This window comes from Nerophis lumbriciformis, linkage group LG15 (assembly GCF_033978685.3).
Source record: "Nerophis lumbriciformis linkage group LG15, RoL_Nlum_v2.1, whole genome shotgun sequence".
Lineage (NCBI taxonomy): Eukaryota > Metazoa > Chordata > Actinopteri > Syngnathiformes > Syngnathidae > Nerophis > Nerophis lumbriciformis.
In genome coordinates, this window is record NC_084562.2 from 10,644,690 (window position 1) to 10,716,778 (window position 72,089).

Genomic DNA, 72,089 nt, shown 5'->3' on the forward strand with positions numbered 1-72,089 from the left:
TATATATAAAAAAAAAACATTTTTTATTCTAATTTTTTTTTTGTATTTTATTTTATTTTGATATATTTTAATTTACTTTAATGGGCGGGGGGGGGGGGGGGTGAAAAAAATTGTTGTGTGTTTTGTTTTACAGTTACCGTATTTTCCGGACTGTAAGACGCACTTAAAATCCTTTTTTCTCTCTCAAAACTCGACAGTGCGCCTTATAACCCAGTACGGAATAATGCTGTTTTTGCTTACCGACCTTGAAGCAATTTTATTTGGTACATGGTGTAATGATAAGTGTGACCAGTAGATGGCAGTCAAACATAAGAGATACGTGTCGAATGCAATATGATGGCAATATAACTCAAGTAAACAACACCAAAATTGTATATGTTACATTGAAAATATAGAACATTACAAATGGCGCAAAAAAATCAATCAAAATGTTTTAATACGACTTTGGTAAGCTATGAAGCCGCACCGCTTGATATTGTTATTATGATGTGTGTAGAAGGTAAGACATATTATCTGGCGTTTTGTTTCGCAATATTATGCAAAAGCAACTTTTCTTACCTTCTGGTACCTGCTGATCTGTATTTTGGATCTGCATAAGTCCTGAAAAATTGCATGAGTTCGCCTTTGTGGTCCGTGTCGACACCGTAGTCAGTAAGCTTCTTCTTTTTCTCTATCTTCTTGTTATGTGACATTCATCCTCCGCTGTTGCCATTTCAAATATAAAGTAGTGTAAAGTTCTTACTTATATCTGTCAGTAAACTCGCCATGAAAGCGCTAAAACATACCGGTGTAGTGAGTTTATATTATTCACCCAAGGAACTTTAGTTATTCGAGAGTTCCGGTCGGACGTTTTTTCACGGGACACATTTCTGGTGTTGTTGTTTTCGGATGAGGAGATGCTGCTGCATTATTGATTTAAGTAAAGTCTGAATGTCATTAAAACAGTTATCTCCATCTTTTGACACTTCTTCCACTCCCGTTTTTGCACGCTACACCGCTACAACAAAGATGACGGGGAGAAGACGCTGCCGAAGGTGAGCCACGTAAATAAGACCGCACCCGGAATTATAGAAAGCGGCTTGAAGATGATCTGTAAAACATAATTTATGCAACATTTTGACCAAAGAACCACCATTACATGTTATGTAGACCACAAGGAAGTGTTTTACATTTAGAAAAAAAATTATAATAATATGACCCTTTTAATGCGCCCTATAATCCGGTGCTTCTTATATATGAAAAAAGATCAAAAATAGACCATTCATCGGCAGTGCGCCTTAAAATCCGGTGCGTCCTATGGTCTGGAAAATACGGTAATTGCATATGTTGAACAAACTAAATAAACACATGTTTAAAAAAAAAAAGAAGTCCACTGGAAAGTAAGTGAGAGCATTGCAGTCCTGCTTATGCAGAATGCCCACCATTTTATTCCCATAAAAATTGTCACCAAAAAACGGTAAAAAAATGTCTAAATTGTTTCCAGTCCGGTTCTATATTCGTACTGGCCCATCCCGACAGTTTCTTTCAGATGCCGATGGTACATTTTTAAAGTTGACAACAAAACTAAAACGTAAAGCAAGCACAGAGTGCAGTCTTTTATTAGTCATCTCCAGCACACTATTGTTGCATAGGTTTTATTTTGGAGAGTGGATGTGGATGTTTTAAGGCGCTGACAGGCGCTGTGGTGAGAGGCGAGGGCGTGCATGAGGAGGGTGAATATATTTTTTTGGGGGGGGGGTGTCCGTAAAGTGCATTACCTGCAGGCAGCCAATAGGCTGGTACCCCCACTCTCCTCCCCATCGCCTCCCATCAGCTGCTGCATCTGAAGCCAACTTAGCAGCATTCATAATGCATGCCCCCCCCAAACCCCCCACCCTCCATCCCCACGTACAGGCCTGTCATGGCCTGTTCCTTCTGACAAGTCAGCCCAACTCTACTTTAGCTCCTAAGAGGATGTGAGCGATTGCATAATTTAGATGCTAGCCGGCGTTTTCAGGGTTCATCTCTTATCAAAAATGCAGCAGACTGAATTTGACAAGGGGGGGGGGGGGAGTTTTCTCCAAACCATGTTGCAGTCGGGACAATGGAAATGGGCGGCAGCCAAAAGTTCTTCTCAGAAACTTTTTGTGGGTGACGTCAGCTACGATGGAGAGTTGGTTCTCTCGTGCAGCATACTGAGAACATGACATTTTGCAAAGGCCATTTTGATCCTTGTATGTACTTCTTTTAGTGCTAATTAATCACTATTAATTGAATAATCACAATTAATTGCAGATAGTTATTTTTTTAAAATCTTAATATGTACCTTAAACAGATGCTTTTAATATTATCAACATGAGACTAGACAACATGTTTTTTTTTAATAAACATTATGCTTTTATAAACAGCTCCACACAAAATGGACACAGACACTCTTTTACAGATACACACACACACACACACACACACACACACACACACACACACACACACACACACACACACACACACACACACACACAATCAGTTAGGAATTTCCCCGTGGGGACCAATACACACTCTGCAGTACCTAAGTTTGACCACTTGTCATACCCACTTCCCACACCAAAGTCATGAAAATTGCCCTTAACCTCTTAAGGCCCAAGCTGTTTGTTTACATGCTTTTTTGGACTGGACTCTTTCTATTATGTTGGATCCACTATGGACTGGGCTCTCACAATATTATGTCAGACCCACTCGACATCCATTGCATTCGGTCTCCCCTAGAGGGGGGGTTACCCACATATGCGGTCCTCTCCAAGGTTTCTCATAGTCGTTCACATCGACATCCCACTGGGGTGAGTTTTTCCTTGCTCTTATGTGGGCTCTGTACCGAGGATGTCGTTGTGGCTTGTGCAGCCCTTTGAGACACTTGTGATTTAGGGCTATATCCAGGGTGTACCCCGCCTTCCGCCCGATTGTAGCTGAGATAGGCTCCAGCGCCCCCCGCGACCCCGAAGGGAATAAGCGGTAGAAAATGGATGGATGGATGGATAAATAAACATTGATTGATTTTTTTTATTTCTCTTTGCTATTTGGGCTTATTGGACGCTAATTAGAATAAAAACTAAAAATCATCTTTTAATATGATGTACTTAGTCCATAAGTACACAAACGTGTACTTCATGTGTAGTGACATGCACATTTTTATTTTTACACTTTTTTTTTCCAAATTCCATTGTATGTTATACTCTTCTGACACCACCAGATGGCAGTATAAGTGTCCATCAGCGGCCATAAGACCCCAATTAAATAGTGTACACAATTTTGGAAATAAGAGCTAAAAGGAGCTGTCCACGCATGTGGCCGGCCATTAAGCCTTTAGAGCAGGGGTCACCAACCTTTTTGAAACCAAGAGCTACTTCTTGGGTACTGATTAATGCGAAGGGCTACCAGTTTGATACACACTTAAATAAATTGCCAGAAATAGCCAATTTGCTCAATTTACCTTTAACTCTAAGTTATTATTAATAATTAATGATATTTATCTTTGTGGAAACACTGATCATCTTAATGATTTCTCACAATAAATATATATAGAAACAGATAAATATCAATATGCAACACTTTATTTTTATATTTTCTCTAAATGCACATTTATCAAATTGAACATTTTCAAATGATCACTTCTAAGACAGTCTTGTGAAATCACAATATCCCATTTTAACTAGCTAGCCACTAACATTTTTTAACAAATCATGAATTACTTTGCACCATGTTTGTACAAATAATAACTCATGTAAAATACAAAAGCCAACTCTCAAATTTTTAAATAAATCATGTCACACTTTGAACTGGACACCAAATCTGTTATCTCTTTCTTTGTCAGTTAGTGAAGACCAAGTCTTTAAAATATTTTCTTGGATTTTCAAATCCTATTTGAGTTCTGTCTCTCTTAGAATCAAAAATGTCGAGCAAAGCGAGACCAGCTTGCTAGTAAATAAATAAAATTTAAAAAATAAAGGCAGCTCACTGGTAAGTGCTGCTATTTGAGCTATTTTTAGAGGTTAAGGCAGGCCCATTGGCGTTGTTAGGCCTATTTTAGGGGGGCTCAAATTGTGGTGTGGCTGTTTCAAGATGCACAATAAGGAGGCACTTGAAGAAAAATGGGCTGCATGGTCGAGTGGCCAAAAAGTTCAATTTTGGTCTCATCACTCCAAATTACTTTGTTCCAGAAGTTTTGAGGCTTGTCTCTGTGCTGTTTGGCGTAATGTAAGCGGGATACTTTGTGACATTTGCACAGAAATGGCTTTCTTCTGGCGACTCGACCATGCAGCACATTTTTCTTCAAGTGCCTATTATTGTAATAATAATAACAATGAATAATATTTAAGTCTTTGTTAGCCGTTAGTGAAGTTTTGTGCTCGTGCGCTACGTTCGCTCGCATCCTGTGCATCTCCTGGGGGCTAAGCCCCCCCCTGTCCTTAAAAGCTAGTGACGTCCCTGGGCAGGCCTGAGCAATTATTTTGACTGGGGGGCCAAATTTAGAGAAAAAAATTTGTCTGAGGGCCAATATATCTATTTTTAGGAACACTAACCTCACAATAATTTCTGATTGAATGCTAAAAACGTTATGACAGCCTTAAAAAACGGCATGGAATTTTTATTTTTTTTACTGAAAGAGAAACCCAGAATGTACATGAAAATAAAGAATGTGGGATTTACAATATTAACTATGAACGATAAAACACTGAATATTGACAACATATGAACGTCACACCCCCTCTCGATCGGCATATTTTACAATCAAGCTGAATGCAACAAAAATGCAACAAACACAGCGTAATATAAACGCGAAAGGTTAAAAAAAAACAAAAATACCTACAATCTGATACATCTGATACATCACTAAACTTTAGAACTTTGTTGTAAAAATCTCCTTCCGCGTCTGTCCCTGACACCCGCATTTCAGGCTGGCCGCTCTGGAAACACTCTGTGGAAACGCTCCCCACCCACACTGCTTGGTCTGAGCTGCTGTGACTTAGATGACCATAGTAACTAATTAGATTACCGGTACCATAGTAACTAGTATATCATGCAAAAGCGCAGATTCCAACCATTGAAATGCTCTGTATAGTTCAGGACTTCCAGTCATTTAAAAACATCACTGCACATCATAATGGCAGCTACAATTTGTTAGAGATCTAAAACAAATATTTGGGAATGTCCGGCGGGCCAGATTGAAAAGCAGAAAGGGCCGCGTGCAGCCCACGGGCCTTAATTTGCCCAGGTCTGCCTTAAGGGGACCAATAAAAAGCAAAATCATGGGGCCTATTAGGAGGCCAAATTATTTTGCTTTTAATGTTTTGCACACAGCTCAAGTAAGGACTCCACGGCGAGAGTCATATGCAGTGTTGGGTTAGTTACTGAAAACTAGTAACTAGTTACTTTATTTCAAAAGTAACTCATTTACTAACTCAGTTACTTACACCAAAAAGTAATGCGTTACCGTGAAAAGTAACTATTTAGTTACTTCTTTCTTTCTTTTTTTTAAGGCTCCCATTAATGCCCTTTTAGCCTTCATTTAGAGGGGCCGTGCCAGCAACTTGAGGGTTGCAGGTTCGATCCCCGCTTCCGCCATCCTAGTCACTGCTGTTGTGTCCTTGGGCAAGACACTTTACCCACCTGCTCCCAGTGCCACCCACACTGGTTTAAATGTAACTTAGATATTGGGTTTCACTATGTAAAGCGCTTTGAGTCACTTGAGAAAAAGCGCTATATAAATGTGATTCACTTCACTTCACTTCACATTTCAGTACTGTTATTGCACTGGAGAATAATACAATCTGTTGATCAACTTGACATGCATTTGCATCACTGAACTCTGAAACAATGTGGTCTACATACAACACACAAAGACAAAGATATGTTTCAAAGGGCCAATTTATTTCAGGCCAGAACAAATTGACAAAACTATTTTTAAATAGCTGCAAAATAATGGCACTTTAACTTTAATTAGATAGGATCTTTGATCCAAGACACAACTTACATTTAACTAAAATGTTATTTTCTTTGTGCTCGACAAAAGAAAAGTATTGAGAATGTCTCCATGTTAAGAAACTCGACTTCTGGCTTTGCCATGATGTCTTGTTAGTTGTTATGAGAATAGCGTATGTGTGTGTGTGTGTGTGGCCCTTTAAGATATGACAGCATGTGAGGTGAGTGCCTTCAGTGGGCGAGAGAGGTGAGGGAGCGCATGCAGGTGCTCTAGCTTGGTGGATGGCTGCGTCCAATAAAGTCACAAAGTTGCAACAAACCGCCGGCCTCGTCATTCACCCCCAGCTGTAAAGACCCACTTCCGGGTAAAGTGAAGGTTGTTAGCCCGGAAGTACATAGGACGTCTCCCCTGCTCCCCTCAACTACGGTCTGGGAGCCCCCACCCGGCCCCCACCCACACAAAGCACGCCTTTTCTTTTCCTTGTGACACAGAAAGACGACACCGCAGCACTCCAATAAAACACACTCAGATCTTCTGTTTCTAAAATTTTTTCAAGGTAAAAAAATTTTTCAAGGTAAAAAATGATTTTCAAGGTAAAAAATCATTTTCAGGGTAAAAAGTGATTTTCAGGGTAAAAAAAAAAAATTCAAGGTAAAAAAATTTTTTCAAGGTAAAAAATTATTTTCAAAGTAAAAAATGACTTTCAGGGTTTAAAAAAAAAATTCAAAGTAAAAATGTTTTCAAGGTAAAAAATGATTTTCAAGGTAAAAAATGATTTTCAGGGTAAAAAATTTTTTTTCAAGGTAAAAAGATTTTTGTAAGTAAAAAATGATTTTCATGGTAAAAAAAAATTTCAAGGTAAAAAATGATTTTCAAGGTAAAAAAATGACTTTCAGGGTAAATTTTTTTATTTCAAGGTAAAAAAAAATTTCAAGGTAAAAAATGATTTTCAAGGTAAAAAAATGATTTTCAAGGTAAAAAATAGTACATAAAAATAATGTAAAATAACGCAGCAACGCATCATGTAGTAACGGTAATTGAGTTACTGTATATAAAAAATAACGCGTTAGATTACTAGTTACCACAGAAAATAACGGCGTTACAGTAACGCGTTACTTTGTAACGCGTTAGTCCCAACACTGGTCATATGTCAGGTTTTTGGGCCCACCAGGATAGAAAGACAAACAAACACACAAATATACTCTCTCACACATGCTTACCATTTCTGACACAGGCTCACTTTAAAAACAAACCTACTATAAATGACAATTAAAAAAAATAAAATTGGTGCCGTCTTCGGCTCAGTCGAGTCTGCTTCTACTCCGGTCTTCATGGCAGTCAGGGGATGCAGCCCCTCTTCCGTCGCGGTGGTAGGCAGACTAGACTTGCTCCGGTGATGACTTGGCTCACAGCGATAAAGGATGAAAATAACTTTGGTCTTTTTGGGAGAGAAACCTGCCAGGGCTGTGGAGCTGGGCTTGCCATTAAATGTATCCTTTTCTTTGTCCACTTCTCTGTTGCGCTATTGCATTTTCCCACAGGATGGTAGGAACCAAGTGTGCCGTTAAAGGTGGGTAAAGTGTCTTGCCCAAGGACTACGATGGCGGAAGCCGGAATCAAACCTGGAACCCTCAAGTTGCTGGCATGGCGGCTCTACCAACCGAGCCACCCCACCCTTTACCGATGCCACCCTGCCCCACTTACATTGCATGGTCCTGTGTTGTTCTAGCATGTCAAGTTGAGTGAAAAAGGCTGTTGTTCTATAAAGAAACTTCAACATGAAACATGCACCCCCCCAGAACACTAAGTGTGAGTCAATTTGTAAATGTGGTTGGAGAATGAACATTACAGTCAGGGAACTGTTTAAAATAGTGGAGTGAGTGAGTACAGGAAAAAGGCCCGCTTACTGTGGCTGATAGGAGCTGAAACAGCCGCCGTGTGCAACTGCTTCTGGGCAGGTCGAGGTGACCGAATCACACAGTGAAAAAAGAAGGTTCACATCAAGCCTCACACCTGCAGAAAACAAAGCTTGATTTGTTCAGGTCTATTTGTGTATGTCTAAAAACTAGCGCAGCTGTGTTTTCTATCTATTTCATACCCTGATAACCGTATTTTCCAGACCATAGGGCGCACCGGATTATAAACTTTACTTAAATCAATAACGGAGCAGAATGTCCTCATCCGTGGCTCACTAGTGCAACAACAACCCGTCCAACCTGAATTCTCTAATAACTAAAGTTCATTGGGTGAATTATGTAAACTCACTACACCAGTAGTTTTTAGTGCTTCAATAGCGAGATATAAGTATGAACTTTCCGCTACTTTATATTAGAAATGGCAACAGTGCAGGATGAATACCCCGTAACAAGAAGATAGAGAGGTTTCGGACTATAAAGGCGGACACGCGCAAATTTTCAGGACTTATGCAGATCCCAAATACACCCAAAAATGCAATTTATAATATTGTTGTATTAGAAAGAAGTCCACTGGTTGTGTATTGCTGCACCGTGTTGTGGGTGTCTGTGGCTTCATGTCAATATGTGCCTGTACTTATTTGACAGATGCAAGGTTGTTTATTTATTTATTTATTTATATATAAATAAAAGTTTTTTGTCATTTTATTTTTTTCCTATTTTACTTTATTTTGATATATTTTAATTTATTTTAATGGGCGGGGGGTGAAAAAAAAATTGTGTGTTTTGTTTTACAGTTACTGTATTTTCTAGACTATAAGGCGCACTTAAATTTCTTTTTTTTCTCTCAAAACTGGACAGTGCGCCTTATAAGCCTAATATACGCAATAATTCTGGTTTTGCTTACCGACCTTGAAGCAATTTTATTTGGTACATTTTGTGCATGTCTAAAAACTAGCGCAACAGTGTTTTCTATCTATTTCATACCCTAATTACCATATTTCCCGAACCATAGGGCGCACCAGATTATAAACATTACTTAAATAAATAACGGAGCAGAATCTCCTCATCCACGGCTCACTAGTGCAACAACAACACAGGAAATGTGTCCCGTGAAAACCCGTCCGACCGGTACTCTCTAATAACTAAAGTTCATAGGGTGAATTATGTAAATTCACTACACCGGTAGTTTTTAGTGCTTCCATAGCGAGATATAAGTTAGAACATTACGCTACTTTATATTAGAAATGGCAACAGTGCAGGATGAATACCCCGTAACAAGAAGATAGAGAGGTACGGACTACAACGGCGGGAACGCGCAAATTTCCAGGACTTATGCAGATCCCAAATACACATCAGGTACCAGAAGATAAGAAAAGTTGATTTTGCATAATATTGCAAAACGAAATGCCAGATAGAATGTCAGTAATAGGGGCCATTTTGCGGTCCGTATACACACACACCATAATAATATTTGTATGTCTGACTACGGTAGCCGTAATGCTCCGACAATCCATCAAGCGGTGTGGCTTTTAAGCTTATCAAAGTCGTACTAAAAAATGTTAACAGATTTTTGAGCGCCGTGTTTAATGTTCTATATTCTCAATGAAACATTTAAAGTTTTAGTGTAGTTTACTGGCCTCATATTGCAGTCTACACGTATCTCTTATGTGTGACTGCCATCTGGTGGTCACACTTATCATGACATCATGTACCAAATAAAATTGCTTCGAGGTCGGTAAGCACAACCAGAATTATTTTGTGTAATAAGGCGCACTGTCGATTTTTGAGAAAATTAAAGGAATTTAAGTGCGCCTTATAGTCCGGAAAATACAATAAATGTATCCAGAACTAATTAATTTAAATTTTTAATAAATTAATTAATTGTTTCAGACTCAATTGCTTCTTGCTTTGACATAGCAACACAACTTTGTGTTACAATCATGCTTTCACTGTGTTCATTTAGTGCATCCATCCATTTTCTACCGCTTGTCCCTCTCGGGCGGAAGGCGGGGTACACCCTGGGACAAGTCACCACCTCATCACAGGGACAACACAGATAGACAGACAACATTCACACTCACATTCACACACTAGGGCCAATTTAGTGTTGCCAATCAACCTATCCCCAGGTGCATGTCTTTGGAGGTGGGAGGAAGCCGGGATAGTCGGAGTACCCGGAGAGAACCCACGCAGTCACGGGGAGAACATGCAAACTCCACACAGAAAGATCCCGAGCCCGGGATTGAAACCAGGACTACTCAGGACCTTCGTTCAAAGCTTAGTCTGATACAGTTTAAGGTTGCCCATCGCATCTATTTTACTAACGCTAAACTTTTTTGTCTTTTTTTAAAATGTTTTTTTATTACTATTATCTTTATTTATTTTTTGTATTATATTTTTTTTTGAGGGGGGGGGGACAAAGTGTCTGATTCTCAGTACCTGTATTATGATTTTCCAATCAAATGAATAAATAAATACAAAAAAATAATAATAATTATAAATTAACACCTCAAAAGGGGTACAACTGTGGTCAATCAAAATAGATCATGTGTACCTAATGAAGTGTCTGTTACATTTCTGGGGGCGTTCTGTTTGTTTAGGATGTCCTGTTAGATTTCAATCTTTGTCTTGTTTTGTGTAATTATTGGATTGACATCTTGTTGATCTAGGCCCTCTTGGGTATTTTTGTTAGTTTTAGTTTTTTCTTTTTGTTATTTCCTTTCTGTGTTTTCCTGCATTTTGGTCCAAGGGGCATGACGACAACATCAGAGCACGTTTATGCAGCATTAGTCATATTTCTACATTTAAAAAAAAGTCTAATAAGCTAATGTGTAATCTCACGCGGAATCATTATCATCATTATCAGTACTTTTATTTTGTTACTACAGCTGTGAGCCAATCGCAGCCTGATTAGTGATCGTGGTAAATATTGCCAGTCAACAAGTACTAGTGTATAAATATACTTGCATTGTGTATGTGTTCAAAGTGTCTTTTTTTTAGCTGCTGTGAGACAGCAACTGAAGATGAGCTCACTCTGTTCCAAGAAGAATGAAAAACAAATGGCGTCAGACTTGAGTCATGTTGCATATTATGAGACACGTCCATTTGTACCTCACTAATACATGCATCTTGACCACTTACCTTACTTACATGAGCCATAACACACACACTACTAAAGAATCAAGGTAATATATATGTTTATGTTATTCATATATTGTATCATATCACGTACGGGTCAGGAATATTTTAAGAATAGGGAGTGCACTCTCTTTAGGCCCACTTAAAGTTCACCTAACACTCAGAGTTACGTGGTGCACCTGAATGCCTCATCGCATGAGCAGCAAGCATGGAGAGTGCAGGGAGACAGCCATCAACAGTAAGAAATATTTGTTCCTCTGCTTTCAAAGGGGTCGTATTATGATTTTTAATCTACAAACCCCAAAATCAATGAAGTTGGCACGTTGTGTAAATCGTAAATAAAAACAAAATACAATTATTTGTAAATCCTTTTCAATCTATATTCAATTGAATAGACTGCAAAGACAAGATACTTAACGTTCGAACTGGAAAACCTTTGTTATTTTTTGCAAATATTAGCTTATTTGGAATTTGTTAGTGTTACAAAAAAGCTGGCACAAGTGGCAAAAAAGACTGAGAAAGTTGAGGAATTCTCATCAAACACTTAATTGGAACATCCCACAGGTGAACAGGCTAATTGGGAACAGGTGGGTGCCATGATTGGGTATAATAGCAGCTTCCATGAAATGCTCAGTCATTCACAAACAATGATGGGGCGAGGGCCACCACTTTGTGAACAAATGCGTGAGCAAATTGTCAAACATTTAAGAACAACATTCCTCAACAAGCTATTGCTATTCCTGGGACCCCATTTTGAAAGTCCCTAGCGCCAACACTGATAGAGTATTGGTGCGTGCAAAACAGCAGCAGGAAGCTGTGGCCTGTGGGCCGGTTCTAATACTAATCAAATATCATCACGGGGGCCAAAGATAGGGGGCCTTAACTTTGACACATAGGTATTACCCGCAGCGAGCGGAAAGAGAAGAAAACTATTCAAAAGCATCTAAAATTATTATTGGCTTTTTCTTTCAACGCTTTTCAGTGCTATGAAGTTATAAGTGTGCAGGCTTCCTGTTATTATAATGTTTGCCTCGCTATTTGAAACAACTATGTACAGTCACACAAGAATATTGGATAATAAGTAGCCTGTTTATCTAATCTACATGTCTTCTGGTGAAGCTAAAAATGCTACATGCTAACGCGGTTTTACATTCACCAGTCTACTGTTAACTGCACTTACTCTTTCATCTTACCCACCGTTGCCATAAATTGCAGGAACTGTCCACGTCAGGGGTGTCAAACTCATTTTAAAGGGGAACATTATCACAATTTCAGAAGGGTTAAAACCATTAAAAATCAGTTCCCAGTGGCTTATTTTATTTTTCGAAGTTTTTTTCAAAATTTTACCCATCACGCAATATCCCTAAAAAAAGCTTCAAAGTGCCTGATTTTAACCATCGTTATATACACCCGTCCATTTTCCTGTGACGTCACACAGTGATGCCAATACAAACAAACAACAAGGTATAGCGACATTAGCTCGGATTCAGACTCGTATTTCAGCGGCTTAACACTGTCTGATAAGATAATTACTAACAACTATGAACTAGGTTTACAGCATATGAAATACATTTGGCAACAACATGCACTTTGAGAGTGCAGACAGCCCATTTCAGGCGCGCTAAGAACATATATTTTTCCATGATTTCAGCACTCAGGTTAACCATACCTAAATAGACACAAAATACTGCATTACACAAGACTACCCGAATGTACTCGAATGATTGAAAAAAATAAATGTTTTTAAGCTAAATTATTGGTAAACACAGTTTATGTATAATAATTTACGTAAAACCGCGAGTAATGAATAAAGTTTTCATCAATTAATATATTCTGTAGACATACCCTCATCCGCTCTCTTTTCCTGAAAGCTGATCTGTCCAGTTTTGGAGTTGATGTCAGCAGGCCAGGGAAGCTAGGGTCGATATTCTTTTCTTGATCATCTTCGGTGGCATAAGGGACGGCATCCGGGGGGTTTAGCTCGCTCGTCTGCGGGAACAAACTGCCGCCATTGCTTGCCGTGCTACCGATGTCCGTTGTCCCTGAATAGCTCACACACTCCGGCAGATTCAATGGGGGTCTGGCGGCAGATTTCTTTGACTTTATCGTTGGAAATGCATCTGCTTTGAGTATCGCAGGATATCCACACATTCTTGCCATCTCTGTCGTAGCATAGCTTTTGTCGGTAAAGTGTGCGGAACAAACGACTGACCACTTCGTCGGCTTTCCCCACACCCTCGTATTTTGAACAAATTTCATCCAATTTCTTGCCACTTTCGCATCTTTGGGCCACTGGTGCAACTTGAATCCGTCCCTGTTCGTGTTGTTACACCCTCCGACAACACACCGACGAAAGTGAGAAAATGGCGGATTGCTTCCCGATGTGACTATTTCTATTATTCGCTCCGAGAGCGAATAATAGAAAGGCGTTTAATTCGCCAAAATTCACCCATTTAGAGTTCGGAAATCGGTTAAAAAAATATATGGTCTTTTTTCTGCAACATCAAGGTATATATTGACGCTTACATAGGTCTGGTGATAATGTTCCCCTATAAATCGGGGGCCACATGGAGAAAAACCTACTCCCAAGTGGGCCGCACTGGTAAAATCACGGCACGATTAGTTAGAAATAAAGACAACTTCAGATTGTTTTCTTTGTTTAAAAATAGAACGAGCACATTCTGAAAATGTACAAATCATAATGTTGTTGTTTTTTTTTACACTTACATGTTGCGGTTAATAGTACTCTATCTTTATTTGTCTTTTGTTATTTGTGTCCTGGGCATGACGTTAAAGTGCATCCGGCAGTGGAGGCTCCTCTATGGGGTCTTGGGGCACTAGGAGGTTAACCCCTTTACTACTGTTACCCCAGGTGGCCCTTGGCAAAGGCCTAGAACCTGACTGCCCGCTAGCCAGGGATACGGTGAAGACTTCAACGGCGGAGCAGGCGAAAGACGGTAGATTTAAGAACTACCACAACGGCTGCGATGGCGGAAGAAGGCTGCAGCAGAAAAGGGTCCCCAGTCGTCTTGGACTCCATGCCACTGGACCCTGACCCGATTCTGTCAAGGATCGTGTGGTGACTGTCTGTGCATCAGTCTCCCCACTTTAAACAAAGTTACGCACAGGCATCCTCCATAAAGGGATACACCCCTACCAGGAGGATCGTCATACTCGTTCGAGTGACCGCCGCCGATGATGATGATCTATATTTGTTTATACTTTGTGAATAAATTATGTGATAATGTTCATCAGTCAACTCATTGGTGTTAATTTTTAATCTATCAAGATGAAAAAATAATATAAAAATCAAATTACATGTTATTTATGTAGTTTGCTCATTTTCCTTGACTGGTGCTCTAACATGTGTTTTTTTTTTTTTTTTTTTACATACGTAGCATTATCTGCAAAGATACAAAGAATTGCTATTGCGACATCTAGTGGACACATTTAGAACAGCAGTTTCTATCATTCAAAAATTTCCGCTCATTTTTATACTTAGCAAACTCATCTCGCGGGCCGGATAAAACCTGTACGTTTGACACCCCTGATCTACGTGATAAAAAGTAATTTTGGGGTAAATCCGCCTTGTATATTGCCTTTTTTTTGTGTTTGGTTACATAAAAAGGCACACATTTGTCTCCATATTTGAAGACCACTTATATAGCGGTGGTAAAACCACACACAATGAACGGGTCAAGTAACAACATGTGATTATGTAATCAAAGCAATACTGAAAAAAGTCAATAACAATCATCAAGCTAATAATGCAGCTCCACAATAACAAAAGCTTCATATAGCTTGGATAATAGAGCGTATGAGCGAGGCTTGTAATTACTGTTTTGCACTGCAAGTCAGCTCCTTGTATGGTGAAGCGCTGAGCAGACACTCTGTGATCTCGTGGAGGTATTTGCAGGGCATTTAAATTCCTTTTTACCCTGTAAGGACAGGACTTAACTCCCCATTTACTGCATGTAGGGGATTTAAAAAAGATGAGTGGGGAGAAGCGCATGTTTCTGAAGACAGTTAAAGATCTCATATAAAAACATCTTCTTGGATGTTATTATTATGAGTATTATTATTGTTGTTGTTACTTTGATGTAATAGATAGGATTGACTTTAGTTACCCAACAATGGGGAAACTGTGTGGTTGCAGTGCAGATTCAAAAAGTTCACAAAAATAAGATAAAACACAGCCATCCATTTTCTACCGCTTGTCCCTTACATAAAGACGTTAAAAGAGCACAGAGCTGATGCAGCCAACAGCCACTTCAGAGACGCCGTTTCTACATACAGCTACAAAAGTAAAACATGACGAAGAACAAAAAAATGAGCAACGAATATTACATATAATACACAACAAAACAAAAGAAAACCACCATGTCAACATACACCGCGGTGGCCTCTGCAATGCTTCATACCAGGGGCCCCCAAACTACGGCCCGTGGGCCGGATACGTCGGATAGGTTCCAAAATCTGGCCCGCGGAAAGTCCCAAGTTTAAAAATAATAAAATAAAATAAAAATAATTAAAAGTTTATATATATATATATATATATATATATATATATATATATATATATATATATGTGTGTGGAGGGAGGGTGTGATCAGCGCGCTTGCAGGAGCAAAGGTCACCGCCTCTGTCAATGGTGTTCAGTGCGGAGCACCATCGGCTAGGGGCGGGGCATGTGCGGGACGGCGAGACACAGCTGGCAGGTGATTAGATTTCACAGGTGGTACGTGGTGATCTAATCATCTGTTGTCTTTAACAGTGAGCGGCCAGCGGAGGAGAGAGGTGGGAGAGAGAAAGGACATCTGAAAAGATTGTTCTTGGCATTACATGTACATTAAAAACTCTGTTAAAACGGCACGCCTGGCTCCTGTGACGTGGTATCCGTGGAACGGGTAGGGAACGACTTCCACAATGTATTTAATATTTTTTTAATTTTATTTCCAGTGGCCGGTGGCCACGGATGAAGTGCTGGCTGTCCAGAGTCGGGACCCGGGGGGGACCGCTCGCCTGTGCATCGGTTGGGAACATCTCTGTGCTGCTGACCCGTCTCCGCTCGGGATGGTTTCCTGCTGGCCCCACTATGGACTGGACTCTTACTATTATGTTGGATCCACTATGGACTGGACTCTCACAATATCATGTCAGACCCACTCGACATCCACTGCATTCGGTCTCCCCTAGAGGGGGGCGGGGGGTTACCAACATATGCGGTCCACTCCAAGGTTTCTCATAGTCATTCACATCGACGTCCCACTGGGATGAGTTTTTCCTTGCCCTTATGTGGGCTCTGTACCGAGGATGTCGTTGTGGCTTGTGCAGCCCTTTGAGACACTCGTGATTTAGGGCTATATAAATAAACATTGATTGATTGATTGATTTTTTTTTTCTTTCTAATCCATTTTCTACCGCTTGTTACTGTCTGGGTCTCCTAGCCGCTCAGGCAAATCATATTGTCTAAAAATGCATTTTCCCATTGATAACGTGACATCATCGCGCTGGTCAGAGACAGTAACAGACCAAACAAAGAAACCTAGAGAGACGACTGCGTCCGAGCCTACCCACTAGCTCTCTGTCCGGTCCGTGCAGACGAGCGAGAATCCGTCCAGAGAGACCGAAGTGTCCGATACGGGCTCATCCAGCCAGGGTTCCGTGAAACGCGTCCATTCCGACGCTTAACGCTCGCTCCGCAGCCCCTTCTCGGACTTCGGTGTGGAAGAGAGCCAGCAGCTGGTCTCCGGTGCCACCATGTCCGTGGCCAAAAAGCTCCCAAGGCAGATTCAAAAGTCCGCGAAAAAGCACCAAAAAGCAGCACAGAAGTTCCAAAAGTGCCACCCTTTGTTGCGCAGTCCCAAAGGGGCCCAAATCAGAAGGCAAAAAACACATGAAAACAGGATCGAAACATCAATAACACAAAGGAGGACACACAAGGCGCCATCTGGTGAAAGATACTTAGTGGGTTAATGAGTATCCAACAATGTACCAACATTTATAAGTCAGAAAAGACCTTTAAGGAGTGGTGTGATTTCAAACTGGGTGTGCACCAGTGTGTGTTCGTGTCAGCAGGGCGGCTGAATACGAGGACAGTTCATTTAGGCTTATTTATTAAATAGGAAACATTTTTATGTTTGTATTACATACGGTCCTGTATAGTACTTTATATCATCTTCAAAAAGTACAAACCAAAATATGCACTTTTGTGGAGGCTGCGACCCATTATTCATATTTTCATAGTTCCTTATGGAGAAATGTGCTTCACTATACAAACTTTTCTGTTTACGAACACTGTTCAAGAACCAATGAAGTTTGTAAACCGAAGTTCCACTGCACATTGTCATGTCTACTCTCTGAATCAGAGATGTCCAAAGTGAAAAACAAGTAAGAATGCAAGAAACAAAAGAGCCAAAAGACATAATGCAGTGAGAAAAAGCCTAAATATTGATACTAAGGGGATGTCCCAATGTGATAGTGATATTGATTAGATACAAGCAAAATAACAAGTATCGGAGTAGCGCGAGCTAGACTTACATAATTAGTGTCCTTAATTAAATAAATCTTTGAATGCAAATATTTTTGGTTTGCTGCTTGTTTGATTCTGAATATGCGCTAAATGTATTTAGTATAACAATCATTACTAGTCTTATACTTGGTATCAAATTGATACCAGAAATTACAGTTATTGATGGGCAATATCAGATATTTTGATGCAATACAATACTGCTATACTTTTTTGGAGCGGTCTCCTGAGCCGATATTGATATCGGATGTCGGTCTGATATCACAGTAATGGGATGATTTCGGCTTGCATCTAAAATTTCCGATATAATCTACGATACACTTGGGCAAAGCTGGACAGCCAGTTAACATCCAAATGTCAAGTCATTTACAAAAGGTAAACCTAGTGGGCTGTCGGCTACTGTGAGCGAGCAGCTACACAACAGCAGAGCACACATGCTAGATCATAGAAACTCAGGTCAGTGACACAGCATTTACTTATATGACCCAATCCAAACAACCTTTCCTAGTCAAGGTGCAGAAAAAAAATGTCAACGAGCACAAAAAGTCAACACACATGGTCACACTTAACACAACCTGCTCTCTGAACTTTGTGGATATTATAAAAAAAACAAAAAAAACGTCCTATCACCTTAAAAAAAAAAATCTAAATTACAATCCATTGCAAGGCATGATGGGAAAAATGCAAAACACTCTCTCCACACATATCCATGTGGCCTTTGCGATGCTCTATACCATCATCTGCTGGGGTGAGGGGTCGCATGGTCAGAGACAGGAACAGAGAGAGACGACTCTGTCCGAGCCTACCCACTAGCTCTCTGCCAAACAACACATGAAAACAAGAAGGAAACACCAAGAACACAAAGGACGACACACAAGAGCACAGAGCTCCTGCAACCAGTTAGCCAGTACAGAGGTGCCATCTTGAAAAAGTTACTTAGTAGGGTTAACCAGTATCCAACAATGTACCAACATTTATAAGTCAGAAAAGACAACATTCATCATAGGTGCCCTTTAAGGAGTGGTGTGATTTCAAACTGTGAGTGCACCACAGGGCTAGTGACAGTGTGTGTGCGTGTCGGCAGGGCGGCTGTATACAAGGACAGTTCATTTAGGCTTCGTTATTAAATAAGAATTTGATCCATCACTACATTTTTATCTTTTTTTAGCTTTTTTGGAGCGGTGTCCTGAGCCGATATTGATATCGGTCTGATATCACAGTAATGGGATAATTTCGGCTTGCATCTAAAATTTCCGATATAATCTACGATACACTTGGGCAAAGCTGGACAGCCAGTTAACATCCAAATGTCAAGTCATTTATAAAAGGTAAACATAGTGGGCTGTAGGCTACTGGGAGCTAGCAGCTACACAACAGCAGAGCACACATGCTAGGTCATAGATATAATTTGTCACCATTTATGTAATGTGAGAAACTCAGGTCAGTGACACAGCACTTACTTATATGACCCAATCCAAACAACCTTTCCTAGTCTTTCAGCTGCTTTATATTTCTGGTTGCATACAAAGCTTTTAAAGATGTTGTCACAGATAAGGTAGAAGTTGAACTTTTTACATACTTTTAATATTCAATTATAATAATTATTGACCATCCACCCATCCGTTTTCTACCGCTTGTCCCTTTTGGGGTCGTGGGGGGTGCTGGAGCCGAGCTCAGCTGCATTCGGGCGGTAAGCGGGGTACACCCTGGACAAGTCGCCACCTCATCGCAGGGCCAACACAGATAGACAGACAACATTCACACTCACATTCACACACTAGGGCCACTTTTTAGTGTTGCCAATCAACCTATCCCCAGGTGCATGTCTTTGGAGGTGGGAGGAAGCTGGAGTACCCGGAGGGAACCCACGCAGTCACAGGGAGAACATGCAAACTCCACACAGATCCCGAGCCCGGGATTGAACTCAGGACTACTCAGGACATTCGTATTGTGAGGCACATGCACTAACCCTTGTTCCACCGTGCTGCCCTAATTATTGACTACATATCCATTATATTAGTATAATATGTAAACACACACACACATATATATATATATATATATATATATATATATATATATATATATATATATATATATATATATATATATATATATATATATATATATATATATATATATATATATATATATACTGCGTGGGTTCCCTCCGGGTACTCCGGCTTCCTCCCACCTCCAAAGACATGCACCTGGGGATAGGTTGATTGGCAACACTAAATTGGCCCTAGTGTGTGAATGTGAGTGTGAATGTTGTCTGTCTATCTGTGTTGGCCCTGTGATGAGGTGGTGACTTGTCCAGGGTGTACCCTGCCTTCTGCCCGATTGTAGCTGAGATAGGCTCCAGCGCCCCCCGCGACCCCGAAGGGAATAAGCGGTAGAAAATGGATGGATGGATATATATATATATATATATATGTATGTATAGTTACTTTGCATGCAGTTTGGACACCCCTGTATGCACAATATGTGTCCTTAAAGGCTAAAACACAACATTTGTCAATATAAACACATATCAAATAATAATAAATACAGATTCAAAGTCTCCAAGGCAGCAGCGTATTAAAATTGTATCCAGTAACAAACGTGTCCGCGTCCCTCCACTTACTATGACAGTGAAGCGCTTTGCGTGTCTCGAAAAGCGCTACGTAATTCTAATCCATTATCACAATTATGAGCCTAATTGATTATTTTTGACCACTCGGTGATGTCAAACACACCAAAAAAATTACCACTCCACTTCAATATAAAGACAGCAAAGGTGACGAATAATAATAAATAGGATAGTGTTTTTCAAACCTGCCAATGTTCTCTGTTTGACTGTTGGTCAAACCTTTTCTAACAATCCACACTACAAAATAATTAAAATATGTATCATTTGAGCTTATATCGTTATCAGGTTATAATCGGTATCCACTGATACTCAAGGCTCCATTATCGGTATTGCATATGAATAGAAATGTTGCCTATAACACAAAGCTGACACAAAGATATATTTCAAAATATGTATCATTTCTGTTTTCAGTAGTTTTACAGAATAAAAAAATATCAAAATGGCCCAATATAGCAGAGGTTTACTGAATTATGTAGTATTTAAAAATGTCTGTCAGGGTCATGTCGAGTCCACTAAGTGTCTTTCTCCTGATGACAAGATGATGGCTTTGCGTTGAGGGGGGACCCTCCCACACGTTCCTGTCCGTCCCGCGTCCAAAATCCTCCCCCCAACCCTTTTCGGTTCCTCTTAGTGCCAGCGAGACAACACACGGCTTGTTTGGATAAGTTAATGCTGAGATGTCAGCCTTGATTCTGATGTATACCACCTGTCTTGGCCTCGGCCTGACCCCGCTCTCCCCGCTCGCAGCGCTCAGACATTCCAGCCCTTTTCTAGAAGCTCTGTGTTTACGACTGCCGCGCTCCGCCACCTGCGAGACGAGCACGAGGCGAAAGGAGCCCGTCAGGAGACTGCGCGGTGGAACGTCTTCCAAGAGCCCACTACCAATAAGAGTTACATTTGTGCATGATCCGTCTGGGGTAGAATAGGACGGGGGAGGAGGGGGCGGGCGGTCCATGTCCCGAGCAGACGCCAGGATCCTCCCCCTCACGCTCATGTGAACACTGTGACCTCTGACCTTTCCATGAATTACCCCCGCTGCTCCATGCAAGACCTTCGAGCAACAAGGATGATGTAACGTTTCAGGTGGTGGGCGATGCTGCATTTAGGGTGTCCATTTTTTGATACCTTTTTTTTTTTTAAAAGCCTATTTTACAATTTTTTGGTCCTAAATCAGCGGCGTCAAACGTACGACCCGTGAGCCTGATTCGGCCTGCAGGCCGTAGGTTTGAATAGGTTTTATGCGGCCCGCGGAATGAGTTTGCTAAGTATAAATATGAGCAGAAATTTTTTAATCAAATAAACTGCTGTTCTAAATGTGTCCACTAGATGTCGCAATAGCAATTATTTGTGTCTTTGTAGATCATGGGTGTCAAACTCTGGCCCGCCGTGTAATTTCACTAGGCCCTTGAGGTGATATCAAATTAACACTAGAGCTAGCCCACCGATTATATACAGCGGCGGTGCCGCGGTACACCACTAATTCTCATACTTGCCAAACCTCCCTGGAGACTCCCAAATTTCAGTGCCCTCACGAGAATTGTAACATTCCCTTTTCGTACAGTCCACTGAGTGCTGGCTCAGTTACATAATATGTGCGGCTTTAGCACGTACACAGAAGTGAATGCAACGCATACTTCATCTTCAGCAATACAGGTTACACTGAGGGTGCCAGTATAAAAACCTTTAACATTGTTAGAAATATACGCCACACTGTGAATCCACACCAAACAAGAATGACAAACACATTTTGGGAGAACATCCGCACAGTAACACAACAGAACAAATACCCAGAAACCTTTGCAGCACTAACTCTTCCAGGACGCTACAAGGTGTGTGTATGTGTGTGTGTGTGTGTGTGGGGGGGGGGGGGGGGGGGGGGGGGGTATATTGTAGCGTCCCGGAAGAGTTAGTGCTGCAAAGGGTTCTGGGTATTTGTTCTGTTGTGTTTATGTTGTGTTACTGTGCGGATGTTCTCCCAAAATGTGTTTGTCATTCTTGTTTGGTGTGGATTCACAGTGTGGCGTATATTTCTAACAATGTTAAAGTTGCTTATACGGCCACTCTCAGTGTAACTTGTATTGCTCTTGATGAAGTATGCTTTGCATTTACGTGTGTGTGCGAACAGGAGCCGCTCATATCTTGTGACTGGGCCGGCACGTTGTTAGAAGGGATGAAAAGCGGACGTGACGTCAGCTTGTAGAGGACATTAAAAGCAGTGCCTGTAAGGCACGCCCCCAAGACTGTGGAATACGAGATATAATGACTGATGAACACCTTCGTTTGATAATGAAGGTTGCCTCAGCTCAAAGCCTGAGCCCTGACATTAATGAACTGGCATCCAAGAAAAGATGGCAGGTATCTGGCTTGGGCACATGAGATTAGATCAGTGTGTTGCAAACTGAGCAGTTTAAAGTCCTGAATGGTTGGTTTATTCATTATTTTATTTTCTAATTTATTAGCCTGTGGAAAAAGTTAATGTTGATATTTACCTCAGAAGGCTGCAAATAGAAAAGAGGCAATCAATTTTTATTTAAATTGTATTTGATATGCCATTGATATTTTATTATTATTATTATTATTATTTGAAACTCGATTTTGCATGTCACTATAAAGTTATATAAGCCTTGCTTGTTCAATATTTAATGCAAAACTTATTTGGGTCCCTATCAAAAAGGTTAATTTGTTCAACCTTGGCCCGCGGCTTTGTTCAGTTTTAAATTTTGGCCCACTCTGTATTTGAGTTTGACACCCCTGTTGTAGATGATGCTACATATGTAAAAAACAAAACAAAAAAAAACACTTGATGTTAGTGCACCAGTCGAGGAAAATTTGGATTTTTATATTATTTTTTTATCTTGATAGATTGAAAATGAACACCAATGAGTTGACTGATAAACATTATCACATAATTTAGTCAGAAAGTATAAATAACGACAAATAAAGATAGAATACTATTAACCGCAACATGTAAGTGTAAAAAAAAAAAAACATTATGATTTGTACATTTTCAGAATGTGCTTGTTCTATTTTTAAACAAAGAAAACAAACTGAAGTTGTCTTTATTTCTAAGTTATCGTACCGTGATTTTACCAGTCCGGCCCACTTGGGAGTAGATTTTTCTCCATGTGGCCCCCGATCTAAACTTAGTTTGACACCCCTGTCCTAAATAAAGCATTTTCAAGCACAAAAATGACTAAATAAACTAAAAAGTACCAACACTACAATAGTATCGGCCACACTAGAAGAGACCAAACCAATTGGATCAGACTGTTCAGTATCGTGGCCACTGATTGGCTCAGCCTCACCCAGCATTACTAGCTTGGATTAGAAGAGTGTATTTCATGTCATGAGGGCTTTAATAATGTAAAAAAAAAAAAAAAAAAACATGTTTGGAAGGTCGTAAACAGGATTTTATGCTCTAGCAATGAAAATAATAAACGTATGATTAATAATTCCTACTACACGGTACCAATTAACAGTAATTTTAGCGTTCTCATAGGACGTGTAGAAACGCCAACTCAACACCAAGCCAAACCGGAGTCAATGTTGAACGTTGTTGTAAGCTTGACCAATTAGTTGTGACATTTCTTCATAGACATGAAAAAATAAAGGATAATAAACGATACAAACATACTTATTGCCTCAACATATTTGTATGGCATACCAAATGTAACTGTCATGTCCCAAAATGTCCAGCAGAGGGAGACTGCCTGAATGACTTGAACACGTTGTATCTAATTCTATTCAATATATCGGCACTATTACACTTTTTTTTAACATGTCTGACATGTTCTTAACTTATTAAAGACAACTTATGGCATTGTTTCTACGCTGCTTTGTGTAGGACGGCAACAGAAATTATTACAGGGGACAGCAACATGTGCGACTTTCAGACGAATACCGGAAGTCAACCGACAGGAAGTAATTTAGCGGAAGTGACATCACCCAACTGCTGTTCACCGATTAAGCAAACAAGAAATAAAAGCAACTTTAGCTCCAAATTAAAGCATCGCAGTCACTATATATGTATTTTCACATTGTATAATCATTACAAAAGTATTATCAAGTAATTATGTAAAGAATACTAACAAATGACTTCATGACAACACAGTCATAAACAAAGCATGTACTGCAATTAGGGATGTGAGTATCGATGCTGTGGTGGCCTCTGATTGGCTCAGCCTCACCCAACATTACTATATCGGATTAAAAGAGTATAAAGGTATTATTTCATGTCTTTAGAGGGCTCTAACAGTGTTGAAAAACATATTTAGATGGTCTAGCTATGAACATATTGGAATTTATGATTAATAAATCCTGTTAGGGTGTCGATTTTTTGATACCTTTAAAAAAAAAAAAAAAAAAAAGAAAAAAAAAGCCTATTCCACAGTTGTTTGGTCCTAAATAAATCATTTTCAAGCAAAAAAATATGGTAAATAAACTAAAAAGTATCAATACTAAAATAGTATCGGCCACTGGATGAGACCAAACCAATTGGATCAGGCTGTTCGGTATCGTGGCCACTGATTGGCTCAGCCTCAGACAGCGTTACTAGCTTGGATTAGAAGAGTGTATTTCTTGTCGAAAGGGCTCTAATTAGGTTTAAAAAACAAAAACATATTTAGAAGGTCGTAAACTAGGCTGACCATATTCTGAAATCCCAAAAAGAGGACACATATATGCGTGCCAAGGCGGGCAGCACGCCAAGGCCGGGACTAGGTGAAAATTTGCCAATGGTACTCGAACTTGCTTTATAAATAATATGTTTATTTAAATAAAGCATTTTTTCTCCTCTGTTGACAGCAGTGTTGGCGCTAGGAATTTTAAAAATGGGGTCGTATTTGCTGATGTTGCTCTATTGTTGTTGTTGTTGTTGTTTGCTGTTGTTGTTTTTGTCTCTCTGTCTAATCCCCCTCTTGTCCCCACAATTTCCCCCATGTCCTCTTTTTTCTCTCTTTCTATCCCCTCCTGCTCCGGCCCGGCTGCACTAAATGATAATATAAATACATTTAATAAAGTCAAATACAAATAAGGCAACAAGAGAAGTATCCTGACACTTCTCTTTTGTAAAGTAAATCTGAACAGCCGACATGGGCATCTACATCAACTATATGATTTGCCTGAGAAGCTGGACAGGACAAAATAAATAAATAAATAAATAAATAAATAAATAAATAATATGTTTATTTAAATAAAGCATTTTTTGTTGACAGCAGTGTTGGCGCTAGGAATGTTAAAAATGGGGTCCCAGGGGCCCCACCAAGTCATAAAAATGGGGTACCACAGTAAACTTTTGGGGTCCCACTTTTTTGTAAGCGTTTTGAAAACAAATAATAAATGTATGCATTATCCTGTTATATCTCACATTCTATATTGTGTTTTGGAAAAAGGTTGTCATAAATGTTACTTGATTCATTAAAAAAATAAAATAAAAAAAGGAGTAGAAAATGGATGGATGGACGGAAAATAAAATTTAAAAAGTATGTTTTTGGGGTGGAGGAGTCTGATCGGGTGCTAGTTAGCTTGAAGCTAACAGCTAGCCTGTCTCCATCCTGGAACAATGTGGATACAGCAGGAGATAAAAGTGAAGTTTCCATGGACTCACAAAGACTAAAACAAGTCATTTACTGGAAACTTGGCACAGGATGAAGTTAAAAAGGTTGACTTTACACTCACCTTAGTGTTTACCATCAAGTCTTTCTTTTGACAGCCCCTCGCACTAAACTTGTCCCAGTCCAGTGCAAACTGAGGCAGTATTTGCATACTTGCCAACCCTCCCGGATTTTCCGGGAGACTCCCGAAATTCAGCGCATCTCCCGAAAACCTCCCAAGACAAATTTTCTCCCGAAAATCTCCCGAAATTCAGGTGGACCTGAGTGACGTGTCGACAGCCTGTTTTCACTTCCGCTTTCTCACAATATAAACAGCGTGCCTGCCCAATCACGTTATAATTATAGAATGATGGAGGGCGAGTTCTTGGTTTCTTATGTGGGTTTATTGTAAGGCAGTTTCATTAACGTCCTCCCAGAGCGGCAACAACACACAACAACAGCAGTCACGTTTTCGTCTACCGTAAAGCAGTTCGTCTGCCGTAAACAGCAATGTTGTGACACTCTTAAACAGGACAATACTGCCATCTACTGTACATGCATATGTGACAATAACATCTACGGCTTTTAGAAAGTGCAGTGCACAACTGCGCACACAAGGAGATGAAGCAGAATGCATCATCAGAGAGGGTGTTCAGCATGGTTAGAAAAATAGTGACAGAGAATAGAACAAGGATGGACAATTCAACCCTTAACTCAACAATGAGTGTTATGTGTGTGTATATGTGTAAATTCAAGTATTTCTTTTATTTATACATATATATATATATATATATATATATATATATATATATATATATATATATATATATATATATATATATATATATATATATATATATATATATATAGCTAGAATTCACTGAAAGTCAAGTATTTCTTATATATATATATATATATATGAAATACTTGACTTGGTGAATTCTACCAGTAAATATACTCCTCCCCTCTTAACCACGCTCCCATTCCTAATACCCGGAACCCATACTTGCCAACCTTGAGACCTCCGATTTCGGGAGGGAGAAGGGGGCGTGGTCGGGGGGCGTGGTTAAGAGGGGAGGAGTATATTTACAGCTAGAATTCACCAAGTCAAGTATTTCATGTATGTATATATATATATATATATATATATATATATATATATACATATATATATATATATATAAGAAATACTTGACTTTCAGTCAATTCTAGCTATATATATATATATATATGTATTATATATATATATATATATATATATATATATATATATATATATATATATATATATATATATATATATATATATATATATAATAAGAGAAATACTTGAATTTCAATGTTCATTTATTTACACATATACACACACATAACACTCATCTACTCATTGTTGAGTTAAGGGTTGAATTGTCCATCCTTGTTCTATTCTCTGTCACTATTTTTCTAACCATGCAGAACACCCTCTCTGATGATGCATTCTGCTTCGTCTCCTTGTTGTGTGCGCAGTTGTGCACTGCACTTTCTAAAAGCCGCAGATGTTAATGTCACATATGCATGTACAGTAGATGGCAGTATTGTCCTGTTTAAGAGTGTCACAACATTGCTGTTTACGGCAGACGAACTGCTTTACGGTAGACGAAAACGTGACTGCTGTTGTTGTGTGTTGTTGTCGCGCTGGGAGGACATTAATGAAACTGCCTAACAATAAACCCACATAAGAAACTAAGAACTCGCCCTCCATCATTCTACAGTTATAACGTAATTGGGCAGGCACGCTGTTTATATTGTGGGAAAGCGGACGTGAAAACAGGCTGTCGACACGTCACTCAGGTCCACCGGACTTTCGGGAGATTTTCGGGAGAAAATTTGTCCCGGGAGGTTTTCGGGAGAAGCGCTGAATTTCGGGAGTCTCTCGGAAAATCCGGGAGGGTTGGCAAGTATGCCGGAACCAATTAACAGAAATAAACAACGGATGTACTGCAAATAGGGATGTGAGTATCGATGCTGTGGTGGCCTCTGATTGGCTCAGCCTCGGCCAATATTACTATATCGGATTAAAAGAGTATAAAGGTGACTATAGGGTGTTATTTCATGTCTTTAGAGGACTCTAATAGTGTTGAAAAACATATTTAGATGGTCATAAATAGGTGTTTTTATGCTCTAGCTATGAAAATATTGAATTTATGATTAATAAATCCTGTTACTGCGATGCTGCAGTTATTAGGGTGTCGATTTTTTGATACCTTTTTTAAAAGAAAAAGCCTCTTCTACAGTTGTTTGGTCCTAAATAAATCATTTTCAAGCAAAAAAATATGCTAAATAAACTAAAAAGTATCAATACTACAATAGTATCGGCCACGAGATGAGACCAAACCAATTGGATCAGGCTGTTCAGTATCGTGGCCACTGATTGGCTCAGCCACAGAAAGCATTACTATCTTGGATTAGATTTAGATTGAGACAAACTTTATTGTCTAAGTCTTAATTCAAGATAGTAATGAGAAGAGTGTATGTTTAATGTCGAGAGGGCTCTAATAATGTAAAAAAAAAAAAACATATTTAGAAGGTCGTAAACAGGTTTTTATGCTCTAGCCATGAAAATAATAAATGTATGATTAATAATTCCTACTACGCGGAATCAATAAACAGTAATAAACAAAGGATGTACTGCATGTGAGTATCGATGCTGTGGTGGCCTCTGATTGGCTCAGCCTCCGCCAATATTACTATATTGAATTAAATGAGGCCCTGTGATGAGGTGGCGACTTGTCCAGGGTGTACCCCGCCTTCCACCCGAATGCAGCTGAGAGAGGCTCCAGCACTCCCCGTTTTCCTGTGTTTAAGTACGTATTACCTGAGTTTTATAAAGTGTGACAAAATAGACTTTTGAACAACACAACACGCAGATATTTGTGAAAACAAGCATAAAAAATAACTGAAAAAATATAATTCGCCTCACCTTAGTATCAATCCAAAACTGATACAAACAGGTATCGATGCAATCAATATTTAGATCGATCCCGTTTATTCCACTCTTACCTCAATCTGAAACAAACAGGAAGATAACTCTTTAAACTTTGGGAAAAAAATATGATTAATGGTATAATTTGGGGATAAAGCATCATCACATTTTTATAATAACACCACAAAGATCAAATATTCAAATTAATAAGGGTAGTATGTACTATGTTTAGTCTTTTTGTTTTACTATTTTACCTAACTCTTGCTCCAATGGGCCGTGGTTAGGGCCTTGCATGGCAGTTTCCGCCATCAGTGCGTGAATGTGTGTGTGAATGGGTGAATGTGAGGTTTAATGTAAAGCGCTTCTGGTATCATTCCAGGTTTAGTAAAGCGCTATAGAAAGACATCATTACCATTTATTTAGTCAGCGATGCAGCTTTCTGGGCGGTGGATCACTAAACACTACCGCCATCAAGTGGTAAAAAGGAGACACTACACTTGAAATGTTTTTTATCTTTTCAATTTGGGGATTGAAGGTAGACGTTCTTTTTTAAAAGCCGTTAAAAAGACTGTCTCGTTATTGTTTTTTTAATCAAAGAAACAATTGCCAGTAGTAGTTTTAAGATCATATATTTAGCTGAATAATTGTAATTTACACTACTAGTGGGTATCATTCTGTCTCTTTGACTATATATATTTTTTTCTAACATTATGTGGTGTCCCCATCGTTTGACAGTGACGTCACTGTTTAGAGTTTCGCCTTACCTAACAAACTTTGAAGGGAAAACATATGCAGTATGAAAAAATATGTATACAGAATGGATGATTACAATTTAAATAAAAATAACAATATAATACAAAATGTGACGACAGAGTTGTACTACCCTACCTGGTGCAGGTATACTTCAACTACCGTTCATATCCACATCAGAACAACGAACCAGAAAAGTAAATCCAAATAAATATACACTTTAAAAAAAATACATCCAAATATAAAATACATTAAAACAATAAACAAAAAGTAAATTAAAATAAAAAATGAATCCAAACAAAAATGTAATAAAAAAAAAAAGTGTATCCAAATAAAAAAACAAAAAGTATCCAAATAAAACATAAAAAAGTGAATTAAAGATTAAAAGAATAAAATAAAAATGTTCATGCAAATAAAAAAATATTACATTAAGTTAATCCAAATAATAAAATATATAATCAAGTGAATCAAAAATAAAAACAAAGTATATACAGGTGAATGCAAATAAAAAATAAAGATTCTTTAATTAAAACTAAAAAAAATTAAATAATTAAAAAAAAAGAAAAAAAAGTGAACCCAATTAAAAAATAGATAAAAAGTGAATCCATCCATCCACCTATTACTGCTTATCTAATAATTAAAACATAAATATATAAAGTGAATCTAAATGATTGTGTTTCTTTTGACTGTCTGATTTTTCTAGTCCAGTCACCAGTCAGGAGGGCATGCACATGCAGCGTGGGCAACAGTCCATCTGCAGGTGCATGAGAAACAGGCCCCAAACGAATGTAACAGCGAATCATTTCTCATCATTCAAACGACTCAAATCGTTCACTAACGTCACATCTCTATAGTTCACATGCAAGAGAAACAGCACACATTTAATAGTGGAATTCTTTATATTTAAGTAAAGTATTACTGTGTGCCATTTCTTTTAGAATTAAGAACTGAAGCAGAAACACAAGTTTCCAAACTTTTAATGTAAAAGACAAAAACAATACAGGGTTATCTGACATAAATGTCATTATTGTGCTCATTTATCCTTTTCTTTCTGCTCCTTCTCCTTTTTGTCTTTCTCGGCCTTGGCCTCCTCAGCCTCGTGTCGCTTGATGAGCTCTTCCACCTCTTTCTGTTTCAGCACCTTGATTTTTGTTATGCCTCCCTCTCGTGTCAGTGTGGCAATCTCCACTGGAACAACACAGCAAGGAGAAGACATTTACAACATGTTTAAACCACTTTGGGGTTGGTCTTCGGATAGAACACAGGTGTCAAAAACTAGGCCTGGGGGCCAAATCTGGCCCGCTACATTATTTTATGTGGCCCACAAAAGCCTGGAAATAATATGCGATAATAAAATGCTTAATCTTTTCTGACTAAATATTTGTTCTTTCCCTTTTTACATTAAAAATCATGCACTGCATTCAATTGCATATCTTTTAAAATTCAGTATTATCAAAATATTATTTTATCATGTATTTCAAAAAATAGTTTTTATTGAGTAAGACACAGTAAGACACTAACACATTAAAAAACATTAAAACAACAAGATTTTACGTTAAAAAAAAAAAAAAAAGGCACCTCTGTTGCTTGAATTTTACCGCTAAAAACAGTGGTATTGTTTTCCATTCCATTCCATTTATTCAATGTTTTTATATGCTGTAAAAAACCCACTGCTTTTACTGTAAAATTCTGGTGACTGATCTGCAAGTTTTTTAAGTAAAATTTAAATATATTTTTTATAGCTTATATAAAACGCACACACACACAACTCCTTGTTAAAAGCGGCCCCCTGACGGCAACCACAACTGCGATGTGGCCCTCAATAAAAAAGGACTTTGACACCCCTGGGCTACAATGTACTTTCCAGAAACCTTAGAAGGGGCCGCAGATGTGGGGACCCCCCTTTGGGTGACCGAGTGGATACAGGTAATAACTTTTGCATCTCATAGCTGCAAAATTGTGGTGCTTTCAGGGGGCCTTGATTAAAGATGGAAACGGAGGAGTCACTAGCTTTTAAAGAGAGTAGAAACTTAACCCCCAATAGATACATTAATAATACTAATCATAATAAAGATAAATGGTAAATAAATGGGTTATACTTCTATAGCGCTTTTATACCTTCAATGTACTCAAAGCGCTTTGACACTATTTCCATATTCACACACTCATTCACACACACACACACACTGATGGCGGGAGCTGCCATGCAAGACCCTAACCGCGACCCATCAGGAGCAAGGGGTGAAGTGTCTTGCTCAAGGACACAGCGGACGTGACGAGGTTGGTAGAAGGTGGGGATTGAACCAAGAACCCTCAGGTTGCTGACACGGCCACTCTCCCAACCGCATAATCATAAAAAAGATGTATTTTTATGATTATTATGGTAAATGGGTCGTACTTGTATAGCGCTTTTCTACCTTTTTAAAAGGAACTCAAAGCGCTTTGACACTATTTTCCACATTCACACACTGATGGCGGGAGCTGCCATGCACGGCGCTAACCAGGCCCATCAGGAGCAAGGATGAAGTGTCTTGCTCAAGGACACAACGGACGTGACTTGGATGGTAGAAGGTGGGGATTGAACCAGTAACCCTCAGATTGCTGGCACAGCCACTCTCCCAACTTCGCCACGCCGTCCCCATTATCCACAGACAAAGATCATCTCTACCTTACACTCTGAAGTAAAGGGAACCTTGACAGATTTATAATCATATTTAAGCGAATATTAACAAGAATGATTTTAAAATCATATTCTGGCTTCTTTATATCAAATCTGTCTGCACTATTATGTACAAAATGTATTTAAAATTAAGTCAATAATGAGTTTTTTTAGTGCATGTAAACATACTGGGTGTGTAAGTGAGGCAATGACATTAGGTTTCAGGAATTAAAGACCCTAAATCTGGTTTAGGGCCCAGCTAGATCTCACCTTTCTCCGCAGACAGCTTGCTGACGTCCATAGTTTTGTTGAGAACTTTGACGGCCAGAGCCAGAGCCGAGGACAGAGTCATCTCTCCCTCCTTGTAGTCCTGCTTCAACATGGATACCGCGGCCTGAGGTGTGAGAGAACAGCTTGAAACTTAATTTCAACGTAGCTCAGTCAGTGCCATGTAAACTTATTTGTGAGTGGAGCTTACAGCACTGTTGTTGCCGATGCATGTTGCCTTCCATCCTCCGTAGTTGCCACTGGGGTCACTCTGGTACAACTGGAAGCCATAGTGCTTGTCCCAGCCGATGTACAAGAGAGACACGCCGAACGGCCGCTTGCCTACAAGGGGAATCCACACAGATGTCGAAATCTACATTGTATTGGCGGTTTTATTTTTGTTTGGTTTCATTAAAACCTCATTTGTTTAAGTTTTTACACCTTTACAACACTCACAATGCTATTTTTCGTTATCCTGTCTATGGGGCCATCCATTGTATGTTAGCATTGCAACTTTTATTTATTCTGTAAGGTCGTATTAAATTTTTTTCAGTTGATACCAAACCGTGTTGTTGATTTAACTTGATTCATACATCACAGTTGTCTGCTTAGTTTTGCATTACTATCAATAAACAACCTTAAGTTGAACATTTTTACATCTGTAATTCAAAGGAATGTTTACAAATTTGCCAAATCAAATTCCAACATTGAAGGAGGGCAGAATGAAATAAGTAAATAAACCAAGGGTGTACAAAGTGTTACATTTAAGTAATAAAAAAGGCAGCAGCAATTGGAAAAAAATAGAGCAAAACAATAGAATGTCACAAGAAAAACATATGATGATACTAATAACTAACAACACACATTTTCTTTAAATATTTGTATAATATCTTTTAGCCTTTTGAATAAAATGTATGCATCATAGCCAATTATGCAAAATATATGATGATGTCATATTGACAATGCCCCTGGGAAAGCCTTCGCAGCCAAAAATAGATTGCTGTTCTGTGTGAAACACTGAATCATGTCCATTAGCATCATTGCGACACACAAAAAAAGAGACTGTGCTTTTTTTTTTTTCATATGTGTGAACAAACAATCTTTTCCCAAAGGTGCAGTGAACACTCTCGTGTGTTCTTGCTTTTAAACTCTGGAGTTTGCATGTTCTTCATGTGCCGATGTAGGTTTTAGCCTGCTGTTCCAGCTTCCCCCCACATCCCCAAAACAAGCATATAAGGTTAATTGCAGACTCTAAATTTTCTATAGGTGTAAATGTAAATCCTGTAATGGACTGGTATGCATTCAGCCAAGAAAAGATCTTCAGATTTGTCTAAGGACATGACACAAACAGTAACTCGTATCACAGTAAATGGTGTGATACTACAAACAAACCCCCCCCGTTCTAATGCCTGTAGTCCAGACCTGTCTCCCATTGAAAATGTGTGGCGCATTATGAAGCCTAAAATACCACAACGGAGACCCCCGGACTGTTGAACAACTTAAGCTGTACATCAAGCAAGATGGGAAAGAATTCCACCTGAGAAGCTTAAAAAATGTGTCTCCTCAGTTCCGTTTACTGAGTGTTGTTAAAAGAAAAGGCCATGTAAGACAGTGGGGAACATGCCCTTTCCCAACTACTTTGGCACGTGTTGCAGCCATGAAATTCTAAGTTAATTATTATTTGCAAAAAAAATAAATAAAGTTTATGAGTTTGAACATCAAATATCTTGTCTTTGTAGTGCATTCAATTGAATATGGGTTGAAAAGGATTTGCAAATCATTGTATTCCGTTTATATTTACATCCAACACAATTTCCCAACTCATATGGAAACAGGGTTTGTATAACATTGGATTTTATTTGGCTTTCTCTCTCAATTAAAATGCATAACCACCCAAAATGTTATTCATTTGTGATATAAAATCATGTATTTGAAAGGTTATGTGCTGGCTTGTACCAATTTTAAGCGACGACATAAGAAATTGTAGTATGGGTGCTTTGTAATGTATGCATTTTCAGTGTTTCTCCTGGACTGACAAGATACCTGTGGTGGTGGGGGCATGGTCATGGGCGTGGTCACCATGACGCCTTTGAATAATTTGCATAATCTGCTATAATTTTCTTTAAAAAAAAATGTTCACTAGTATTTGTTTTTTTTCTTACAATTGACTCTTATTCATAACAGTCCCATCATAATGGGACTAAGAGCCTGGGCATTATTGGCAGCATCAAATCTAATTGTGGCCGTCGTAAGTTATTTGTGGCACAAATAAATACATGTATCGGAAACACTGTATTGTGTGTATGTATGTATGTATATATATATATATATATATATATATATATATATATATATATATATATATATATATATATATATATATATATATATATATATATATATATATATATAAATAAATGTACCAAAAAAGTTGTGGCTTTTCTGCATGTCCCTGAAATGATGAACTTCATAAAAAATGTCTTCATAATTCCAATGCAGATTTGCTGCTGTGCCACATGGACTTGATTCAGCTAAAAATAAATATAATTTCGGTCCATATTATGTTCTAATGTCTCAATGATAACAAAAAATGCATTTTTGCTCCATTAAAGGACGCATGAGAAAGCTTCCTACCTCCAAACTGAGTGTAGGCCTGCTTGATGTCACACAACGCTGTCACCAGCTGCTCACAAGGGATCGGCTCCTGGTACTGCAGCAAATATCTGACAAGGAAAACATTTAACACACACACAGTTTTTGTTTCTTGGATGGTAAAGTAAACTATGTCATGAATGGATTCCAATAAGTTATAGAAGTTTAAACACAAACAGGTTGTACCTCTGTGCGATTAGCCGCAGTTCATTTGTCAGCACGTTAGCATCTGATGTGATCCCTGCAACACTGCAAGCCATGTCTCTGGAAAAAAATTAAAAAAAAAAAAAAAAATCACCCACTGCGTTACAATTACTTATCTCTTTGACATGGTCACTGCAGCTGAATGCGCTCACTCATTCAGTTTGTAGATCTTCTCAGAGAAAAAGACCTCGTCCAACAGTTTGTGGATATTGCGTCTCTCTGCAGCTAACAGCACTCCATCGTTCGCTAGAATCCCGAGACATGTTCCAGCATGGCCAATAGCTTCCATGGCATACTCCACCTGATACAAGCGACCTGTAAGAGGGTACGTAGGGACTTAATGGAGAATTTAAAGAGTTGTAGACTCAATAGCCCAGCTTAAGAAATGTACAGTGCATCAGGAAAGAATTCACAGGCCTTCAATTTTGAGCTGACAAGCTCAGCTCCAGTTAACTCAAGCAGATCAACTGATCATACTTAAGATGCTCCGACAGCTTAACTGGAGTCCACTTGTGGTAAATTCTGTTGGTTAGACATGATTTGCAAAGTCACACCCGGGTCTATACTGTATATAAGCTTCCAAACTGGACAGTGCATGGCAGAGCACAAACCAAAAATGAAGTCGAAGGAAAAGTCTGTAGAACTTCGAGACAGGATTGCCTTGAGGTAAAAATCTGGGGAAGGGTACGGAAAATGATCCGTGGCCTTGAAGGTCCTAATGAGCACAGTGGTCTCCATTATCCAACTTGACTCTTCCTCGGGCTGGCCGGCCTTCTAAAATGAGCGATTGTGGGAGAAGGGCAGCCGCATCTCATCCAACCTTATGGCGCTTGAGAGGTGCTGCAAAAAGGAATGGGCAAAACTGCCCAAAGATACACTATATTGCCAAAAGTATCTAGCCACCCATCCAAATGATCAAAATCAGGTGTCCTAATCGCTTGGCCCGGCCACAAGTGTATAAAATCAAGCACTTAGGCATGCCTAAGTTGCTAAATTGCTCAAAATGCCACATGTACTATAAATCCAGTCGTGAAATTATCCTAAATATTCCAAAGTCAACTGTCGGCTTTATTATAAGAAAATGGAAGAGTTTGGGAACAACAGCAACTCAGCCACGAAGTGGTAGGCCACGTAAACTGACAGAGAGGGGTCAGCGGATCCTGAAGCGCATTGTGCAGAAAGTCGGCGACCTCTTTGCACTGTCAGTTGCTACAGAGCTCCAAACTTCATGTGACCTTCCAATTAGCCCACGTACAGTACGCAGAGAGCTTCATGGAATGGGTTTCCATGGCCGAGCAGCTGCATGTAAGCCATACATCACCAAGTCCAATGCAAAGCGTCGGGATGCAGTGGTATAAAGCACGTCGCCACTGGACTCTAGAGCAGTGGAGACGCCTTCTCTGGAGTGATGAATCACGCTTTTCCATCTGGCAACCTGATGGACGAGTCTGGGTTTGGAGGTTGCCAGGAGAACGCTACATTTCGGACAACATTGTCCTGAGTGTGAAATTTGGTGGAGGAGGAATTATGGTGTGGAGTTGTTTTTCAGGAGTTGGGCTTCGCTCCTTAGTTCCAGTGAAAGGAACTTTGAATGCTCCAGGATACCAAAACATTTTGGACAATTCCACGCTCCCAACCTTGTGGGAACAGTTTGGAGCGGGCCCCTTCCTCTTCCAACATGACTGTTCACCAGTGCACAAAGCAGGTTCCATAAAGACATGGATGACAGAGTCTGGTGTGGATAAACTTGACTGGCCTGCACCGAGTCCTGACCTGAACCCGATAGAACACCTTTGGGATGAATTAGAACGGAGACTGAGAGCCAGGCCTTCTCGACCAACATCAGTGTGTGACATCACCAATGCGCTTTTGGAAGAATGGTGGAAAATTCCTATAAACACACTCCGCAACCTTGTGGACATCCTTCCCAGAAGAGTTGAAGCTGTAATAGCTGCAAACAGTGGACCGACATCAGATTGAACCCTATGGGTTAGGAATGGGATGGCAATTCCAAGTTCATATGTGAGTCAAATACTTTTGGCAATATAGTGTAGGTGTACCAAGCTTGTGGTATTGTATTAAAAAGACATGAGGCTGTCATTGTTGTCGACTGTGCATCAACAAAGTATTGAGCAAAGGCTGTGAATATTCATGTCTTTGTGATTTCTTAGTTTTTTTATTTTGATATCCATCAATTCATCCATCCATTTTCTACCGCTTGTCCCTTTCGGGGTCACTGGAGCCTATCTCAGCTGCATTCGGGCGGAAGGCACAGTACACCCTGGACAAGTCGCCACCTCATCACAGGGCCAACACAGACAACATTCACACTCACATTCACACACTAGGACCATTTGATACATTAACAAAAAAATAAATAAATAATTTCTCACATCGTTATTATGGGGTATTGTGTGTAGAATTTTGAGGACAAATATGAATTTAATCCATTTGGCTGTGACATATCAAAAATGTGGAAAGCGTGAAGCGCTGTGAATACTTTCCGGATGCATTGTGGGTAGTTAATGAAGCATGATAACAGAAAACAAACTTCCACTGCTATTATTAAGGAAATAACACTTGCCTTCAGGAGAAAATATGGTTGTCCGGGAATCATATCTGCGTGACTAAACATCAAGCAAGAACAGTAATGAGTAAACAACTAACATATTTAGACATTACAAGAACATAAGTTGTAACATACCATGTTTGCGTGACCAAGGAACTATCCTGCAAATAACAAAGATGTCATATTAGCCAAAAGCGCACTTTTTTGGCGTACCTATCACTCGTTCTAATGCAATTAAAATATTTGCGAAAATTAAACTACTGGCTGGAGAGGACTTATCATATTATACATTTATATAAACAGTACAGTACATAAGCACATTAAAACATAAGAATGAGTGACTATTATAAGCGTGACAGTCGCTGCTCCACAGAATGAATCTGCAATATCTCAGCTAGTTAGCTAGCATGCTAGTACACAATGACTGTAAGACGGAGTCAAACTTCTTAGACTGAAACAAAGTGGAGTATATTATTATATGCTAGCCACATCATTTATTTGCAGTACCTTAGACGAAAAAGGAGTACGTTGTTGTCGTTTTAGCCAACGAAGATGTTGAGTCTTGTACTTTCTGTTTAACGCTTCCTCATGCGCACCGGTCTGAAGTGTCGCGACGGTGCAAACTGCGTCCCACAGCGCCACCTGTCTGCGGGAGGGTATAACACCTATTTATTTACAAACTTAGTCAACGGTAAATTTGCTGGAATTTTAATGTGTTGTTAATTGGGTAGGTTCATTTAATTTCATTTCATTTATTCATGTATTTCAGGAAATTACATAAAAAAAAAAGTACAAGGTCGACAATACATAATAATATACATTAATATAATGCAAAAGGTAATGTACAGTATGTAAGCATGATTGTCCAGTTTAGCCTGAAAGGGAGTGGGAAGAAGATAACTTATTTACTCAATCAATCAATCAATCAATCAATGTTTATTTATACAGCCCTAAATCACAAGTGTCTCAAAGGGCTGCACAAGCCACAACGACATCCTCGGTCCAGAGCCCACATAAGGGCAAGGAAAAACTCACAACCCAGTGGGACGTCGATGTGAATGACTATGAGAAACCTTGGAGAGGACCGCAGATGTGGATGACCCCCCCTCCCTCTAGGGGAGACCGGATGCAATGGACGTCGAGTGGGTCTGACATAATATTGTGAAAGTCCAGTCCATAGTGGATCTAACATAATAGTGAGAGTCCAGTCCATAGTGGGGCCAGCAGGATACCATCCCGAGCGGAGACGGGTCAGCAGCTCAGAGACGTCCCCAACCGAGTCCCGACTCTGGACAGCCAGCACTTCATCCATGGCCACCGGACCTGTGTCCCCCCCTCCACAAGGGAGAGGGGGGCAGAGGAGAAAAGAACAGAAATGGCAGATCAACTGGTCTCAAAGGGGGGTCTATTTAAAGGCTAGAGTATACAAATGAGTTTTAAGATGGGACTTAAATGCTTTACTGAGGTAGCATCTCTAACTGTTACCGGGAGGGCATTCCATAGTACTGGAGCCCGAATAGAAAACGCTCTATAGCCCGCAGACCTTTTTTGGGCTCTGGGAATCACTAATAAGCCGGAGGTCTTTGAACGCCGATTTCTTGCCGGGACATATGGTACAATACAATCGGCAAGATAGGATGGAGCTAGACCGTGTTGTATTTTATACGTAAGTAGTAAAACCTTAAAGTCACATCTTAAGTGCACAGGAAGCCAGTGCAGGTGAGCCAGTATAGGCGTAATATGATCAAACTTAATCCCACCCCCAGTTCTCCATTCAGTGATTAATACATTGAGTTTCACTGTTACTTTGTTTAAGGATTATACAAATGTTGTATAGGATAGGATAGGTCTTTATTGTCATTGCACAAGTACAACAAAACTTTGTTTTCAGCACAAACCCGTTCAAGATTAGATTAGACAAACAAACAGTGTACAGGGTTGCAGAACAGGAACGCTGACAAGGCACCCGTAAAAGATGGGGAAAAAGGTCAAACGCTGGGGAAGAATGAGTAAAAAAAAATACAATCTAGACTGGGCTCCTAAGGGGGCCCAGACTGGAGTGGGAAAAAACCTCCATAGCAAAGCACATATACATATTACAACGTACATCTCGAGATATCTAGCAACAGAGGGAAGGGAGTGCGGGGTCATGGTGGTAGGCCGCAGCTCTCAGGCGCTGACCATCCTTTCATCACCCCTATGGGATTTGCGTCGAGGGTGTTGGATTGGGGGTGGGGGGGAGGATGTATGTGTGTGGCGTATATTTTTGTGGATGCATGTTTGTGTGTAAGCCTGCAGTGTGTCTCTGTTCCGCGGCCTTGATGTCGTGCAGTCGCTAGTCCAAAGTCAGCAACAACAGTTGTGTGTCCATCAGAGACAAGAAGGGAGTTTGTTGTGTCTTCGCTGCACTGTCCTTCGAGAGAGTCTGGAAGCCAGGGAAAAAAATCCAAGTTGGAATGTTTTGTATACGAGTGAAAATAAGATTTGCTTTTCACTCTAAATTGTCTATGACTGGTCCTCAAACCTCCGGGGCAGACAGTCCGATGTGATCCAAAATCACAAGAGTGTCCACAGTTCTTCCCGCATCCTCCAATTATTTGTGGCAGCTTTGGGGTACATTGAAGACTGCCAGCAACTTCCAATTTGTCGACAAACCAGAGCAACGCTTACTCCAATCAGCAGATGTCCTGTTGTCATAATTCCGAATAGGTAGATATCTTCACGTCCTCGACAGAAAAGGGTCACCAGGCACGCGGCACTCCTTATTCTCCCAAGAGTCCGTCGTGTGTCCAGCAACAACCGCTCCGTCACAACAAGCAGGTTCCCTAAAACCCAAGATCTTGTCAATTTCGTTGAGGACAGTTAAATAGTTCCAATGTTGTTTTGGAGAGCAGTGCAAAGAGAGGCAACAAAAAAAGTTAAGATAAGACAAGACAAAGAAGCAAGCAGGAGAGATAAGGGAGAGGAAAGTGGAGCATCCACTCTCGATGAGTGCCAGAGAGAAATATGTCATAGTGGCATTACCACAGGTAACAATAATTATTACACTGTATCAATAATTTGTATCAACAATGTAGGAATAATGAACAATACCAACAATGGTAATAGACAACATAGCAACAATGGTAAGGAAACATTGAGCACATGTTAACACTTTGAGACAGAGTACAACAGCAGGTCAAATTAAAGACCCTAATCTCTATATTTGAACCAGACCCCATGATTGTATAGTAGTTTAAATTGATTAATAGTTTGGCATTGCTTGTGTTGTAAGTCCAGTTTGTTCCATAGTTTTACTCCGCTTACAGACACACAAAAACGTTTACGAGTGGTTTGAGCTCTCGGCAATGAGAAATATCCAAAGCCTCGCAAGTTATGAGCCTGCACTCGTCTTATAACAAAAACCGTTGTAGATTAGACGGCAATAATAGGTTGTTTGGATTAACAGTTGAATGAATAAACATAACACCATGACTCTTAATAATACAGTATATTTAAACACATTACGGCAGCACGGTGGAACAGGGGTTTGTGCGTCTGCCTCACAATACGAAGGTCCTGAGTAGTCCTGAGTTCAATCCCGGGCTCGGGATCTTTCTGTGTGGAGTTTGCATGTTTTCCCCGTGACTGCGTGGGTTCCCTCCGGGTACTCCGGCTTCCTCCCACCTCCAAAGACATGCACCTGGGGACAGGTTGATTGGCAACACTAAATGGTCCCTAGTGTGCGAATGTGAGTGTGAATGCTGTCTGTCTATCTGTGTTGGCCCTGCGATGAGGTGGTGACTTGTCCAGGGTGTACCCCGCCTTCCGCCCGATTGTAGCTGAGATAGGCTCCAGCGCCCCCGCGACCCCAAAGGGAATAAGCGGTAGAAAATGGATGGATGGATGAACACATTACAGAGGTATACATGCATGCCATGATATTCAGCCACACAAACTACTGCTACACAACTTGGTCCTCAGAGAATATCCTGAAGCCACTAAAGTCTCATGACCTGTTGAATGTTTGCTGTATTAACTTGCCTTAGGACAACGGAGGAAAATGAGCTATTGTGCTAACTGCGGCATATTTACATTGTTGATCTATGTTGATGAATATGCATTGTCCTAATTCAAATAAATAAATAAATAAATAAATAAATACAATTAAATATGAATAACAGAGGAAAATGAGCTACTGTGCCAACTCCGGCATATTTAAATTTTTGCTCTATGTTGATGAATATGCATTGTACTAATTCAAATAAATAAATAAATACAATTAAATATGAATAACAGAGGAAAATTAGCTATTGTGCTAACTCCGCCATATTTACTTTGTTGCTCTATGTTGATGAATATGCATTGTCCTAATTCAAATAAATAAATAAATACAATTAAATATGAATAACGGAGGAAAATGAGCGATTGTGCTAACTCCGGCATATTTACATTGTTGCATATGTTGATGAATATGCATTGTCCTAATTCAAATAAATAAATAAATGAATACAATTAAATATGAATAACAGAGGAAAATGAGCTTTTGTGCTAACTCCAGCATATTTACATTGTTGCTCTATGTTGATGAATATGCATTGTCCTAATTCAAATAAACAAAAAAATAAATAAATACAATTAAGTTTGAATAACGAAGGAAAATTAGCTATTGTGCTAACTCCTGCATATTTACATTGTAGCTCTATATTGATGAATATGCATTTTCCTAATTCAAATAAATAAATAAATGAATACAATTAAATATGAATAACTGAGGAAAATGAGCTATTGTGCTAACTCCGGCATATTTACATTGTTGCTCTATGTTGATGAATATGCATTGTCCTAAATCAAATAAATAAATAAATAAATACAATTAAATATGAATAACAGTGTGTGAATGTGAGTGTGTTGTCTGTCTATCTGTGTTGGCCCTGTGATGAGTTGGCGACTTGTCCAGGGTGTACCCCGCCTTCCGCCCGAATGCAGCTGGGATAGGCTCCAGCATCCCCCGCGACCCCAGAAGGGACAAGCGGTAAAAAATGGATGGATGGATGAATAACGGAGGGAAATTAGCTATTGTGCCAACTCCGCCATATTTACATTGTTGCTCTATGTTGATGAATATGCATTGTCCTAATTCAAATAAATAAATAAATAAATACAATTAAATATGAATAACGGAGGAAAATGAGCTATTGTGCTAACTCCGGCATACTTACATTGTTGCTCTATGTTGATGAATATGCATTGTCCTAATTCAAATAAATAAATAAATAAATAAATACAATTAAATATGAATAACGGAGGAAAATGAGCTATTGTGCTAACTCCAGCATATTTACATTGTTGCTCTATGTTGATGAATATGCATTGTCCTAATTCAAATAAATAAATAAATACAATTAAATATGAATAACGGAGGAAAATGAGCTATTGTGCTAACTCCAGCATATTTACATTGTTGCTCTATGTTGATGAATATGCATTGTCCTAATCCAAATAAATAAATAAATACAATTAAATATGAATAACGGAGGAAAATGAGCTATTGTGCTAACTCCGGCATATTTACATTGTTGCTCTATGTTGATGAATATGCATTGTCCTAATTCAAATAAATAAATAAATAAATACAATTAAATATGAATAACGGAGGAAAATGAGCTATTGTGCTAACTCCGGCATTGTTACATTGTTGCTCTATGTTGATGAATATGCATTGTCCTAATTCAAATAAATAAATAAATGAATACAATTAAATATGAATAACAGAGGAAAATGAGCTATTGTGTTAACTCCAGCATATTTACATTGTTGCTCTATGTTGATGAATATGCATTGTCCTAATTCAAATAAATAAATAAATAAAATTAAATATGAATAATAGTGTGTGAATGTGAGTGTGAATGTTGTCTGTCTATCTGTGTTGGCCCTGTGATGAGGTGGCGACTTGTCCAGGGTGTACCCCGCCTTCCGCCCGAATGCAGTTGGGATAGGCTCCAGCATCCCCCGCGACCCCAAAAGGGACAAGCGGTAGAAAATGGATGGATGGATGAATAACGGAGGGAAATTAGCTATTGTGCTAACTCCGGCATATTTACATTGTTGCTCTATGTAGGTGAATATGCATTGTCCTAATTCAAATAAATAAATACATAAATAAATACAATTAAATATGAATAACAGAGGAAAATGAGCTATTGCGCTACTAGTGGCATATTTACAGTGTTGTTCTATGTTGATGAATATGCATTGTCCTAATTCAAATAAATAAATGCATAAATAAATACAATTAAATATAAATAACGGAGGAAATGAGCTATTGCGCTAACTCCGACATATTTACATTGTTGCTCTATGTTGATGAATATGCAATGTCCTAATTCAAATAAATAATTAAATAAATAAATACATAAATAAATACAATTAAATATGAATAACGGAGGAAAATGAGCTATTGCGCTAACTCCGACATATTTACATTGTTGCTCTATGTTGATGAATATGCATTGTCCTAGTTCAAAGAAATAAATAAAAACATAAATAAATAAATAGATGCAGCTGAGATAGGCTCCAGCACCCCCCGCGACCCCGAAAGGGACAAGCGGTAGAAAATGGATGGATGGATGGATAAATAAATAAATACAATTAAATATGAATAACATAGGTTTACTACACATGGTTCACCATAGAGGGCGCTATGGCGCTACGACATACAAGTAAAAAGAGACACGAGGAAGACCAACAACAAGCCTCCTCATTGGTTGTGACGTCAAGCCGGCCCCTGTGTTTGGAATGGATGCCGGAAGTTGGGTGAGCTCGGAGGTCGAACACGACAACTCTCCCGCAGCTTCTCGCTTTTAACTGTTCGATAAGAAACGACATATTCGAACATTACTCGTCGCTATGTTATTCAAATTATTCAGGACGTAAACATCTGTCCAAAGAGGTAAGTGTTCTGTCATGAATGCTATGCTAACACATTAGATATACATTGTGACCAGCATTAGCATAGCATTAGCGTCAATAATGCAGCAGGTGACAGCTACATCTTAATGACTTGTGTAAACATGAACTGGAAATCTCATTTACAAAATATACAATATAAGGTGGCAAGAAACATTTCAATAATGAACAAAGCAAAATACGTCCTGGGCCAAAAATCACTTTATATTCTCTACTGCTCGCTAGTATTACCATGTCTGAGTTATTGTGCAGAAATAACTACAGATGTGAAGAGAATTATATTTATATAGCGCTTTTCTCTAGTGGCTCAAAGCGCTTTTAAATAGTGAAACCCAATATCTAAGTTAGATTTAAACCAGTGTGTATATGCTGCTGCATCCAAAAGAAATGAATAAAGTGGAATTTTGTTGGTACCAATACAATAAACCATTGAAACGCTGTAAAATGTAAAGATTTTAGAAGAAGAATGTCTAAGCAGTACCAGAGTGACGCTAAAGAGGAACTAAAATGTGAATATGAATATGTTGATGCAAAAATATGCAGTATTTGTAAAAAAAAAAAAAAAATAAATCGCATATTGGAATATGTATGTGTGTATATATCCATCCATCCATCCATCTTCTTCCGCTTATCCGAGGTCGGGTCGCGGGGGCAGCAGCCTAAGCAGGGAAGCCCAGACTTCCCTCTCCCCAGCCACTTCGTCCAGCTCCACCCGGGGGATCCCGAGGCGTTCCCAGGCCAGCCGGGAGACATAGTCTTCCCAACGTGTCCTGGGTCTTCCTCGTGGTCTCCTACCGGTCGGACATGCCCTAAACACCTCCTTAGGGAGGCGCTCGGGTGGCATCCTGACCAGATGCCCGAACCACCTCATCTGGCTCCTCTCGATGTGGAGGAGCAGCGGCTTTACTTTGAGCTCCCCCCGGATGACAGAGCTTCTCACCCTATCTCTAAGGGAGAGCCCCGCCACCCGAGCTGTATATATATATATATATATATATATATATATATATATATATATATATATATATATATATATACATACATATACACCTGGGGATAGGTTGATTGGCAACACTAAAATGGCCCTAGTGTGTGAATGTTAGTGTGAATGTTGTCTGTCTATCTGTGTTGGCCCTGTGATGAGGTGGCGACTTGTCCAGGGTGTATCCCGCCTTCCGCCCGAATGCAGCTGAGATAGGTTTCAGCACCCCCCGCGACCCCAAAAGGGACAAGCGGTAGAAAATGGATGGATGGATTGATTGATTGTTTTGGCTGGATGGCAATCGGAGTGCCTTAGCTTGCTAACATGCTAACATTAGCATGCTAACTTTTTGCGCTACTTTTGCAACCGTCTACACCAAAGTTATAACTTGGTATGTGACATTTGTTTCCTGTTAGCATGCAAATGATAGCATGCTGGCAAGCTAACTTAAGCATGCTAAGTTTTTCATCTAATTTAAAAAAAAAATCTCTATTTTCGCAGCCTTTGAATGATTGATTGAAACTTTTATTAGTAGATTGCACAGTACAGTACATATTCCGTACAATTGACTACTAAATGGTAACACCCGAATACGTTTTTCAACTTGTTTTAGTCGGGTTCCACGTTAATCAATTCATGGTAAACATACATATATCTTTGAGTCATATAACTTGGTATTTGAAACATGCTAACTGTTATCATGCTAACGGTTTTACACATGCTAAATGTTAGCATTTTAATGTGCGCATGCTAACGTTTAGGCTCGCCGTGTAGCTCATTTTGTACTGTTACACCTAGAACTCTCGGATTCAGACACTCGGCACCATCTTAAAAGTGCGGCGGCTTCTTGGGACCCCCAGCCAGAGGTCCAGAGCACAGATAGCAGGCCTATCAAAATCTCTGCGGGAATTTTCAAATTAAAAAAAAAAATAGGTGCAGTACTGTATTTTTCGGACTATAAGTCGCAGTTTTTTTCATAGTTTGGCCGTGGGTGCGTCTTATACTCAAGAGCGACTTATGTGTGAAATTATGAACACGTTACCGTAAAATATCAAATAATATTATTTAGCTCATTCACGTAAGAGACTAGACGTATAAGATTTCATGGGATTTAGCGATGAGGAGTGACAGATTGTTTGGTAAACGTATAGCATGTTCTATATGTTATAGTTATTTGAATGACTCTTACCATAATATGTTACGTTAACATACCAGGTACGTTCTCAGTTGGTTATTTATGCCTCATATAACGTACACTTATTCAGCCTGTTGTTCACTATTCTTTATTTATTTTAAATTGCCTTTCAAATGTCTATTCTTGGTGTTGGGTTTTATCAAATAAATTTCCCCCCAAAAATGCGACTTATATATGTTTTTTTCCTTCTTTATTATGCATTTTCGGCCGGTGCGACTTATACTCCGAAAAATACGGTACATATTAATAAACATAGAGTAATACCTTTTTTTGCGTGTTTAATAAGAGGCAAAAATCCCTCTAACAATATTCCTTTTCTTGGCAGTCATGAGTCATTCAAATGAGGATGCTGCTACGAATGGCACCATGCAGCAAAAGAGGAACATCCAGATCATTGAGTGGGAGGACTTGGACAAAAGGAAGTTCTATTCTTTTGGGGTGTTCATTACCTTGAGCATCCGGGCCACGGTCTACCCGGCCACCCTGATCCGGACTCGGCTTCAGGTGCAGCGGGGCAAATCCCTCTACGGCGGCACCTTCGACGCCTTCGTCAAGATCCTGCGGGCGGAGGGCGTTCGGGGCCTATACCGTGGCTTCATGGTGAACACCTTCACCATCATCTCTGGCCAGGCTTACATAACCACCTACGAGCTGGTGAGGAAGTATGTGTCCAACTATTCTGACGACAACACAGTCAAATCGCTGGTGGCGGGTGGCGCGGCTTCCATGGTGGCCCAGAGCATCACCGTGCCCATCGACGTGGTGTCGCAGCAGCTGATGATGCAAGGCCAGGGGGAGCACCTCAGCCGCTTTCGCCTTCATTCTAAATCAGAGACCGGCAAGCCAAAAAGAGTGTTTGGCCAAACCAGAAGCATTGTGACCCAAATATTTGCTGCTGATGGTTTACCAGGCTTCTACAGGGGAGCTGTTGCTTCTTTACTTACCTACATCCCAAATAGCGCCGTCTGGTGGCCGTTCTACCATTTTTATGCTGGTAATCTGAAATTTCCTCCTCGCAGAGCACCTTTTTGTAGTGGAACTAAATCAATGAAATTTCCATATCGTCTTCCTGTATGTGTTCCACAGAGCAGCTGTCAAACCTGGCCCCATCTGACTGTCCTCATATTGTCCTCCAAGCCATGGCTGGGCCACTCGCGGCCGCCACTGCCTCCACTGTCACCAACCCGATGGATGTTGTCAGAGCCAGGGTGCAGGTAAGCCTCGACGGGGATATTTCAAAGATAGCTCACATTTCATTAGAAACGACCAGGAAAGGAATATTAAAGTTAAAGTACCAATGATTGTCACACACACACTAGGTGTGGCGAAATTATTCTCTGCATTTGACCCATCACCCTTGATCACCCCCTGGGAGGTGAGGAGAGCAGTGAGCAGCAGCGGCGGCCGCGCCCGGGAATTATTTTCGGTTATTTAACCCCCAATTCCAACCCTTGATGCTGAGTGCCAAGCAGGGAGGTAATGGGTCCCATTTTTATAGTCTTTGGTATGACTCGGCCGGGGTTTGAACTCACGACCTACCGATCTCAGGGCGGACACTCTAACCAATTAACAGCTGGGTAGGGTTGTACGGTATACCGGTATTAGTATAGTGCCGCGATACTAATGAATCATATTCGGTACTATACCGCCTTTGAAAAGTACCGGTCCCCCACATGTTTATACACTCATGAAATACGACCCTGGACACATGAGGACTTTATATATGACCAAAGTATGATCCTGTAACGACTTGGTATCGGATTGATACCCAAATTTGTGGTATCATCCAAAACTAATGTAAAGTATCAAACAACCACAGAATAAGTGATTATTACATTTTAACAGAAGTGTAGATAGAACATGTTAAAAGAGAAAGTAAGCAGATATTAACAGTAAATGAAAAAGTAGATTAATAATTAATTTTCTACCACTTGTCCTTAATAATTTTTGACAAAATAATAGAATGATAAATGACACAATATGTTACTGCATATGTCAGCAGACTAATTAGGAGTCTTTGTTTCTTTACTTACTACTAAAAGACAAGTTATCTAGTATGTTCACTATTTTATTTAAGGACAAACTTGCAATAAGAAACATATGTTCAATGTATCGTAACATTTTTTTTAATTTTATTTATTTATTTTTCCATTTTTATTTTTTATTTAATTTAATTAAATTTTTTTAATTAATCAATCCAACAAAACAATACACAGCAATACCATAACAATGCAATCCAATTCCAAAACCAAACCCGACCCAGCAACACTCAGAACTGCAATAAACAGAGCAATTGAGAGGAGACACAAACACGACACAGAACAAACCAAAAGTAGTGAAACAAAAATGAATATTATCAACAACAGTATCAATATTAGTTACAATTTCAACATAGCAGTGATTAAAAATCCCTCATTGACATTATCATTAGACATTTATAAAAATAAAATAAAAATGAACAATAGTGTCACAGTGGCTTACACTTGCATCGCATCTCATAAGCTTGACAACAAACTGTGTCCAATATTTTCACAAAGATAAAATAAGTCATATTTTTGGTTCATTTAATAGTTAAAACAAATTTACATTATTGCAACCAGTTGATAAAACATTGTCCTTTACAATTATAAAAGCTTTTTACAAAAATCTACTACTCTGCTTGCATGTCAGCAGACTCTGGGGTAGATGCTGCTGAAATCCTATGTATTGAATGAATAGAGAATCGTTTCGAATGGGGAAAATATCGTTTTTGAATCGAGAATCGCGTTGAATCGGAAAAAAAAAAGATTTTGAATCGAATCGTGACCCCAAGAATCGATATTGAATCGAATCGTGGGACGCCCAAAGATTCGCAGCCCTATGAACGAATCAAACCAAATTGTTGCTGGTGTAATAATAGTATTTTGTTTAGGTTGAAGGACGCACTTCAATCATCGACACATTCAGGCAGCTGATCAGGGACGAAGGCGTCTGGGGTTTGACCAAAGGACTGTCGGCCCGCATCATTTCTTCCACTCCCACCGCCATCGTCATGGTGGTCGGCTACGAGACCCTCAAAAAAGTGAGTTTGCGGCCTGAGCTGGTGGACTCCAGACACTGGTAGATGCCACTTTGTCACCAGGACCACGTGCCATGTGAGAAGAGAAGCTCCATACAGGACACAAAAACAAAAGTACCTCACTTTTTTAAAAGTAGACCAAAACAGTTGATTTTTGTTGTTATTCGGAGAATGTTTGTGCTTGGTGTCAACTGCTCTACATCATCAAGAGATCCAACGTGGTGGGCCAACATCAGGTTAGAAGTACCACTATTGCTACTACTAGTACTACTCTTGCCTTTTTTTAAATTGTTTTTGCCTTTATCAAGTAACATTTGTGAAATATATCTGTTTTGTAGGTATGTTGTGTATGTGTTGTAATTAATAATGGATGACAAAATGGCAAATTCCGTGCAACAAAGCAAACCTAAGTACTGGAGGAACACAACTATTAGACTGTGTGCGTGTTCCAGGTTTAACAAGTGCAGTTTTGTTGTGTGTGTTGTACCCTTTTAAGCACAAACTGAATCCGTACATTTGTTTTTAATAATGTCTTACAATTTATTATGCTTAGTGTTTTTATTTGGTGTTGGTGTTTCTTTATAATGCACCCCCCGCGACCCTGTAAGGGACAAGCGGTAGAAAATGGATGGATGGATGGATGGAATTAGTTTAGACATCTAAATTAATGCCATTGTCACCATGAATAAGGACATTTTATTGGTGGGACCTTGCTGCTTTTGTACAGTTTTTGGGGGGTAATGTGGCAATTTTAATGCAACAAACTATTAATGAGTAAGATATAACCTATATTGGGGTAACACTTACGGTGATGCAGGGATTTTATTTGGACTTTGCTTAGAAAACTTACTGAAATAATGTGAAAACTACTTTAAGGAATTATGTTGAAATGCAATTTACAAGAACATACAGTGGTACCTTGGTTTTCTTACACCTCACTTCTCATATACGAAAATCTTTGCCCAAATGTTGACCTAGTTTTCGTTAACCGTCTGTTAGCACACAACCAAACATTGTGTGGAAGTCGTCATTCAGGTGAATTGAGTGCCAAAACAGACGAGTCTCGCGTGTCTGCGCTTTTATTAATTGAGTACAGCTGCAAAATAGCAAGCATGGAATCAAAGAAAGTTTTCAGACCTTTGATAAAGAAGGTGAGGAACATTGTTGGATTGATGCCAAAAACTGGTGGCATCCACTCATCAGTGGTTTATGGTAAAACTTATTTTAAATGTTGATTTAACCATTTAATTAATAATTTCCATGTTTTATGCATTGTTTTCGATATGTAAAACCATAATTATTCTACAAACCCCATTTCCATATGAGTTGGGAAATTGTGTTAGATGTAAATATAAACGGAATACAATGATTTGCAAATCATTTTCAACCCATATTCAGTTGAATATGCCACAAAGACAACATATTTGATGTTCAAACTGATAATGATTATTTGCAAAAAAAAAAAAGTTTAACTTTAGAATTTGATGCCAGCAACACGTGACAAAGAAGTTGGGAAAGGTGGCAATAAATACTGATAAAGTTGTGGAATGCTCATCAAACACGTATTTGGAACATCCCACAGGTGAACAGGCAAATTGGGAACAGGTGGGTGCCATAATTGGTTATAAAAGTAGATTCCATGAAATGCTCAGTCATTCACAAACAATAATGGGGTGAGGGTCACCACTTTGTCAACAAATGTGTGAGCAAAATGTTGAACAGTTTAAGAAAAACCTTTCTCAACCAGCTATTGCAAGGAATTTAGGGATTTCACCATCTACGGTCCGTAATATCATCAAAGGGTTCAGAGAATCTGGAGAAATCACTGCACGTATGCAGCTAAGCCCGTGACCTTCGATCCCTCAGGCTGTACTGCACCAACAAGCGACATCAGTGTGTAAAGGATATCACCACATGGGCTCAGGAACACTTCAGAAACCCACTGTCAGTAACTACAGTTGGTCGCTACATCTGTAAGTGCAAGTTAAAACTCTCCTATGCAAGGCGAAAAACGTTTATCAACAACACCCAGAAACGCAGTCGGCTTCGCTGGGCCTGAGCTCATCTAAGATGGACTGATACAAAGTGGAAAAATGTTCTGTGGTCTGATGAGTCCACACTTCAAATTATTTTTGGAAACTGTGGACGTTGTGTCCTCCGGACCAAAGAGGAAAAGAATCATCCAGATTGTTATAGGCGCAAAGTTGAAAAGCCAGCATCTGTGATGGTATGGGGGTGTATTAGTGCCCAAGACATGGGTAACTTACACATCTGTGAAAGCGCCATTAATGCTGAAAGGTACATACAGGTTTTGGAGCAACATATGTTGCCATCCAAGCAACGTTACCATGAACGCCCCTGCTTATTTCAGCAAGACAATGCCAAGCCACGTGTTACATCAACGTGGCTTCATAGTAAAAGAGTGCGGGTACTAGACTGGCCTGCCTGTAGTCCAGACCTGTCTCCCATTAAAAATGTGTGGCGCATTATGAAGCCTAAAATACCACAACGGAGACCCCGGACTGTTGAACAATTTAAGCTGTACATCAAGCAAGAATGGGAAAGAATTCCACCTGAGAAGCTTAAAAAATGTTTCTCCTCAGTTTCCAAACGTTTACTGAGTGTTGTTAAAAGGAAAGGCCATGTAACACAGTGGTGAACATGCCCTTTCCCAACTACTTTGCCACGTGTTGCAGCCATGAAATTCTAAGTTAATTATTATTTGCAGAAAAAAAAGTTTATGAGTTTGAACATCAAATATCTTGTCTTTGTAGTGCATTCAATTGAATATGGGTTGAAAAGGATTTGCAAATCATTGTATTCCGTTTATATTTACATCTAACACAATTTCCCAACTCATGGAAACGGGGTTTGTATCTATAATGTTTGTAAATTTTTGAGTGTCTGGAATGAACTATTGGATTTAAAGTATTTCTTATGGGAAAAATATATACCAGATTCCAAAGGAAAATTGAGGTACCACTGTACTTTTAAATATTAATCATTTGAGCCTTTGCGTGAACTAATTATGGGATTTCACAATGAGCAATGTTGGAAAAAGAATATTTAAAGACAAAATGCACATGAAGCTAAGAACGGATATCATAGCTACACTTACTAAGTCTTGCAGATATTTTATTTGTACAGATTTGCTGCGCACTGAAGAGAAAACTCCTTAAAATATGTTGAACTCCTGAACCTGTCATGTCTAATCTTGCTTCAGAACTAAGCAGTTTATATCATGCGTCATGTCATGTGACTTCCTGTCCGTGTTCAACTCGTCAATAAAACATTTTAATATCTGTTTCTTGCGTTTTGAACCTGCGCGTATTCAATGTCATTTTTCATACTGTATATGTTTTTTTTTTGCAATACTAAAAATTGTTGATGAAAGTCAAGACTGGCAGAAAATGTAATAAGTTGATGGTATACAGTATGTCAATGGTGGGCTATTGTTTATGTCATCGTGCAAAGAGTGAACCCTCTTGCACCCTGTTTGGAAGCGAGAGATGAACAAAAACACACATGGACATTGCAGTTTCTTTTATCATCCTATTATGTATTTGCTGGGGTTTGTTTTCATGTTGGGTATCAACGTGGCGCGAAAAATCCTGGACACATTTTGATAACATTTTCAGGAAATGTCGATTTTGAGGGTAATCCTAGTCCCAGCCTAAATTCAGGATTCTTCACTAATGGGTAGTCTTTACTAAAAGGTTGTCACAAAGAGGGTTAAGGGCTTCAGCGCTCATTTGCCGGACTAAATCTATCATGATGGACGGGAGCTGAAGAGGGCAAAGTGTGCACACATTCCTCTCATTCATTGTCCTCTGGCTGCATCCAGCATTCTACTGGGGCGTAGCCTTGTTGCCCTTATCTCCATGTTTTATTTTGTCAAAATTATTGTGTGGGTTCTTTGTTTTTGCTTTGTGGCATTCTTTTGAACCACTTCATGCATCCATTATAACATATTTCAGTAGTGTTTTTAGTATACATTTGTGTTTCATTAGATATTTTCTATCTGGCTCTCAATGAAGGCGGACGCTTTCCCTTCCCTCACCCTTGTCACTCTTGCTTTTGCTTCTTTGTCTTGTCTTAATTTTCTTGGAGCCTTTTTTTGCAGTGCTCTCCAAAATCTTAATGGAATTGATCCACTGGCCTCTTCACGAAATTGAGAAGATCTTCTAGATGAGAAGCTCGGCTTCAGGGGAACTTGTCTGTCCTGGCGGAATGTTTGTTGCTAGACACGCGGTGGACTCTTGGGAGAAGTGGAGTGTCGTGTGCCAGCTGATTCTTTCAGTTTAGGACGTTGAAGACATCTGCCTATTTGGAACCATCTGTTGAATGACAAATTGGAAGATGCCGTTCAAGGTACCCCACAGCTGCCACAAATGATAGGACTCTGGGCACTCAGACATTTGTGGTTTCTTGACTAAATAGCAAAGTGGATAACATCTCAGAGAAGCTTTCCGCTCTGCAGGGCGAAATTAGGATTAATTTGAGAGGCAGACTGGACAACTAGAGCTCACAAACCACTGGAATGAGTTTGTTTGCCCTAACCAAAACAATTCTTACTTACAATTCCGCTTCTTCCGCAGTGGCCTTTGAAAGACACCTGGAATGTTGGCATCTATTCAGTGGTGAAGAATGGTGCGAAATAACCTTGCAAGAATATATCTGCAACCTAATCAATGTTTTGCTCTTCTTCGGCCATCGTTGGTTGCGAGCTGGTGTGGCTCCGTTGCGGCTCCGTCGATCTTCATAGCACCGCCTGCTCTCACAAGTGAGTATCTAACCACAAGAAGTGTATAAGTCACGTTCAACCATTCAACATGAAGCAACCTAGAACCTACTGTCAACAACTCGTGATCTGATTGGGTATCGCAACTGTCAATCAACTGTGTGCGCAAAGACTGCCGCGTTCAGAAGGCCTCTGGCAGATTTCATCCTGCGCTGGCAAAACAGGCTAGCTGTATTCTGATTGGATACAAGTCCGGAGCCTAACATGACATAAATATAATATGATGAATACTTTTATACATTTAGGTAAAGTAAATTAAAAATGAAATTAACTTTTATCAATTTATAATAATGATTTATGTTAAGCCAGCAGAGAATGCCCTGCTGGCCCACCACTGTCTCACAGTGTTTATTTTACTTGTTAAAATAATTACTTGGTCAAAAGATTCCAGTGTGTATACCGTAATTTTCGGACTATAAGGCGCACTTAAAATCCTTTCATTTTCTCAAAACTCGACAGTGCGCCTTATAACCCGGTGCGCCTAATGTACGGAATAATTTTGGTTGTGCTTGCCGACCTCGAAGCTATTTTATTTGGTACATGGTGAAATGATAAGTGTGACCAGTAGATGGCAGTCACACATACGAGATACGTGTAGACTGCAATATGACGCCAGTAAACAACACCACAATGTTATATGTTCCATTGAAAATATAAAACATTACACACTGCGTTCAAAAATCTATCAAAATGTTTTAGTACGACTTTGGTAAGCTATGAAGCCGCACCGCTTGATGGATTGTTGGCGCATGTCGATAAGCTTCTTCTTTTTCTCTATGTTCTTGTTATGGGACATTCATCCTCTGCTGTTGCCATTTCTAATATAAAGTAGTGTAAAATTCTTACTTATATCTGTCAGTAAACTCGCCATGAAAGCGTTAAAACATACCGGTGTAGTGAGTTTACATTATTCACCCAAGGAACTTTAGTTATTTTCGAGAGTTCCGGTTGGACGGTTTTTCACAGGACACATTTCCGGCGTTGTTATTGCACTAGTGAGCCACGGATAAGGAGATGCTGCTCCGTTATTGATTTTATTAAAGTCTGAATGTCATTAAAACAGTTAGCACCATCTTTTGACACTTCTTCCACCCCCGTCCTTGCACGCTACACCGCTACAACAAAGATGACGGGGAGAAGACGCTGCCGAAGGTGAGCCACGTAAATAAGACCGCCCACAAAACGGCGCATCCGGAAGCGGCTGTCAGAAAGAGGCTTGAAAATGATCTGTAAAACATAATCTATGCAACATTTTGACCAAAGAACCACTATTACATGTTATGTAGACCAAAAGGAAGTGTTTTACATTTAGAAAAAAAAATCATAATATGGCCCCTTTAATGCGTCTTATAATCCGGTGCGCCTTTTGTATGAAAATAGACCTGACTACACCCGCTTATCGGCACTGTGCCTTATAATCCGGTGTGCTTCATGGTCCGGAAAATACTCTACTTTTTGAGCACATTCAACAATATCGCAATAATAATAATAATAACCGTGATATGCCATTTTCATATTGTTGCATCCTAACCTAAGTATAAACATACTTGAACTAATACAGTAAACCCTCGTTTATTGCTGTTCCTGACCGTGCTCAATGCATTTCCGCGAAGTGGAGATTTGTATACATCAATGAAATATTGCATATATAAAAATCCTGTTTATGACTTTCTAAATGTGTGTTATTATATTAAAGAAAGCCTTTTGGACATTAAGTCACCGTTACAAGCCGCAAACTTGGAGGTGCGATGTAGCGAGGGATGACAATACTCTTGTTCAGGGCCACAAAAGGCATAGCAAAAAGAGCAGAAACTATTAACAACAAAAAATCAATACCGGCAGTCCTTTTATCGAGTTAATGCGTTTCTGCTGATGAAACCCTGAAGGCCTGTGTGTCACCACATGTCATTGTGTGACTATCATGCACATCCTTGGTTCTTCTACGGTTATACGCAAAACATGAACTTAGAACAATGCTTCACTATTCAACGCCCATCTTTTCTCGACACGAAGGATAATAAGACCGACTTCCTGGTGGGTTGAAGAAGTACTCGCCGCTCGCATTATTTATCAAAACTTGTCTGAAAAAGGCACTCTGTCCAAAAAATTACAGATGGGGAACGGAAGATGTGAGCAGAGGAGCCTCCTATTCTCGTGTGTGTGTGTGTTCTTGTATGTGTTCTTGTATGTCTACCCTTCTTGAGACATCAACAAGGAAAAGTACCGTCCATATGAGGACCGAAATCATGGTTCCAATACGGAAAACTATTGCATCTAATAAAGAGCCAAATACTTTATTAGACTGTTCACTGTTCTTGAACAGTGAACATTGCTCCAAAGTCAGGATTTTTATGTTAATTTAATGTGCATACAAAAGTAAACATTGACAGGTGCAAAGGCATATTGCAATATTTTCTCATAAAATTATTACTTTTTTATGTAAAATTATTTTTTTATGTAAAATGATTACTTTTTTTATGTAAAATTATTACTTTTTCTTGCAAAACGGTGACATTTGTCATATAAAATTCTGACTTATCACAATATTGCCAATTGTTTTGTTGTTCTTGTAAAATAGTGAATTTTTTTGAGTAAAATGATGACTTTTGTCGTCATTTTTGCCAAGTAAAATTCCGATTATTATAGAAAGGGTGGTCCTAAAGAGGTAGGCATTTTTCTCAGGTCTCAAGAAGAACAAATACAAGAATATATGTGTGGGTGTGGGTGTGTTATTGTATTTCTACCCTTCTTGAGACATCAACAAGGAAAAGTACCTTCCATATGAGGACCGGTGAACAAATTAGAACCGAAATCATGGTCCCAATACGGAAAACCATTGCACCTAATAGAGAGCCAAATACTAGAGTCCGTGAACATTGCTCCAAAGTCAGGATTTTTTTTGTTGATTTAATGCGCATACAAAAGTAAAGATTGACAGGTGCAAAGGCATCAATATATGATAACACAAGACGACAGCTAAAGAAGGATTTCCCTATTCATCCCTGAAAAACCCCGCCAGGTGAACAGCTGATTTTTACGACTTTCGGTGCTGACGTAAGACAACCCGCGTGACATATGTGACCATAGGATGAACAAATACACTACGGTACTAAGACTGTAGTGGCCATTAACAGTTAGCTTCTACAGGTGGGTTGCCCAAAATGCGGCACTGGGGCCACCTATGGTCTGTGACTTGTTTGTCATCGGCCTTAAGCACATTAACAAAAACAAAAAAAAAGAGATCTCATTTGCACCCCTGGTGGTGAAATCTATCAAAATTAGGGTGGTCCCAAAAAGGAGGGAATTTTCAAATTGACTGTGTGTCGGTTTTAAAAGTGCTCCCCCTTTGGTCAACATATGAAATGACAAGTGTGTGTAAGAAATTGAAATGCGCCCCATTTTGGCCAAAATCTTTTTTTTTTTTTTTTTTTTTTAAATATGTATATAGAGACATACTGTAATAACTTGAAGTAAATAAAGAAGATTAAAAACCAATTACAAACCAAAAATAAATAAATTAAAAGCAGTCTTTTTCTCACACAGTGTCAACTTTTTTTCTTATAAAATTGGGAAAAAATGTTCATATTATTTCTGTAATATTGCAATATTTTCTCATAAAATTATGACTTTTTTTTAATGTAAAATTATTACTTTTTAATGGAAAACAGTGACATTTGTCATATAAAATTCTGACTTATCACATCATTGCCAATTGTTTTGTTGCTCTTGTAAAATAGTGACATTTTTTGAGTAAAATCATGACTTTTGTCATCATTTTTGCCAAGTAAAATTCTGATTATTATCATAACATTGCCAAAATTTTAAAGTTCTCTCATAAAATTCCGACTTTTGTCGAGTAAAATTACGACTCTTTTCATAAAATTGCCAAAATTTTAAGCTTTTCTTGTAAAATTGCGACTGTTATTGAGTGAAATTCCAACTTTCACCACGATATTGCACAAATGTTCAGTTTTTCTTGTGAAATATTGACTCGCGTTGAGTCAAATTACGACTTTTATTATAACAAGTTTTTCTTGTGGAATTGTGACCTGTTTTTGTGAAATTCCAACTCATTTTTCTCAACAAGCTTTTTTATATTGATATAGTTTGTATATATTATTAATCTTTATATGGCTTTATTCAGAGGTCTCAAGAAGGTAATAAATACAAGAGTGTGTGTGTGTGTGTGCGTGTGCGTGTGCGTGATACAGAGGAGGTGGAGGGGATCATTAAGCCCACAAGAGGAGAGACATCGGAAAGAGAAGCAGCAGACGAGACCAAGAGGCCGAGAAGGAGAAAATGCCGGATTTCGCAGGCACCTGGAAGATGAAAAGCAGCGAGAATTTTGAGGAGTTGCTAAAAGCCCTGGGTGAGCATCTCCTTTTCTAGCTTATGCATTGAGAAGACACCTGGACAGAGCCAACCTGGCTCAATAATTTTTTTGTATGTTTGATGGACGGAGTGAGGTGAAGGCGAGCATAAGGAGGTCTGATTTGGAGAAAATACTGTTATGGGCTGCATGTTTTTTCCAATAGTTTCTAGTAAAAGGGAGTCACAAAGAGAGTTAAGGGCTTCAACGCTCATTCTTAATCTATCATGATGGCCAGGAGAGCTGAAGAGGGCAAAGTGTGCACACATTCCTCTGGTTCTTTGTCCAACATCTGCTGAGACGGAGCTCCACTGCTCTTTCCTACATGTTTTATTCTGAAGTGGAGGTTGTTTGCTCACTGGCATGCTTTTAAACCTTCCGTGCATGAATTATGAGAACTGTATGTATAGCTGAACTGCACCAATTTTGTCAAGAGGAGTGGTCAAAAATTCAACCAGAAGCTTGTGGATGGCTACCAAAAGCGCCTTATTGCAGTGAAACTTGCCAAGGGACATGTAACCAAATATTAACATTGCTGTATGTATACTTTTGACCCAGCAGAGTTGGTCACATTTTCAGTAGACCCATAATAAATACATAAAAGAACCAAACTTCATGAATGTTTTTTTGTGACCAACAAGTATGTGCTCCAATCACAAAAAAATAAGAGTTGTAGAAATTATTGGAAACGCAAGACAGTTATGACATTATGTTCTTTACAAGTGTATGTAAACTTTTGACCACGACTGTATAATAATAGCTGAAACAATCTCTTTTAGTATTTTCTTCAATAAAAAAAACCCAATATGGCCCCTGCATACTTTGACTTTTCAGTATGGTGGGAAAAGTTTGGACACTCCTGGATTAAATGATGAAAAAATATTGATATTTTAATTGGAGAAATGATATTAGAGCATAAAGATCTGGTATCGGTGGTATCAATGTTTCGGTATCGATCCGCACATCACTAATGATCAGCATTGCCAGAGCGCTGACAAGAACCGCGTGTGCGTTCCCAGGTGTGAATGCCATGCTGAGGAAGGTGGCCGTGGCGGCCGCCTCCAAGCCCCATGTGGAGATCAGACAGAACGGCGAGCAGTTCTACATCAAGACCTCCACCACCGTTCGCACCACAGAGATCAACTTCCACGTTGGCGAGGAATTTCATGAGGAGACGGTGGATGGACGAAAGTGTAAGGTAAGCTTGAAACATCGTCGATCATAAATCTACGTTTGGAGTTGAAAACCTGAACATACCATCATGCAGGAGAATAGCTGTAGTGAATCATAACGTTTGTTCTCCACTGTACTGACACTTGGAACACGACCCAAACTCAGCTGCATGCCGTTAGTTGAATGATGGACACAAACTGAATAAGAGACATGTTGTATTTTTCTACAGAGTCTGGCCACTTGGGAGACAGAAAACAAAATGTTCTGCAAACAAACTCTCCTGAGTGGCAGTGGGCCCAAAACCTTTTGGACCAGAGAACTCCGAAGAGATGAACTTATATTGGTAGTTACCTTTCTTTTTTTTAAATTTATTTACAAATACAATTTACAAACTCAATTGGTTCTTGAACAGGGTTCCTTAATCGAAAAGTTTGCATATTGAAATAAATGTATCTATAAGAAACAATGTAAATATGAATAATGGGATCCAGCCTCAACAAAAGTCTATATTTTAGTGAAGGTTTGTACACATTGAACACAGTATAAAGTAGTGTTGTCCCGATACCAATATTTTGGTACCGGTACTAAAATTATTTAAATACTTTTCTAAATAAAGGGGACCACAAAAATGTGCATTATTTATTTTAAGAAAAAATCTTAGGGTACATTAAACATATGTTTCTTATTGCAAGTTTGTCATTAAATAATATAGTGAACATTAGGGATGTCCGATAATATCGGACTGCCGATATCGGCTGAAAATGCTTTAAAATGTAATATCGGATATTATTGGTTTCAAAATTATCGGTATCTGTTTCAAAAAGTAAAATTTATGACTTTTTAAAACGCCGCTGTGTACACGGACATAGGGAGAAGTACAGACCGCCAATAAACCTTAAAGGCACTGCCTTTGCGTGACAGCCCAGTCACATGATATCTACGTCTTTTCACAATGCAATGCATACTTGGTCAACAGCCATACAGGTCACACTGAGGGTGGCCGTATAAACAACTTTAACACTGTTACAAATATGCGCCACACTGTGAACCCACACCAAACAAGAATGACAAACACATTTCAGGAGAACATCCGCACCGTAACACAACATAAACACAACAGAACAAATACCCAGAGCCCCTTGCAGCACTAACTCTTCCAAGACGCTACAATATACGTACACCCCCCGCTTTTTTAAATAACTTGAGTTGATTTATTTTGGAAAACCTTGTTAATGCATGTAGCGGGGCATCACAACAAAATTAGGCATAATAATGTGTTAATTCCACGACTGTATATATCAGGATATCGGAATCGGTAATTAAGAGTTGGACAGTATCGGAATATCGGATATCGGCAAAAAAGCCATTATCGGACATCTCTAGTGAACATGCTAGACAACTTGTCTTTTAGTAGTAAGTAAGCAAACAAAGGCTCCTAATTTAGTCTGCTGACATATGCAGTAACATATTGTGTAATCCACCCATCCATCCATTTTCTACCGCTTGTCCCTTTTGGGGTCGCGGGGGGTTGCTGGAGCCTATCTCAGCTACAATCGGGCAGAAGGCGGGGCACACCCTGGACAAGTCGCCACCTCATCGCAGGGTCAACACAGATAGACATACAACATTCACACACTAGGGCCAATTTAGTGCTGCCAATCAACCTATCCCCAGGTGCATGTCTTCCATTCTATTATTTTGTCAAAATTATTAAGGACAAGTGGTAGAACATTAATTATTAATCTACTTGTTCATTTACTGTTAATATCTGCTTATGTTCTCTTCTAACATGTTCTATCTACACTTCTTTTAAAATGTAATAATCACTTATTCTTCTGTTGTTTGGATACTTTACATTAGTTTTGGATGATACCACAAATTTGGGTATCAATCCGATACCAAGTAGTAACAGGATCATACATTGGTCATATTCAAAGTCCTCATGTGTCCAGGGACGTATTTACTGAGTTTATAAACATAATATACATTTTTTTTTAAATAAGATGTTGTGATGCCAAAAAATATCGACGTAATCATAGTAGTATCGCTCCTGTATTTGGTATCATTATAGTGGATGTTAGGTGTAGATGCACCAATGGCATTTGTTTACATTTTGACGCCGGTGATATATTTAGTGAAGCATGTTTAGCTATTCCTTGTCCTGCAGGGATGATACTTGTAAGAAACTCACTTTTTTTGTCGCCATGGAGGCGAGGATTAGGATGGGGGACCGGTACTTTTCAGAGGCGGTATAGTACCGAATATGATTCATTAGTATCGCGGTACTATACTAATACCGGTATACCGTAAATCCTGACTAGGACATAAATGCTTTAATATAGATTTTAATGTAATTTACCAAAATATCATGTGATTTAAACAAGCAAATTAGTAAGCATAATTTAATATTCCCTTACAAATTGTGTATAAAGAGACAATAAGAAGTAGGTTCAGGCAGGGGTTCTTAACCTTTTTGACATCCATTACATAGGGGCCTGGTCCCCACTCAAATATTAAGACTGAATTACCGTATTTTCCGGACCATAGGGCGCGCCGGATTATAAGGCGCACTGCCGATGAGCGGGTCTATTCAGGTCTATTTTCATACATAAGGCGCACCGGATTACAGGGCACATTAAAATGAGTCAATTTAAGATTTTTTTTCTAAATGAAAAACACTTCCTTGTGGTCTACATAACATGTAATGGTGGTTCTTTGGTCAAAATGTTGCATATATTATGTTTTACAGACCATCTTTATGTCTTTGGTGGACATGCGCTAATTTTCAGGACTTATGCAGATCTCAAAAAAAGATCAGCAGGTACCAGAAGGTAAGATAAGTTGGTTTTGCATAATATTGTGAAAGAAAACGCCAGATAATGTCTGCTATTGGGTGCCATTTTGCGGCCCTTATACACACACCATAGTAATACTTGTAGCCGTAATGGGCTGACAATCCATCAAGCGGTGCGGCTTCAGAGTCGTACTAAAACATTTTGAAAGATTTTTGAGCGCCGTGTGTAATGTTCTATATTTTCAATGGAACATTTAAAGTTTTGGTGTTGTTTACTGGCGTCATATTGCAGTCTACAAGTATCTCTTATGTGTGACTGCCACTTATCATTACACCATGTACCAAATAGAATTGCTTAAAGGTAGGTAAGCACAACTAGAATTATTCCGTACATTAGGCGCACCGTCGATTTTTGAGAAAAGGAAAGAATTTTAAGTGCGCCTTATAGTCCGGAAAATAAAGTAGCAATTTTACTCCTGATTTTAAACATATTTAATAATTATATCTAACCTACTTACACTTTAACAGGATAAACCTTGTCAAACGGTATGAAGGAATGTGTTAATCACAAAGATTAATCAAGGCTTATGTCAGGCTGATTACAAAAATAAATACTAATCAAATGTACTGCAAAAAAAAGGTACTCAAAAAAATTGATGAAAAATTAATTTACATTCAATTATGCAGTGGCACAATCAATTCTAACTAAATCAATAAAAATATGTTTCTTAAATAAACCGTTAATAAAATTAAAGTGCAAATGAAATGGCAGCTTTACCACTTTTTGCGCTTAAGAATCTTCCCTATGACTTTATCTCCGTATTGTCACTAAATTGGCCCTAGTGTGTGAATGTGAGTGTGAATGTTGTCTGTCTATCTGTGTTGGCCCTGCGATGAGGTGGCGACTTGTCCAGGGTGTACCCCGCCCCCCGCGACCCCGAAGGGAATAAGCGGTAGAAAATGGATGGATGGATGGATGTCATTACTGCCACAAGTGGTGGAAAAGTGTATTACAACTGAGTACCGTACCCATATTGACCACAGCTAAGAAACATATTTGTGGTGGCCCTCTAGAGGGTGCTCGGGGCCCAACAATGGACCCAGGCCCTATGGTTAAAAAAACACTGGGCTAAGGCACAGCATGCATGTGGTCGCTCCTCACAAGTTCTTAATGATAACCGACACATTTTCCAGTAGAAACAAAAGTTCATAAAGTCAAACCCACAGCACGCTCTATTTGTGCGCGTAAAAAAGACGTTTAATTTAGTTTATTCTATCGTTTTTCTTGCAAGTAAATAATGATAGTTGACACCCTGTACAAAAGGAATACTCAGACCGAGGTCCAGCGCGGTATGAATGGTCTGGTGCAGAGGTCTACACCAAGGGGTTCGCAGAATTACTGAATAACAAATAACAACTTGAATAGTTTTTATATTATCGTATTACTGAATTACAAATAACTTGAATAGTTTTTATATTATCGTACTTAATGTTAGCATTAGAGATAACTGCGATTAGCGCACCAGATGTCAGCTAGCAAATAGCGCAGTCATTTTCAACTAGCGATTAACGCGCCAGTTGTCAGCTAGCAATCAACACAGCAGTTGTCATCTAACAAAAAACACGGCAGTTGTCGGCTAGGGATTAGCGCATCCGTTTCCAGCTCACGATTAGCGCACCAGTTGTCAGCTTGCAATTAGCGCACACGTTTTTAGCTAGCGAAGAGTTTGCCAATTGTCAGCTAGAGATTAGCGCAAACTTGTGAGCGGATGATTAACGCACCAATTGTCAGCTAGCACTTAGTCCACTAGTTTTCAGCTAGCAATTAACAACCTAGTTGTCAACTAGCGATTAGTATGCCAGTTAGCTATTAGAGACACACACTAAACTGTATCATTTTAATATCTTAGTATTGCTCAATAACAAGGTCACATTAGCACCAGTTTAATTTAAACATAATTTTATACAAGATATATAAGTAGTGGATCCTTGCTCCACCTGTCCATCAGTCTGGGGGTCCTTGGCCTGGAAAACATTGAAGACCCCTGATCTACTGCAAAGGTTGGCAAACCTTTATAAACCCTTTGTTTTGCCGCTTCTTCAACTAAAGAAAAATATCTATATATGCCCGTATGTGCCTATGTATAAATGTTTGTGTGTACAATTAATTTGTCACCCAGTATGTGTGGTAGCCAAAGTACGGCCCCAGCCACTCAGATAGCCCAACCAAAAACAGCAGGTGCGGTGCCCAGGGAACAAGGGACCACTGGCCCCACACAGGACAGTGACAGGTCCGCCGGGCCGACCGGTGGCAGGATGTAGACAGAGAGCCCGGCTGAGGACAAGGCACGGGAGAAGCAAGAGACCACACTCCATGCGGGCAGAAAGACGGGACCATCCCCCTCGTCCTAATAGGCCCAGAGACTCTCCGCAGTCGGACAGGAAGACTGCCTCGTCCCACCATGAATTGATTACGTGGACCCCGACTTAAACAAGTTGAAAAACTTATTCGGGTGTTACCATTTAGTGGTCAATTGTACGGAATATGTACTGAACTGTACAATCTACTAATAAAAGTTTCAATCAATCAATCAAAAACCAGCAACAGGGCCCCACGATACCAACCGCCCTGCCCCCCATCCCACTCAAGTTGGCCATAGCAGGACCGCCCAGTACAGGGCCTTGGGAATCACCCGCCCCACCCCTGGGAGACACCAACAATATAGGTGGAACGTTAAGCAGCTGCCGCTGACACACAAGGCCATTACCTCAGCAGCTGGCCGCAGCGCAACACAACGCATGCCACACTACACACTGAGGCGACACTACAGACCGTGCGTGGGGACTAGATCAGCAGGCATCCAGACGGGGATAAGCGGCGGGACCCACAGCCATGAATAGAAAGAGTATGGACAACTCGGTTTGAGTTGGTTCCAAACATGGCGCCCTGTAGTCTCGTGAGAGGCTTTTGACCAATCAGAGGGAGTCTGGTAGACAATCTCTTAAGTGATTGGTCAAAAGACTGTCATGTGACTACTGGGCGCCATGTTTGGGTCCAACCCTGAAACCGTGTTGTCAATGCTCTCTCTATAGATGGCTCTAGCAGGACTCAGGTACCTCAGACATACAGCCCGGCCGCAGCAGCCCGGGACCCAAAAACCATGTATAGAAAGAGTATGGACAACTCAGTTTGAGTTGGTCCCAAACATGGCACCCTGTAGTCTCGTGAGAGGCTTTTGACCAATCAGAGGGAGTCTGGCCAGACAATCTCTTAAGTAATTGGTCAAAAGACTGTCATGTGACTACTGTGCGTAATGTTTGGGTCCAACCCTGAAACCGAGTTGTCCATGCTCTCTCTATAGATGGCTCTAGCAGGACTCCGGGACCTCAGACATACAGCCCGGCTGCAGCAGCCCGGGACCCAGAGCCATGTATAGAAAGAGTATGGACAACTCAGATTGAGTTGGTCCCAAAAATGGCACCCTGTAGTCTCGTAAGAGGCTTTTGACCAATCAGAGGGAGTCTGGCCAGACAATCTCTTAAGTGATTGGTCAAAAGACTCACGTGACTACTGGGCGCCATGTTTGGATCCAACCCTGAAACCGAGTTGTCCATGCTCTCTCTATAGATGGCTCTAGCGGGACTCGGGGACCTCAGACATACAGCCCAGCCGCAGCAGCCCGGGACCCACAGCCATGTACAGAAAGATTATGGACAACTCAGTTTGAGCTGGTCCCAAACATGGCACCCTGTAGTCTCGTGAGAGGCTTTTGACCACTCAGAGGCAGTCTGGCCAGACAATCTCTTAAGTGATTGGTCAAAAGACTGTCATGTGACTACTGGGCGCAAGGTTTGGGTCCAACCCTGAAACCGAGTTGTCCATGCTCTCTCTATAGATGGCTCTAGCGGGACTCTGGGCCCTCAGACATACAGCCCGGCCGCAGCAGCCCGGGACGTCGACCCATGTAGGGCGAGCCGACTCCGAGAGCGACACCAGTCCCCAACGCCCCAGAAGAATGAATAAATAAATAAATATCCAGCCTCGGAACCCAACGTCCACCAAGAATTTGTTACCCCAACTACCTGTGGGGAGGCTCGTAACTCCAATCTTTGCTCATTGCAATTAGACAGCTCATGTCCTTTAAAAACTCTTTGAGTCGGGGCACTTTTAACCAGAGGTTCTACTATACTGCCATCTATATCGATATTTGGATCGTTCCGCCTATTTCTATAGCGGCAGTCTGGTTTTCACTCACACTGTCAAGTCTTACGGTCAAAGCTTAAAACCAATCTACTTTTCATTTGCATCCTAAGAATGTAAATGTTACGTAAAGGACATTCTGGCCAGAAGAGGACCAGCTTTGGCTGCAGACATGCTGGACCACATCCCGCAGTGTGATTGATAGCGGGCGTAATTTAATGACCACTTTGAGTCGGTGCTTAAAATGATTAGTGGGAAGGGAAGCTCATTCTTGGTTTAGGTATGACAGTTTGATCGCAGCTCTGTGAGGACCAGGCTCTAATGGCCAGTTAAAGTGGGGAGAAGAGTCAGGTGAAAATGTCTGCCGGTGATAATCTGACCTTGTCCTCCGGCCTCACTGGCTGAGAAATGTAAATGAAGCCTAGCTTCTCCTCCACTTAATGTCTCCCCGGGCGACTGGCCGTGCGCCAGATGGACTCGTCTGGACTCCATTTGTCAGCGTGCTGTGCACCGCTGCCTGAAGTAATGATGATGTGAGCCGCCGCAGTCGACCATAAGTCTTAGCCAGGCAAACACACGCTGGTTGTGCTCGTCTGGTCCTAACCGGCACAGGCTAGTTGATGTTTTACAGGCTTAAGGTCAGGGTTCTGGTCATTTTCTTAGTACTACTTATGTGTTTGGAATCTATGTACAGAGGAACTCGTTTAGGTTGACAAACCTGTCTGTAAGTAAAAAAAAAAAAAGCTTTATTATCGCCTATTTTCCTTTATGTCTCTGACTAGAGTCACAAGTAAATGTGTAGGGAGTGGTTAGTTTCGGTTATGCCAACAACCGCTTATGTCGACGTGTGTCAGCCAAGCCGAGGGATGTCGACTTAAATGGGTTGCATTGTAGCCATCTACCGGTGTGTCCGTCCGCGTGTCTACAGCGGAACCTGTTTAAGTTGATCCCGCTTATGTTGACAAACCTTTCAGTAAGTTGAAAAAAAGCATTATGCAAGCAATGGTTAGTTTTGGCTTCGCTTCCGCTTGTGTCGACATGTGTCAGCCAAGCCAAGGGATGTCTACTTAAATGTTTACAATTGAGCCCGTTTAAGTCAACCTTGCTTTTGTTGACAAACCGGTTTGTGGGGTTGAAAAATATTTTATCGCCCATTCTCCTTATGCCTCAAACTAGTCCCAAGTAGTAGCAGGTGATAGTTAGTTCTGGTTATGTCGACAAACGCTTATGTTGACGTGTCAGCCAAGCTGAGGGATGTTGACTTAAATGGGTTCCGTTGTATCCATTGATGGGCGTGTCCCTCTGTCTGTCTACACTGGAACCCATTTAAGTCGACCCCACTTATGTTGACAAACACGTCTTTATTATCTCCTTATGTTTCTGACAAAAGTCACAAGTAAATAGTACAGGCAGTGGCTGGCTTCGGTTATTTTGACAACCGCTTATGTCGACGTGTGTCAGCCAAGCTGAGGTATGTCAACTTAAATGGGCTCTATTGATGTGTCCGTCTGTGTATCTACAGTTGAAACTGTTTATGTCGACAGCGCTTATGTTGACAAACCTGTCTGCAGCTGGAAAAATATTTTATTTTTGCTCATTCTCTTTATGTCGCTGAAAAAAAGTCACAAGTGTGCAATCAATGGTTAGATTTGGTTATGTGGATAACCTCTTCTGTTGACAATTGCCTATGTCAACAACCGTTTATGTCTACATGTGTCAGCCAAGACGAGGGATGTTGACTTAAAAGGGTTGCATTGTATCCATCTACCGGTGTGTCCGCCCGTCTGTCTCCAGTGGAACTTGTTTAAGTTGACCCCGCTTATGTTGACAAACCTCTCAGTAGGTTGAAAAAATATATATATTTTTATATTGCCCATTCTCCTTATGTTTCTGACAAAAGTAACAAGTAAATATGCAAGCAATGGTTAGTTTTGGTTTCGCTTATGTCAACAACCGCTTGTGTTGACATGCGTCAGCCAAGCCAAAGGATGTCTACTTAAATGTTTACAATTGAGACAGTTTAAGTCCACCTTGCTTTTGTTGACAAACTGGTTTGGGGGGGTTGAAAATTATTTTATCGCCCCTTCTCCTTATGCCTCAAACTAGTCCCAAGTAAATGTGCAGGGAATAGTTAGTTCCGGTTATGTCGACAAATGCTTATGTTGACGTGCCAGTCAAGCCGAAGGATGTCGACTCAAATGGGTTCCGTTGTATCCATCGATAGGCGTGTCCCTCTGTCTATCTACACTGGAACCCATTTAAGTTGACCCCGCTTATGTTGACAAACACGTCTGTGAGGTTTATTATCTCCTTATGTTTCCGACAAAAATCACAAGTAAATGTACAGGCAGCGGCTGGCTTCGGTTATGTCGACAACAGCTTATGTCGACGCGTGTCAGCCAAGCCGGGGGGAGTCCACTTGAATGGGTTTCATCGATGTGTATCTAAAGTTGAATCTGTTTATGTCAACCCCGCTTATGTTGACAAACCTGTCTGCAGCTGGAACAATCTTTCATTTCCCATCCCATTCTCTTTATGTCTCTGAAAAAAGTCACAAGTCAACGTGCAACGAATGGTTAGATTTGGTTATGTGGATAACCACTTATGTCGACAATTGCCTATGTCAACAGCCAAGACGAGGGATGTCGACTTAAATGGGTTCTATTGTATCAGTCCGTTGGCGTGTTTGTCCGTCTTTCTACAGTGCAACTTGCTTAAATCGACCCCGCTTATGTTGACAAATCTGTCTGTAGATGAAAAAATCCTTTATCGCCCATTCGACTTAGGTCTCTCACTAAATTCACAATGAGCCAGCAATGGTTCGTTCTGGTTATGCAGACAACCGCTTATGTCGATGCGTGTCAGCCAAGACAAGGGGCGTGGACTTATATGGGGTCCATTGTATTAATCTATCGGCGTTCCCGGCCATCTATTTACTGTACAACCCATTAAAATCGATCCCGCTAATGTTGACAAACTCCTCAGTAGGTTATACAATCCTTTATCGCCCATCCTCATGTCTCGGACTAAAACTACAAGTAAATGTGCAAGCAATAATTAGTTCCTGTTATGTCGACGTGTGTCTGCCAAGCCGAGGCATGTCGACCTAAATAGGTTCCAATATGTCCATCTGTCTGTCTTCACTGGAATCTGTTGAAATCGACCACGCTTATGTTGACAAACTTGTCTTTAGGTTGAAAAAAAACAACATTTTGATTTGATGCTGCCAAATAAGACAAGTGTTCTTCTTTTCCAGTTTACTATTTGGCTCATTGACCACAATTGCCTATTTCATATTCCTTATTTGTTAAGAAATGAGTAACTCCATCCATCCATCTTCTTCCGCTTATCCGAGGTCGGGTCGCGGGGGCAGCAGCCTAAGCAGGGAAGCCCAGACTTCCCTCTCCCCAGCCACTTCGTCCAGCTCCTCCCGGGGGATCCCGAGGCGTTCCCAGGCCAGCCGGGAGACATAGTCTTCCCAACGTGTCCTGGGTCTTCCTCGTGGCCTCCTACCGGTCGGACGTGCCCTAAACACCTCCTTAGGGAGGCGCTCGGGTGGCATCCTGACCAGATGCCCGAACCACCTCATCTGGCTCCTCTCGATGTGGAGGAGCAGCGGCTTTACTTTGAGCTCCCCCCGGATGACAGAGCTTCTCACCCTATCTCTAAGGGAGAGCCCCGCCACCCGGCGGAGGAAACTCATTTCGGCCGCTTGTACCCGTGATCTTGTCTTTTCGGTCATAACCCAAAGCTCATGACCATAGGTGAGGATGGGAACGTAGATCGACCGGTAAATTGAGAGCTTTGCCTTCCGGATCAGCTCCTTCTTCACCACAACAGATCGATACAGCGTCCGCATTACTGAAGACGCCGCACCGATCCGCCTGTCGATCTCACCATCCACTCTTCCCTCACTAGTGAACAAGAAATGAGTAACTATGTGTGCTAATTTTATATGCAGGTCCAATGTAGTTGCTTTTTAGTCCAGTAGATGGCGGATGACCGTTATGAAACACCACAGTATCACTACAGTTAAACTGTATTTTTCCCCAAACAAAAACATTTTAGGGATTCTGCAAATCATCGATTCATATCTATGGATAAAAGGTGAATTTATATTAATTTTGAGAATAGATTTTTGAGAGTGTTTTTCGCAAAAAAATGTTTTAATCATTTTTTGTATTAAAAACAATAAACTATTATTGATATAATATCCATGATTATGAATTTTTGTTCTTTTTTTTTTTTTTTTTAGCAAAGTCTTCTCAATTGCTCTGTAAATATACATCCTAAGTACTGTAAAGCTTTAATTGGGTTGGAGTTGCTTTATTTATTTTATTTTATTAGATTGATTAACATTCTAGGGATTCCCACCTCAGATACGTTTCATACTAAAATATAATTTCACAGGTCAGCCAACAAATGCTATTTTTCCCCAGTGTCCAAGGTGGTTTAAAATTAATATTTTTTAAATTGTATTGATCAAATATGCAATCAGATCAACATTCATCAACCCACTGATTAGTAAAAAAACATTGTACAATTAATTGTATTGTATATTTATGAATTTTATTTGGCACCGATTCTTTGAAACGGTCTATGCAATAATGCTGATATTTTAATTTTATATTTTTTTAGACCTTCGGAGCCGACGACGTGGTGTGCACAAGGATCTACGTTCGTGCCTAAGAGACATTTTCAGCAACTCATTCACAAAATGCATCAACATTTCAGCACCTCATA

General features: G+C 39.8%; 3 protein-coding genes across 5 annotated transcripts in view; 2 read left to right on the plus strand and 1 right to left on the minus strand.

Moving 5' to 3' along the window:
* Nucleotides 1-30,435: 30,435 nt before the first annotated feature.
* Nucleotides 30,436-38,463, minus strand: psma4 (proteasome 20S subunit alpha 4). Its single transcript, XM_061975372.2, has 9 exons — nt 38,333-38,463; nt 37,961-37,986; nt 37,841-37,883; nt 35,409-35,571; nt 35,239-35,316; nt 35,035-35,123; nt 32,612-32,742; nt 32,404-32,527; nt 30,436-30,662 (listed from the first exon to the last, which is right to left on the minus strand). The coding sequence occupies exons 2-9, from the start codon at nt 37,961-37,963 to the stop codon at nt 30,508-30,510; spliced, it is 786 nt and encodes a 261-aa protein (XP_061831356.1). The 5' UTR covers nt 37,964-37,986; nt 38,333-38,463; the 3' UTR covers nt 30,436-30,507.
* A 6,132-nt stretch (nt 38,464-44,595) lies between these two features.
* Nucleotides 44,596-51,338, plus strand: slc25a44b (solute carrier family 25 member 44b). Its single transcript, XM_061974860.2, has 4 exons — nt 44,596-44,756; nt 47,276-47,944; nt 48,037-48,164; nt 49,862-51,338. Exons 2-4 carry the CDS (start codon nt 47,278-47,280, stop codon nt 50,051-50,053), a joined length of 987 nt encoding a protein of 328 aa, XP_061830844.1. The 5' UTR covers nt 44,596-44,756; nt 47,276-47,277; the 3' UTR covers nt 50,054-51,338.
* Nucleotides 51,339-52,851: 1,513 nt separating this feature from the next.
* crabp1b (cellular retinoic acid binding protein 1b) overlaps nt 52,852-72,089 on the plus strand; it is a 19,495-nt gene continuing 257 nt past the window's right edge. The window contains exons 1-6 of one of the 3 annotated variants that reach the window (XM_061974863.2): nt 52,852-54,791; nt 59,021-59,178; nt 60,198-60,376; nt 60,581-60,694; nt 63,101-63,182; nt 71,985-72,089. The exon at nt 71,985-72,089 is cut by the window's right edge and continues 257 nt beyond it. In XM_061974863.2, coding sequence (XP_061830847.1) covers nt 59,109-59,178; nt 60,198-60,376; nt 60,581-60,694; nt 63,101-63,133 — 396 coding nt within the window. In that variant the 5' untranslated portion in view covers nt 52,852-54,791; nt 59,021-59,108 and the 3' untranslated portion in view covers nt 63,134-63,182; nt 71,985-72,089. Of the gene's footprint in view, nt 54,792-58,805; nt 59,179-60,197; nt 60,377-60,580; nt 60,695-63,100; nt 63,183-71,984 lie in introns of those variants that run through there. The other 2 variants (XM_061974861.2, XM_061974862.2) reach the window with 2 other exon arrangements.

Bases quoted from the DNA above. Each gene is read 5' to 3' on its own strand.
- psma4 (XM_061975372.2), bottom strand. The intron at 35,572-37,840 runs GCAAGTGTTATT...ACCCTCTTACAG, and splicing joins AACCATATTTTCTCCTGAAG to GTCGCTTGTATCAGGTGGAG. The intron at 35,124-35,238 runs GTACAACCTGTT...TTTCCTTGTCAG, and splicing joins CTGCGGCTAATCGCACAGAG to ATATTTGCTGCAGTACCAGG.
- slc25a44b (XM_061974860.2), top strand. From the start codon at position 47,278: ATGAGTCATTCAAATGAGGATGCTGCTACGAATGGCACCATGCAGCAA. The intron at 47,945-48,036 runs GTAATCTGAAAT...TGTGTTCCACAG, and splicing joins GTTCTACCATTTTTATGCTG to AGCAGCTGTCAAACCTGGCC. The intron at 48,165-49,861 runs GTAAGCCTCGAC...TATTTTGTTTAG, and splicing joins TTGTCAGAGCCAGGGTGCAG to GTTGAAGGACGCACTTCAAT.